Raw genomic sequence first — 72089 nt, 5'->3', positions numbered from 1 at the left:
TGTAGGCTGTTTTTGAACCCAGTCAACGACGTTTTCTTCTGCTAGTATATATATATATGTATGTATGTATATATATATATATATATATATATATATATATATATATATATACACAAATTACCATTAGCATATTCAGCGATGGTCTTTGTGTAAACAAATTGAGCTTAGGTATTTGGACAATGTCTAACATTATTTATTCTACCCGCATAACAGTAGCCGTATAACAGGGAGCCGTATAACGCAATGGTTAGAAGCTTTGACTGTCGTTTGGCCGGTCGGGTTTCCTGGTTTGAGGCAGTTGATTATCTAGCCGCACTGATGAGCTGTGAAACAATATTGTAATGGATGACTATATATATATATATATATACACGCACACACAAAATTACACTTAGCTATATTTTTCCTTTCAAGAAATGGTTATTATCGAAATTATTTTCTATTTACGAAGCGTTTCTAATATAAAGAGAAGTCATTACATTACTACCTTCACTATTGTAGTTTTCTTTACTAATAAAAATACCTTTTTAATCGTTCAACACAATAAGACATGCGCAAAGATATCCTTTTATTCACTGGGCAAAATTTTCGAGCACATTCTATTCCTGCTTTCTCAAACACGTCTCCGATCCTATACATCTCGAACACGTCTCGCCTAGGTGCTTCTCTGAACACATGTGCCCTTTTTATCTCTGCCGTGACGTCATATCGCACAGCCGGCTTGGTCATTTGCATATGTTAGTTGCTACTAACCCAGAGTCAGTGACTCTGTTACATATATATCTATGCGCAATTTTATGTTATCCCCATATGCAAATAGGAAACCAAAAATGAATGAAGAAAAAAAACGAATGTTTTATTAAAATGTTAAAATAAAAAAAAGAATATCAACATTGATATTCTTTTTTTTTTATTTTAACATTTGAGAATGATGTTTTATTTCTCACGTCATAAGATAATGTTATCTTTTCTTAATGTGCTATTATTTTTGTAGATTGCCGACAGTTTCGTTTTACATCATTGGAGATAGACGATAAATTCAACTTTAATAAAAAAAAAAAATAAAAATTTATCGAGTTGATAGTGCAGAGGTTGTTTTGATAATGCAATGATTGTTGAGTTAAGATGTATAATTCGTTGGATCTGGTATAAATATGTCATTATCTTTGTCAACTTGAAAAATGTTATCGGTAAGGAATGATCACCATTTAAAAAATTGGATGCCGAGTGAAATAATATCGTATTCGTACCAACTACTGCTTACAGAACCACTCGTACGACTCGATGAGGAAATAAGACGTATTGATGGCAGTTAAGGTTTTATGACCTTAGAAGTGACATGTTTCACTTCGATATGTCCATATTCAAATGCCAAACAGATTGCCATAAAATTCGGCAGACTTTTCGTTCGAAGTACATTCAGTAAACGCTGGTTTTTACGATACCATTTTGGAGAAGAAAACTCAACACACGAACAAGTGATAATTTAACTCTCTTTATAAAGCTTGTATAAAAATGTCACTGTGTTTTTTATTACCTACTTGTATCTTTTTTTCTGTTTTCTTTTATTTTGATGTTTTTCTATAAGTGACTTCATACCTTGTTCGCTCCATCTGTAACGACTTCTGTTTCAAATAGCAGAACCGATTGAATAGATGTATATTTCTTAGATACGTTCAATAATCTCTATCGGAGTACCTTTCCGTAAGAATGTCAGTCATATTTTAAATCTGATTTTCGTCTGCCTGTCATGCTTGTTTTTAATAATGTTATTTTGTTCGGCTACCGAAACAAAAACGAAAAAATATTAAAATAGTCGATAATTTTGATGAAATTATATTAGTCGATAATTATGATTGATAAAAGTATATTGTTAGATAGAAAAATGTTATTGATGTGAACAATTATTTTAAGTTGAAATGTTTATATTTAATTGTTGTCAGGAATGTTAATTTGATCTCAATTTGACAGATAGAATTTGAGCTAATCATAATATAAGCAAATATACGTGGCAAAAACCCATCAAGGATCCTTAGGCTATGTGTAGTGATGACGTAATAAAGATAAAGATTTTGAAATATAGATACGTGGGAGATGAGTTTTCGATAATCAACGCGCCAGAAACGGATGGGGGGTTATGACGGGACACCTGTGGAAGTCAGAATGGGACGATTTAGAAAAATGTAATCTCATACAAAGCGTTCCAACTCTTGAAAAGAATACAACTAAGAATAAATGATTATTCCAAATTTGACTTCCGTATGAGCGTTTTCACTTTCAAAGAGAAGCACATTTAATTTCAGGGCGCATGGAGGGGACGCATAAAAGGAAGCTTTGAGGTATGTTTTTGCTAGTGCTTCAATTGACAACGATTTCTACAAACTGTTTATTTATATAAACACACATCAACAACCAATAGAGAATACACTAAACGAATCACCTACCAGAACGTTAACACTCATAAGTTAAGAGTCATTATAGAAACGCACATCTGGTTATATATGCGCCCACCCATGTTATACACAACCCCGAGAAAACATATTTCTGGTGCCGTATATACACGGTCATATGTAGACCCCCCAACACAAGAATAACATCTGTGTTATCGGTCACACTTAAGGTTAAAAAAAGATTATGCGTTAGTTTGTGATCATCAAGTTTTAAAAAAATACGTTTTCGTCATAAATTTTAAATGGAATTTCCATATGAAGGGTTCTATGACAAATCGCTAACGTAATTCCCAAAATTATAGTGTTGCCTTTTGATACTTCACAACACTTCAAAATCCTGTTTTACATAACAGAATAACGATATGATAATTATGTCCACGCTTCTCATATAAAGACAGTGTTAGTTGCAACAAATTGATTTCTGAGAACTTTAGTGGACATAAAATGAAACAGAAATATCGGTCTACTGCAGGTTATTTTAGTTTCAATAAATAACTTCTTTCAGGGATTTCGAAGTCAGCTAATTACTTTATTCGTGTGAGAAGGACTGCTCTCATTTCACATTTGCTTTGAATTTAAATGAGTTTTTAATTCAATGGAAACACGTTCTGATTTAGACGTCCCCATAAATAATCAAATTCTAACGAATTTACTCCATTAACGATTATTACACTACCATTTTTATGTATTACCCCTTATACTCAAGTGATCTTTGGCCTTGATAAGTGGTGACTCCCAAGCAAAAAAAAAAATAGGATTCTAGATTTGATATAATCATGTTTTTATGATTTAATTTCTGAATGTACAGAAATTGGATCTTTCACGTTTTGAATTTGAACTCTCCAAATGTGTTTCGTTTGAATATGAAATGAAATCAAATCGAAATTATTTGCAAAAATAGAAACGTGCAACAAGCCATGCAAGAATATGTGTAGAAATTATTTGCAGCCACATTCGTTTAAATATATTAATCATTGTTACGATCTCCGCTGAACAGAGACACGGACAGCAAATGCGGCTTTTCTTCTATTGGGCAAACAAAAAATAAAAACGACGGTGAGTGTCCTCAGAAACCACGAACATGGCGCTGGAATAAAAAGAATTATCGAAATTTATATACGTCCATTGATTATCTTCTATGGCAGAATCAAGTCTTCTTGCACCCTTTGCTGTTCAAGTATAGATGGAGGTAATCGTTAAAAGTCCTGTTACCACACTACCACACTTGGGTGCGGTAAATTTTTGTAGATAAAGATATGTTACTTACATGGAATAATCAGGAATATACCGACCAGAGTTAGACATAAAGTGTCTGCAGTTAAGTTGAAAATAGTTTATCAGGATCAAGAGGAAAATGTTTGATCGTTATTTCGATACAATGCCACATTGGTTAAAAAAATTTGTCCACGACGATAAAGAAAAAAGCATTCACATTAATGACGATATTGAGAGGCGGAAAAACGATAGTCAAGGAGGGAGGTAGTTGATAGTAAGTGGAAAGGAAAATTACTGCACTTTTCAGAGTTCAGTTGTTAATCTCAGTTTGTAGACAAATAGCAGACAGTTAGAGGATGCCGAATTTTCGTAGGTTTGCAAGACGTAAGTTTCGAACAGAATGTTTACCAGTTTAGCACTTTTAAGTTTAAAATAGAATTTTCGCTAAGCTGTTCGGTTTAAGTTTGAAACAGAATTGTCGTTGATCTGTCATGCTTAAATTTGAAATTGTGTCGGTCACACTTAAGTTCAAAATGTGTTTGCGTTGTTGTGTTACGCTTTTATTTGAAATAAAATCTCAACTGCTAAAAAAAAAAATGATCCCATGGATGTATTCGAAAAATATCCGCTCTGTCTTTTCAATATTGTCTACTGAAATTTCCACGGATTTGCTATGGAAACTACTAAATCAATTTCCTCAATTTTTTACAGACGACCGAGATGAGTAGATTAGGAAGTCTCCATTAAATTTTCGAAGGTAATCCGATCTTGATACTCAAAATAACATAACTCGTACCTCTTGTTTCCCTCATTTTTCTTGTCCTTACAGTTATTAAGCAATGTTTCTGACAAAGTGGAAAGAATTACTGTTTTGTAGGTCAGAATCTATCGTTCTAATACTTATAGTTGGTTAATACTTTTTTTTTACCTTTTTAATTTTCTTACATCAATTGGCTCATGCCTTGTCTGGAGCGATCCCTTGTTATGGCTAACCCGCACTGGCTTGTACCAGTAATGGCGCACTTTCACCAAGTGATGTTACCTATCGTAACAGCTCCAAATTGAATACCACACAAGATAAGATGAATTTTTGCCCTGGAATCCGATAAACCAAGAAGTAATAAAAATATATAACACGGTTGGTTTGTTAATTAGTGAGGGCTAAATGAATTTCCTATACTTTTTTGAGAAGGAAAAAAAGGAATGTAATGAAAGTTTTTAATGCCTATGTATATTTGATTAAATGCAATTTAATAAGATGCATTTTAATAAGATGCATATTAATAAGATGCATTTTAGTAAGATGTGTTTTAGGAAGGTGTGTTTTAATAAGAGGTTTAATAGAATGTGATTTAATAAAGAGTTTGGTTAAGGTGTTTTAATAAGATATGATTACATAAGATGTTTTTAAATATGATGTTATTTACTAAGGTGTTTCAATTAGGTGTTTGATTAGGATATGATTTAATAAGCTGTCCCAATAAGGTGTTTTAATAAGGTGTTTTTTTTTAATAAAATCTTGACATTTATCATCAAATTACAACAATATTCAACGACTAGTGTATCATTTCCGTTAATGTTCGGACGTATGTTCCTATTCAGATGCGATTTAATTTTTCATGCGTAAATTGTTATCACTATTTCTGACATAAGAAAATAACATTTTTTATCTTTTATTTAAAGTGAGAGATTTCTTTCTGAATTCCTTTCAGTTAGTGGGAATTGTCTGGCTAGCCACCCAGGGTGAATATCTTAACTATTATATAAAAAGAATTTGTGTGGGTGTATGATTTCGTTCCTTATGGACTCAGAAATGGCTTTCAAAAATTCATACGGAGAGTAGTTAAGTACCCCTGTAGATTATGTCATTGATAGTAGCCCTACATCAAAGTGGCAATGTGCCTTGTTTGGGGTGAAAATGTAATAAAAAACGTGCCTGGGAATGTTCTTACGTAGATTGTGTATCAGCGTGCTTCCGATAAATAAATCGAAAAAGATCATATTAAAAAAGGGTGTCCGATTTTGGGACATCTTATACAACCCAATATCACAAGTACACTTAAGAAGTTTTATCACCACAAAACCAGAACAGGATCCCGTTGGAAATGAATGTTTCTTTTCAGAGCACAATTGAATAATTATAATTTTCTTTTTTTTTAACTTTTAATTCAAATGATTATGTAAAAATAATTTCGTAAAATCAACACTTGATTCTTTGATAGATAGAGGTGTATTCGAAATGAATGTTTGTGTTTAGAGTACAATTGAATCATAATACTTGACTTTTGCATTTGAAACTTGAGGTCAATCCATTATTTACAGATAATTTTATAAAATCAGCAGTAGATCTTCTACATTGCAATATGGACTACAATTTATTGTGGATTAAGTCACTGCAGGGGGCATGTAAAGCTTCCTTCCGGTACACTGCTGGCGGAGATCCCTAACTAGAACAGGCAATAAATCAATTTGATTGAAAATTGGGCGAGTTTACCGATTTCCATGATACTGAAAGTATAAGAGAATGGAACATTTTTGATCTTTATTCAATCCTGAACAACGTCGGGTCTCACTGCTAGTATTATATGCATTTATATAAAAATATACAAAAATACACATTTTTCTTTATTATATATTCAACAATTAATTCAATATGAACGATATTTCTCCATATCGGGATGAATCGATACAACACTTGTTTATTATCGTTTTTTTTATACAAAAAGAAAACAAAGAATGGTTATTCTATGAGGTCAAGATTATTCAAATTACTGATCCTGGGTGTTAGTTTCCTACTGTTTTTGTCGCTGAAACCTACAATCTTCTTAAGGTGCGTCTCGTCGAACTCGTAATCTTTATGTCGAAATTGTGACTCTATGTGAGATTTCGAACGAAACTTTTTATTTAACCCAACGTGCAGCAGATCGAAGTTTTCCTTTCAATTTTGTTAACAGAGATAAAACTTAAAATCGAATGTTTTTTTTCAAGCGATGTTTAAATCAATGTTGTCATTTTTATTATAGATAAATGTTAAGGAATTGGACTTATTAAATTAGCTCGTCACCTCTGCTTTATAGGCTATGAACAAAATGTAGTATTTGTTCGGATGCTGCATTTAATCTATTCTATCTTCGGTTAATGAGAGAAAAATGCTTTTACTCCGAGGCAATGTTCTTAATTGCATTACAGTGTTCCCGTTTTGTCTATCTTTTCACTTAGCATGACCACTCAGTAAATAGCAACATTAGTCATGCAAAGCGTTAGTGGAGATCTATACTCTCACACTGATTTTGATTTTTCCACTTGAAAATTATTCAAATCAAAGGCAATTATAATAATAAAAGTCTGGGACACGGTAGTAAAAGTGCACTGTTTTTTCTTACCTGGTGTGTTTCGAAGAGTTAAATAGAAAAACCCTTTGCATGTATACGATTGTATCGAATCAATGTTAAAAATATCTTTTTGTCGCACTCCCTTTTCTCTTCCCTTAAATCTCTATTACACAGAAGAGATGTTGCGAGTTTGTCTCTACTTAATCCTTATTTTCATGGCAAGTGCTCGACTTATCTAAGACAGTAAACGACCATGTTCTCTCCGCTTCTCTCTCCTCTGATCTTGAGCACGTGAAACAATGGGGAAAGGAGTGGCTGGTTACTTTTAATGCATCTAAAACCAAGCTTCTCTCTTTATATCATCAACATTCTGATCCACATCTGGCATCAATTGAAATGAATGGCTCTCGTCTTCAGGAGCCCTCATATTTTGACAAGCTTCTGGGCTTGACCGTTACTCTAGATATTAAATGGAACACGTACATCAAATTTGTTGCCAATACCGCTGGAAAAATGGTGGGATATTTCTATCGATCCGATAGATATCTCACTGCTGATGTCATTCTCTATCTCTATAAGAGCCATGTAATCCAAGGAGAATATTGTTGCCACATCTGGGCACGAGCTGCTAAAAATGACTTGTCCTGCCTTGATAGAGTTCAAAATAGACTTCGTACCCTCGAAGGAGATGTCCTTTTCTCTTCCCTGCAACCTCTATCTCACAGAAGAGATGCTGCGAGTTTGTTTCTTATGTATTGTTATTTTCATGTAAAGTGTTCGACTGAGTTCAGTCTATCCCCAAACTTTCACAAGAAACACTTGTCTAGCTGAAAACACTATCAATAATTCCCCCACTCTTTATCTGTGCCTAAACCTAAACGTAGATTCCACGAACAAAGCTTCTTTCTTTGAACTGCACGCCTATGGAATTGTCTTCCGTTTTCTTGCTTTCCGGTTGACTACAATATGGTTGTCTTCAAGTCCAACGTAAACAAGTTCTTGATGAGCTGTTCCACTTAAGTTAACAAATTTACCGAATTTCCATTACTAACGATTACTATATTGTCTACTTGACCACCGTACACTCTTAACCCTTATCCTCGCGTAGTCTCTGGGTCTTGATATGTGGTTATGCCTATGTAAAAGAAAACTCCAAAAATACGAATTAAATGTAATATATTTTATAGAAAGCACCCAAGGCAAAGCATGAAGCCACTTGACGTTAGGAGATAAAAAAATATTTCCTCACGCTTAAAAAACTCTAGGCAACCATGAACGGATAGATTCAATCTAGAAAACAACAGTTTCACCCTGTATCAGAAACATCTCTCATGGAATGTAAGGACTAAATGACATAAGGGAAACGAGAGTAATGAGTCTAATATGTGTTATGAACTGGCTGAGTTTTTTGCTAGCATGTAAATAAAGTGCAGATACGAGGTTTATTTTAAAGTGTTCGTTTTTTAAGTAAACTTACTTCAAACAAACCCCATTATAGATATCCATCTTTTCGTATGTGTACGAATATCTGTCCTTTGCCACGAAACGTATCGAATTAACAAGAAAGTTTTATGTAAAGTTAAACAATTTTTCTTTTCTTTAAAACAAATTTTATCATCAATTTCGCTTTGTGTTTTCAACTTGCATCTTAGAAAAATAATTGTACTTGATTAAATCTCTGGTCGTTTGGTAAGAACTTAAGATATTAATCTGGAAAGAGTGGCTCATATAACTAACTCTTGGCAGGGCAAGAATACTCGCTGAGGATAAACTCCGAAATAACGCCCGTCCTTCTATGAACCATTCTACTAACGTAAATCGCAACCAAAAAACAAAAACAACAAAAAAAAAAAACGCGATTGGTGTATTGCGCAATCATTACTTCATTGTTTTGTAGAGGGTTCTCTGTTACGGTGTCAGTATCTGTAGATATCTGATCAAATACAACATTTGCTCAGAACCCTTGACTTTTAGTGTCTGTACTTGAACGTTTATGGTGTTTAAAATGACGTGCATTGATAGATAACGGATAGTTACAAAGTTTTACATTTTAAATCATATTTTAGCCAATTATATATCTTAATATTACATTAAATCTCTCTGTGTTGAACCTTGTAAATGGTTTAAGAGTTTAAAAATAAAAAAGACTTGAACCCTAAAATAGAAATTATAAATAAGTTGTAAAAAAAAATAAGTTTGTCATCTACTTAATGTACTTATTTCATTGTTGTAGACTGTTTTAACTGAAAATTCAATGAATATACTTCACATTTAAAACAGTCGTTTGAATAAAATACACTGAACAGATGAATCATTGAGAATTTAGTTTCTTCCTTTCCATTTGAATTCACATACACACACACACACACACACATATATATATATATATTGTGTGTATATATATTTATATTTATTTGTGTATATATATATATTTATATTTATCAAAAATACTCAATATTATTGCAGAGCAACCGTATCCAATAACTTCATCAGGCTTTACATACTTTTCGTTGATACGATTCGGTAACTGAAACATGTGTAACTAAGCAGATAAAACGATAATATATATATTAATAAAATGCGAAAAAAATATAACTGTTTATATTTTTTCTGTATTTATTTCCTATGTGTTGACGTGTAGGAATACAAAAAGTCTTTTGAAAAAAAAAACAAGAATGTTTCTTTCAAAAGCACATATTTTTCGACCGATCCTTCAATCTTCCTCAGTGTGAATGATGGAAACATAAGTGCAGGGCAGCAGGAGGGGCACGGGTATAGCCAATAAGGGTAAGATCTATTTGAATATGACCCTTACAGCATTTTTGACTTGAAATTGTCAGCAACTTGTGTGTCCTCTATTCAAAACCAAGTCTTTCATAAAACTTTGAATTGCACACCCACACATCCCACGAACACCCTCGCATATGTGAACCTGTATGCATATACACCCGAACAATAGCACATATGCTTCTTCACGTACCCATACATACACATGATACGCACACACACGTTTAAAGACGTACCTACATATAAACCTGGAGATTGATAAGCAGATATAGATGATAACCTAAGTGGAATTTCCTCAACAAAAGCTTGGATTTATAGATTCATTATGGTTCTAGGTGTGGATGGGGGCCAAAGGACACGCTGTTTGTCTGAATTGTCTACACGCACTCACGCGCGCACACACACGCACACACCCGTGTATTTATTTTTAACAGCTTACTGTAGTTTCTATTATATACTAGAATATATATATATATATATATATATATATATATATAATATACTATATATAATATACTATATAAAGACAGCTTCTAGTGTCTTTCGTTAATGTTAAAACAATAAATAAATAAAATAAAAATAAATAAATAAAATAACTAAATAAACGAAGAATATTATTTTTATGTTAATTATCATTTACTTAATTTCTTCCTACTTTTGTTCAAACATATTAAAATATTCGGACTGTACTTTTCCTTTCTTTTCCCACACACAAGCAAACTCCTATATAAACATATATACTCATACATACATACATACATACATACATACATACATGCATACATACATACATACATACATACATACATACAGTGGCAGATATTGGGAGAAAGCATTGTTTTTAAATTAGAAGCTCGATATGCCGGTTAGAGAAGATATATATATATATATTTCTTCAATAATGCCTTAAGAAATTCAGGATATAATGAAAAGATTCAATATAACCATTTTGCTCCACCTGTATGCCGTCTTAAATCTGTAATCACACACAATATGACTCGCAAGAAACCAGTTAAAATAACAAGATCTGCTGCTATCAATAGCAATGGTCCACTCCAAAAATATAATCCGAACCAACATTCTAATCGTAATACTTCTAACCCACCCTGTCGCACTAGGAGAAAGAAAAATATTTAGTGTAATCCTCCATTTAGCGTAAATGTTAAAACTAATATACCTAAAGAATTCTTCAATATTGTAGAAAACTCTTTCAAATACCCACACAGATATAGTTCAATTTTTTATAAAAACTCAATAAGAATTTCTTATTCTACTATGCCTAATTTAGCACAAATAATCTTAGCATCTAATAACAAAAAAATAAATCAGCCCAAAAAATTCCTTTCCCAATCCAACCAAACAGAAAATGCAACTGTATTAACAAACATCTTGCCCACTCAATAATGATTGCATCCATAAAGATGTAATATATTCATGCACAATATACAGAGCTGCCACGCAATTCTCCCATAATAGACAATAACATTTTGCCACCAAATTATCCTTCCTCCGACCCTCCCTCTGATATAATTATTAATCCAACAAACGAATCAACCAGCCCCTCTATTTTCAATCATCCAACCAGCTATAATAATAATAATAATAATAATAATAATAATAATAATAATAATAATAATAATAATAATAATATTTTTCATAGCAGCCATCCCAACACTGACAACACTAATTATCCCCTCCAAACCAATCCTGCTACAATCACTGTCCTACCCTCTGTTCATCAAAATAAATAAAATTTAAATTATCTTCCCAGTATAAATCAACAAATTAATATTAATTCTCGACCCCGAGCTATTAATAAAACATATACATATATAGGTGCTACTTCAACTTTAATAAAGAAAAGAATTTCAAACCACACTTCTTCTTTCAATAATCAAAATTCAAATAATAACCAGGGAACTTATCTAACTACACTGGTTAAAAAGCTTAACTCTGCCAATATCCACTTTTCAATTAAATGGACCATCCTAAAAAGAGTTAAGTCTTACACTCCAGGATCTACGTCTTGTCACCTCTGTACATCTGAAGCTATAACTATTGTAACCTCCCTTCAAAGTAGTAATATAATAAACTCTAAAAATGAACTGATCTCCTATTGCAAACATATGTCCAAGTTTAAATATGGTAAATTTGAAATTACATAGCTATTAATTTAACCCTTCAAATATATATCTTTTCCCATAATTTTTTCTTTTATGATCTTACCTTCTAAGCTTTTTATATTTTTAATTTTATTTGTTTTACTTTATTTCTTTGGCCGGTTTTCCATCTGCTGTCTCCGTTTTATGGTATAAGTATACCTATTAATTAAATATATACATCAATCTACTCATTTTTATTCTATGTATTTGTTTACTTATATTTTACTATATGCATTTACATACATATTTATTTGCCTTATTCCGGAGTTTGTAGATACCCTTAATTTGTATGTAATATATATGTTTTTGTTTAACTTGTATATGTTTTTGGATATGTGTATATATTTATGCATGCGTGTGTGTTTGTATATATATATATATATATGTATATATATACATATATATATATGTGTGTGTGTTATTGTATATGTATACATATATGTATATATATTTATATGCGTGTGCGTATGTATATACATGTATGTGTGCATTTGTGTGTCTTTATGTATGTATATGTATGTGTATGTGTGTCTATATATATGTATGTGTGTATATAGTGTTTTTTTACTTTTTAATTTTCTATTTTTTATTTATTTACTTTTATTTTTTTTAAACTTTAATTTACTTGATTCCTCCAGCCTTGACAGACGTGTTTTAAATATTCTCTCCAGTGCTTTTCCTTTTAAGTATTTCGAATTCATTCCATTTGCGCTTTTTTTCAACGAACTCTGCCTTTTGGATCATTTTGGACTATTTGGAATTTACCCATTGGATTGGAAATTTGAAATTCGACCGTTTTGGATTGTACCATTCTTGGATTTTTTACCCTTCACCGGACTATCCATTCATGTAAAATCTTTTTATCATTTTTCTTTTACCTCCTATTCCCCTTACCTCACCCTTTTTTTAACCAAGTAAGATCTGTGACTTACTTGTAGTTTCATTAAATACTTTTATATGCAAAATCCGATCCTGCATTTTGCTAATTCCTGCCCTCTGATGAGAAGGAGAGTATTTCTTCGAATCTCCGCGGATTAAGAACTATCCACTTATCCTATGCTTCCTTTTTTAAAATTAAATATGTTTTAGCTCTTTTTCAAAATGTCTTTTAACATTTGTTATTAATTATTTGTTCATATTATAAGCTCCATTTCCTTTTCGGTTTTATTGAGCTTTTACATCTGGTTGAGATTACTTTACTTGTAAATATTAACTCGTTAATATTTATAATATATTTTAAGTGTACCATTTTGATTACCTTTGTAAACTTATTGTAATTTTTATTTTATATATATATATATATATATATATATATATATAGTAATTTATAAAATATACATGGCGATTAAGCTACACTGAATATTCTGCGTTTCATCCACTATAGGATTCGTCAGGCTTATGCGCGAATTCTGTGGTTGCTTCTTGTTTTCATATACGTTGAGGATTTCTAGTTAGCCAATCAGCTTTCTAGTATCCACCGCACCCCTTCCTATCAGCCAATGGGCATGAATTTTATCGAAAAAGGATCTGTTTTAGAACTAGGTTAGTAGTTTAAGGTAGATCTTTTCCTTCCTTTTATATATATATATAAATATACCTATGTGTACACACATACATGCATATATATATATATATATACATATGTGTGATCGTTTATGTATATTCATGTTTGTTTAATTTATTTATTTGTTTGTTTTCTATTGTTATTGTTAGTTTTAAAGTTATTTTGTATCGCTATCCTAGAGTAAGTTTTATTTTGTGAACACAGTTGTTTGCTATTTCTCGTCTACAGTTTAATAGATTTTGAGGTCCTTTAAAGTACAGGATAGCAAATTTTTCATGGAGGCATGATTTACATGGGTCGTTTAAATGTCTGCACGTGGTAGCTTGTCTCATTATTTCCCATTCGACTACCGGCGAATGTCCGCTTTCTTTGAGTTCTCAGTATTTATTCGCTAGTGTTGTTTTTATACGGTGTTTTTTGTTTGAATGTACATTTGTGGTCATAATATCGGGTTTTGAAATCTAAGGAAGTCATGCCTATGTAATATTTCTTGTTATTCGGGTTTCTTTCGCAAATGTTGTTGCTTGATAAACTACACTTTTTGTTAGACATTTATTTTGGACTGGGCAAAGTGTGCGGTGTCTACAATTGCATTTATCTTGTTCGTTATTAGTATTTTTAATTATGGTATGGTTGTTCCTGTCCGGGGTTGGTGTGTTATTATTATTATTATTATTATTATTATTATTATTATTATTATTATTATTATTATTATTATTATTATTATTATTATTTCTGCTAGTGTTGGTTTTATTTCTGTCATGGTGTCTACTTTTTATTTGTTGTTGTTTACATTGTTTTCATTTAGTATTTTGTTATTATGTGCTTTAATTATAATCTGTAAATTTTCACAACAACTGTAAGATAACTTCAAGGTATTTTTATTGAAGATTTTGTGTAAGAGGTTGGTTGCGGGAAAGTGTTTTTCAATAAGATCTTGCCAAGTTTTGTTTTTAACATTTGATTGTATGGGGCCGTATACCAAATTATAGTTCTTTTTCTTCTATTTTAATTTTATTATTTACTGGTGTTTTGTTGCTTATATTTGATATCGATATTTTTGTATCCACTATGTTTTAGGGCTGTTTCGTAGATATTGGTTGACCTGTAAAATGCATTTTCATCGCTTGAGTTATTACTGAGTCTACTTACGATCGAGTAAGGAATGTGTTTTATAATTGATGGTGGGTGGTTGGACTAAGGATTTACGTAAATTGGAGTAGTATAAAAAAAGAAAGGAAAAGACCTACCTTAAACCACTAACCTAGTTCTAAAACAGATCCTTGGTTCGATAAAATGCATGCCCATTGGCTGATAGGAAGGGGCGCGGTGGATACTAGAAAGCTGATTGGCTAACTAGAAATCCTCAACATATATAAAAACAAGAAGCAACCACGGAATTCGCGCATAAGCCTGACGAATCCTATAGTGGATGAAACGCAGAATATTCAGTGTAGCTTAATCGCCATATATATTTTATAAATTACTAACTAGCTCTACCTACGTATTGAGCACTTTTGAAGTAAATACTTAAAGTTTACGCATAAATCTATACTTTCGTATATTAAATTTATGTGAGTAAATGAAGTAGTTATATATATATATATATATATATATATATATATATATATATATATATATATATATATATATATATATATACCAAAACTGATGGTCTTGATGGAGAGGGGACTAAAACTTGCTGCTGTAGTTTCAAATGATCTATAATAACTGCAAAGGGGGACTTGATTCCAAATATTTCTTATATGCTATATCACCTCTCTTTTAGAAATAGGGCACGATTATGAATCTTTCCAGTGTCAATGATCCTTATACAGTATTAAATTTACTTTATGTATAAAAATTAAAGACGAGAGATATAACATATGAGAAATATTTGGAATCAAGTCTCCCCTTGCTGTTATTTCAGATCATTTGAAACCATAACAAGAAATTTTTGTCTCCTATCAAGATCAAATGTTTTGGGGAAAATATATATTGTGTAGTTCATATGCAAAGCTAGGAAAACAAATAACCATAATCGAAACATTGGTAAACGTGCATTATCGTTCCATCCTCAAAAATCCTTTAATTTTAACACTATTAAAGGTCTTTCGGGTGTGCTGAAAACGAAAGTAATGTTTGAAATTCCAGGAAACGAGTATTTTCCAAGGTATAAAGAAATTATAGTTTCAAATAGTAGAGGGACCACTTTTCTCTATTATTGTAACGTAAAATGAACTCTCACTTTATAGCCACCATTTTTAGGAACGTTTGTTATTTTTTAGGGGTGTTTTTATTTGGTAACTGTGGCCTGGCAGAACAACACAAAGCCTACCTTTAAAAAAACTTGTTATCAGTAGATTGTCGGGTATGCTGAAAATGAATATCGCATTTAAATTTTCCGCAAATAGGTATTCTCCGGGTATTAAGCAATGTAATTCTTTACTGTTATATGTGGTTGCCATTTTTGTACGCGTAAGCGCGCATATTTTTGCTTTATACCTGGAAAAATACTTATTTGTAGAAAATTTAGTTTTCAGCTCATCTTAAAATCTATTAAAAAGTACATGTTTTTAAGGTAGGTTTTGCGTTTGTCTTCCATGTCAAAATAAACACTACCAATGAAAAAAATACAGACTTAAAAAGGTGGCCATAAAATGGGTAATCATTTAATGTTAAATAAATATGAAAAAATGATCCCCACTTTTGAAAATATAATTTTCTCATTCAACTCGTTTCCCGGAATTGTAAACGTTATTTTCGTTTTCAGCACCATCGAAAACCTATTTAGTTGTAATTATAAATTATTTTTGGAGGGTTGAAAGATACTGCCCCTTTACCGAAACATTTTAGGGCTGTACAAAAATTCCAAAAATAGACTTCGGATGTTATTGATCCCCTTAGTGTGCGCCCTAACACAATTCAGGGCATTACCTTTCCAACGAGCGTTCATTTGTAAAATTCCGATAAACTGATATTTGGAACTTATAAAATTGAAAAAAAAATAAAACAAATATGGTGGTATATCTATCTATATAATAGTGACATGGCAAGGCCACAGGAGAGAAAACTAAGTAAATAAAAGGCCTTAGCAATATTCATCCTAAAGCATTAAAACTAAAGTTAACCAGCCAGGACACTATTTAAACAAATGTAGGCAAATTTAGCCATATTTTATTGGTTTGAAAACATAGGTTCTTTTTTACCAATTGTCATAAAATTTTAGCTATATAATATCTTTAAAAAATCTTGCAAATTTTCATGTAGTTTTGTCCCATAAAACCAAAGATATGAGCATTTCAATATTCGATTCTGCTAAGAGTATATATATATATATATATATATATATATATATATATATATATATATATATATATATATATATATATATATATATATATATATAAAGAGAGAGAGAGAGCAGCTTTTTAGGAATTTTTATAAGTTCTTGCTTCTCAACTTCTTACATAATACGCTTATAGACATGGTTCCAAATAGTAGCTTCTTATATCCAAGTGACAATATGCATTGTTTTGGGTCAATAAAAATAAAATATAACCTTCATTTATCTGTCATGCTTATGTTGGAAATATCAGTGCAGTTGTCCGTCACGCTTTCGATTAAATTAACGTCTCCGTCTGCCCGTAATGTTATTTGCAACCCTTTCCTTAAACATAACATTTCCCCTTATTCGAAATGCTTGCGTTTAAGATAGCATTTCAATTAATTTGTGAAGCTTAAGTTTGAAATAGCAGTGCCGTTGCCTGTAACGCTTGCGACTAAATTGCATTTCCATTGATCTGTAATGATTATGTTTGAAATTACAGTGTGGCTGCGTGTAATTGTTCGTTTAAAATAAGGTTTTAGTTTGTCTGTTAATCTCAGGTTTAAAACATGTTTATCTTTGGCTAATAAAATTAATGGAGGATTTTATTCCTTAGATATTCGTCCTTGTCTGTTCTTGTCTGTCGTCCCAGATTGGGTATTTTTTAGAGCAAAACAAATTTAGAATTAGCCTTCAAAGTAAAAGCTCATTAAAAGAGTCGCATGCACTTTTTGTCATGTAGCAATTGAAGTTGACATGTTTGGTATATGTTAACATGAGTTTCTGTAAGAAATATGCAAACCCCATGAAAAGTGGCCCACTTCAGGAAACACAATACAAAGTCGGTTTTAAAAATACACCCTCTAAAAAATGAGAAATAAAGAAGAATAAGTAAAAAAACAAACAAAAAAAAAACAAAAAAAATGTGCGCCAAATCTGACGTTTGGAAAAACAAGATAGAAAATGAGATTGAAGTGGTGGTTGGGGATTAAAAATATAATACAAAAAAAAACCCTCTTAGGTTCTATCGTTAGGGAAAAGGACATTAAATGAATAGGAGAATGATATGGTCGATAAGTCAATCCCACCAGGGAAATGAAAACTCACTCCTCACACACACACACACACACACACACACACACACACACACACACGCATATATATATATATATATGTGTGTGTGTGTGTGTGTGTGTATATATATAGTTCGCTTATTATACAAACATTATCGGTTATATATGTGCACACATATTTCAGTAAAATCCCAGTTCAGGGATCCATCAGACCAGAAATAAACCGATATTGGAACGGGTGTCAAAATTACATTAGATTTTATAGGCTATTAGGGTGTGGTTTACGTTCTGGAAGAAAGTGGTGTGTATACTTTGTGAATGTGAAATATGTATGCACATATGTAACTAAAAATGTGTGTATAATAAATAACCTATATACAATCTCTGTCCTGCATTGACACTCTACAATAATCACACCCGTTTCATTGGATTTACATCTGAGAAAACCAGGCGATACAACCATTATATGCATACACACACACACACACACACACACACATATATATATATATATATATATATATAGAGAGAGAGAGAGACTTAGATATATTATTTAATCTATCAAAATATTATATTCATATATATATATATAGAGAGAGAGAGAGACATATTGAGGGAGACAGAGGGATATAGAGAGACAGAGAGACATGAAAAGTTGACGTTAGAATACGTGGGTTATGATTTTAATTTTAGTTGTGGGAATATATTTGAATAGTTTAACAGATATTAGTTTGAAACAAAAATAATGTTTATATATATATATATATATATATATATATATATATATATATATATATATATATATATATATACATGTTTAGAGGTACAGAATTTAAATACAGTTTTGAATATAATGGGCGGAAGTCTTTCGAGAGCTCCTTCAGCTAGCATCACATCAGGAGTAAATCGATAGCGTAAAAATAATAATACTATGTCGAAATTAAAGAGTTCTGATGGGGAACTATTGAATGTGCCAAAAATTACGGGGGCACTAATATAAAGTTTATTAACGTTTAACAAACGATTAAAATATTGGCACAACGAGGAAAAAAAAAGAAAAAAAAACGGGAGAAAAGATTCACAGTTCCACAAAGAGAAAAGAATGCGTTAGATGTTTTTTTTTTTCTGCCGGCACAAAGAAGGTTTCCGCACCGCGATAGAGACAGACTCCAAAGTCTTTAAATAGTTTCTGGAGTCCGCTTTATGTAGCACCTCGAACCATTCTATTCTATATCTATCGGCACAGCACGCGTTGTCAACCAAATTCGGGGCAATAGCAGAGTCCAAGGCGGCAGAAGGAGGGAGACTACCAGACCCCATCCTCCCTTGTCTGATCTTCGAAGGAACATGCTGGTTTATACTAGTCAAAAGATACAAGGATGTTTGCCCAACATAACCAGCATCGCACTGGCATTTGAATTGATATACAATATTGCTAGTTTGGATATAAGGCAAACTATCCTTGCGAAAAGAAGAAAATGCATGTCTCGTAGTATATACCAAACGCAAGGACACAGAATAAAAGCAGTCATATATACTTCTTCGAATCTGTTTGGAAAGTCTGTTACTCTTTTCCCATATCCACGGTATTTTTAAATAAACCGTGCATTTTAAAGGTCTAAACTTTTAGAGGATTTAATAACCTTTTTGAAAATACAGCCATCAATAAAGTCAACAGGATAATCATTATTGATGTATATTTCCCTGATCTTATATAGTTCGGCGTCCAATCTGTTAGGCGAACAAATCCTCAGGGCTCTATGTACCAGAGTATTAATTAGGCCGACCTTACGTGATTTTGGTACAAAAGACAACCAGTTCACATATAGACAAGTAAATGTCGGCTTCTTATAAATTGTAGTGCGAAAGTCCCCCCCCTGAACGTTCGACAAGAACATCAAAAAAGGGAAGCGAATTGACCTTCTCACTTTCCATAGTGAACTTTAGAGCTCAATGCAAAGAATATATATATATATATATATATATATATATATATATATATATATATATGGGCAAACATTAAGTGAAACATGCTAAAAACACTTTGAAAAAGAGTTTTTTTTTACATAGGCATCACAACATTATCAAGGCCAAGAGGCCACTCAAGGATAAGGGTTAAAGAGTGTACAGTAGAAATTGGACAATATAGTAATCATTAGTAATGAAAATTTGGTAAAGTTGATAACTTATATGGAACGGCTCATCAAGAACTTATTTACGTTAGACTTGAACACAACCATATTGTAGTCAGCCGGAAAGCAGTAAGACGGAAGACAATTCCACAGGCGTGCAGTTCTAAGAAAGAAGCTTTGTTCATGGAATCTACGTTTAAGTTTAGGCACAGATAAAGAGTGGGGGGAATTATTGATAGTGTTTACAGCTAGACGAGTGTTTCTTGTGAAAGTTTGGCGAGGGGGGACCATAGATTGAAGCTCAGTCGAACACTTTCCATGAAAATAACGATACATCAGAGACAAACTCGCAACATCTCTTCTATGAGATAGAGGTTTCAAGGAGGAGAAAAGGACATCTCCTACGAGGCTACGAAGTCTATTTTGAACTCTATCAAGGTAGGACAAGTCCTTTCTAGCAGCTCCTGCCCAGATGTGGCAACAGTATTCCATTCTTGGCCGTACCTTGCTCTTATATAGATAGAGAATAGCATCAGCAGTGAGATATTTACCGGATCGATAGAAAGATCCCACCATTTTTCCAGCGGCCTTGGCAACAGATTTGATGTACGTGTTCCATTTAAGATAAGGAGTAATGGTCAAGCCCAGAAGCTTGTCAAAACTTGAGGCCTCCTGAAGACGAGAGCCATTCATTTCAATTGATGCCAGATGTGGATTAGAATGTTGATGATGTAAAGAGAGAAGCTTGGTTTTAAATGCATTAAAAGTAGCCAGCCACTCCTTTCCCCATTGTACTACGTGCTCAAGATCAGAGGAGAGAGAATTGGAGAGAACTTGGTCATTTAATGTCTTAGATGCGCTACCATAAATGGTAGTGTCGTCAGCATAAATGTCTACAAATGATGTAAGGATGTGATTTGGAAGATCATTAATGTAGATCAGGAAAAGAGTTGGGCCCAGGATGGACCCCTGAGGGACACCGGCATTAATACTGTGAGCTTCTGATTTTTGCCCCTCAACTACTACACTTATGAACCTATCAGAAAGAAATGATTTAATAATTGAGAAGACTTTTCCAGCTATACCATAGCTAGCGATCTTATGAAGTAAACCTTTATGCCATACCCTATCAAAGGTTTTAGATATGTCAAGAGCAATTGCCCTAGAAAGATTGCCACCGTCGAGAGATTTGCTAATCCTATGCGATATAACTGTAAGCACATGTGCTGTAGATCTAGCAGAACGGAAACCATATTGAGTGTCACTAAGAAGGTTATTTTTGTTGAGATGGTTGATTACTTCTGTATTTAACACAGATTCTAGCAACTTACTCATGACGCACAGGAGACTTATTGGCCTGTACTGAGAGGGAGATGAGCGATCACCTGAATTCTTAAATACAGGGCATACTGATGAAATTTTCCAGGGAGATGGGAAACTATTCTCCTTAAGACAACGTTTAAACAGTTTTGTAAGTATGGGCGCTAGTTCAGGTTGAAGATTTTTGAGTACTGTAATTGGAATACCGTCAGGGCCAGTTGCTTTACTGGAATAAAGGTTTTTGATTAGCTTGGCAACATCACGTACAGATATACGTATATCACATAGCGTGTTTTCTGATACATGAGGGAATATTGAGGGTTGGCGGCCTTGGTCGCAAAGGGTAGAATGAGCTGCAAAGTTCTTGACAAAGAGTTTGGCTTTGTCTGATGCTGACGAGATTACCTCAGGTCCATTGATAATAGTTGGGATGGAGCACACGCTTCTGTTCAGGATTCTGTTTGCTATTTGCCAAAAACGGTGGGAACCAAGCCGCTGCTCAGCTACTTTGGACTTAACAGATTGAGCATACAACTCTCTTGCGTTCCTTATTACTTTCTTAAAATGGTTGCTGGCAGTCCTGAAAGCGGCTTTAGTTTCCATACATTTATTACGTTTGAAGCAGTGGAAAAAGTGATTTCTGTGCGCAATGGCAGCAGCACATTCTGGAGAGAACCATGGCTGGCTGTTATGTTTTTGTTGAAACTTTTTCGAGGGTATGAAACGGTCAATACCTACAAATAACCATTCCGTCAGGTCTAATACTATAGAGTACACATCTTTTTTAAACATGGAATGCAGAGGTAGATCAGATATAAATATACGGAAGTTATCCCAGTCAGCCTTAGTGTATCGATATACTGTACGATGGAGAGGTACGTCTGGGGACTTATTACATTTCATTTTTATCTTAATTGATACAACAGAGTGGTCGGAAGATCCAAGAGGCGACAGAACAGAAACTGAACATAGTTCAGGGCAAGTTGTGAGAAAAAGGTCTAGTAGACTCGCATACTGTCCGTTATTGTCGGGCACACGGGTGGGTTCCTGAACAATCTAAGTGAGGTCGTAGGCAATGGAAAAAATCATGACAGAACCTCCCCTCATAATCGGTCTTGTTTGAGTGGGTCAACTATTAGACGTTGTGAACATTGAAATCTCCACATACGTGAATGTTAGCTGAAGGATAAGCAGATAGCACTTGGTCAATTTTCTCAGATATACTTAGAAAGATAGTAACTCCGCTGTTGTGGGGGCGATAGAGAGTAAATATAAATGCAGTAGTGTGAGCTAAAGCAACCCGGAAGCACATATAGGGTAAGTTAGGATCTTCCCTGGAGATGTCCCTACCACATGGAAGGCTATCTTTAATATAGGCACATATTCCATGCCAATGGCGATCTTGGGGGTCAGATTTAGAAGTTAAGTTAGAGTATCCTGTAATTGCAAACTCTTCTAGGGAAATAGCCTGTCCAATGCCAGTTTCACTTAAAAATAAAAGGTCTGGTTTAGTCTCCTGTAATTGGGTTTCAACCTCTGCAAGGTTAGAACGTAGACCCCTGATGTTGGAGAAGGAGACATGGTAGTAGGGGTCTACGTTGGAAGTTGGAGAACCGGGTTTAATCGTGTATTTTTTCTTGAAACTTGTCATGATGAAATTTTGGAATTTGTGGACTAGGTCGTCAGATTTACTTAGAGCAGGACAGAGAGGGGAAACTAAGAGAGAAAAAAAACGAAGAATTTTTTTTTGTAGCTAATGATAAGGTAAAGCCGTAACAATTACCCACTAGTATGGCATCGAGAGGCCCCACCAGAAGCTACTGCATGGTCCAGAATCCATTCACCAAATAGCAATACAGCAGCCCCAGTACTTTGCACCTGCTGATAGGACAGCCTCCTTAGTGGTTAATCCAAGGTTCGGGTCCCTGACTATCAGGCGGATAACGTAAGCCCAGACAAAACGTTTACCTCCAGCACCCTTACTAGTGACATGGCTACAAGGATAGACATAGAAATAGAAAATTTCCACCATCTCTACCAACTGTTCGCGCAAAATACTGCCCACCTAGAAAACAGCTTTTTCTTCTCCCTTTGTCAGAAAAATCACTCATTAAAAAATGAGGACTGAGGGACAAATAAGAAGAAGCGAAAGTAACAGGAGCTGCCGATAACGCATCCACAATGCGTTTTCTACTCTCCATTAAAAAAAAAAAAAAAACTATTAAGTATTCTAATTAATAAAGTCCAGCAGATGTGTTTAAGGGAAAGTATGGTGATAGATTCCCCTCTCACGAACTAAAAATGAGTACAATTACGTAATCTATTTTTGCAATCAACTCGGTAGATAAATAAACATTTATGGACGAGAAAAAAGCTAGCATTTAATACAACAGAAATACATAAATTAAATACTGAAATAAAATGTAGTTATTAATATTTGAATCTAAAAATAAAAAGTGCGAATTAGTATTGAAATCACTTATCTCAAAAACACTTCCGTCTCCAAAATGCAAACTAGTGAAGAATTTAACTTAAAAACATATTTATTCTGAAAACGAAACACTTGATAAGTGGATAGTCCTTAATCCGCGGAGTTTCGAAGAAATAATTTCCTTCTCATAAGAGGGTAGGAATTAGCAAAATACGGGATAGGATTTTGCATACAAAAGTATTTGATGAAACAGTTAAAGTCAAAGTCAAAGATCTTACTTGATAACAAAAAGTGGAGCAGAGGGAATTTGGTGAAGAAAAAGGTGATTACACGTGAATAGATAGTCTGGTGTAAGGTATTTATTATTTATTTATTTATTATTTATTTTATATATATATATATATAGTTAAACGTTAAAAAAACGACATTATTTTTGCACCGAACTAATATTTATTAATCCCTATCCATCCAATTGTCTGTTTCTCTCTCTCTATTTCCTTCTACACACACACACACACACACACATATATATATATATATATATATTTATATATATATATATATATATATATATATATATACATACTAGCAAAAGTACCCGTCGTTGGCTGGGTTCAATAACAGCCTACAGAAAATGGACTCTGATTTATTAAAGTATTATTGGTTATGAAAAGGAAGGGTTGTAAAGAGATAGCTTCGAATTTGGGGGTATCAAAACCAAAACAAAATATGATGAAAGTAAAAATAAAATAGATAAACCCCATAATTTATTATTCCATACTCTGGATCCTTATTAAAAAAAACCTTGTTGGACTTTGTGACATATTTCTATTCTATGGAGGTCAGGCGCGAACGAACACCCCATAATTTTATTATACCATATTTCTTCAAACTGAAACATAATTATCAAAGTATACTTACGCAGATAGATATGAAAAATCTTTATTAAAGTATCTGCCTATTTCCATACTATGGAGGCCAAGTTCGAACGCAGACCCCACAATTTTATTATACCATCCCTATTAAAGTTAAACATACTTATCAAATTATTCTTATGTACATCTATATCAAAAATACTTGTAAACGTTTTTTTTTATTATTTTTTATTTCCATACTTTGTGGACCAGACGCGAACGCAGACCCCCCCCCCCACAATTTTAATGAAACGCCGTTCTGCCAGATCAAACATACCCATTCATGTGTCTCGATATATCTTCTATCATTATATGTGATCAGTTTTCTATAATAGTCAACCATATAGGAACCTATTCGTGACCAGACACACACACACCTACACACATACACACACCAAGACGTTCATATTTATGTTGCATATATATATATATATATATATATACCAAAATCACTGATTTTGTTAACCTTTTCTTTTTATATTCTTAAATTAACTAAAAATTTTATTCCAGGAGAGAGATTGGGAAGAAGATCTATATAAAGATGGTGCTCTTTTTGTCTTTAGGGTATGTGACAGAGTAACCAATCTCTAATATAAATCTCACCTGTCTGTTTAAATGTATTTATGTATGTATTTATGTATGAATGAATGTATGTATGTAAGTTTGTATGTCTGCCTTATACTTTCGACAGAGACAAGTGATTTTCACGAGATCGATATCATTTTGAAGCCCGACCCATCGGACGACAAATACCGAAGAATTGGCTGAAAACATTAATTCCTTCACCCTTATCTCATCATTTTCTACAGGGAGGGGTCGCTTTTGTCGCCGTATTTTCGAAAGTCATCGCTTCTTCTTTTCTTAATTTAAACCTACCTCACTTTCGGCTTGGTGATGGGCGCAACAGCAAACACGTCACGTTTTTTCACTTTTTTCTTCCTTCGCGGTACGAGTTTGAGCCTGCCTGCCTACTACCATATTTATATATTTTATTTTGCTCAACACACACCTCAGAACACCCGAGTAACGCCGGACACCCAGGCTTGTTTATAATATAATTCTCACTTGTCTGTTTAAATTTATGTATTGATGTATGTATGTATTGATATATGTATGTCTGCCGAAAACTTTCGACAGAGGCAGAAGATTTTCACGAGATCGATATCGTTTGTAAGATTGACCATTTAGACGACAAATCTCGGAAAATTGGCTAAAAACATTAATTTCTTCACCCTCAACTGGGCACTTTTCTACAGGGAGGGGTCGTTTTTTTCGCCGATATTTTCGAATTTCATCCCCTCTGTTTAATTTACTAGCCTTAATTTAAACATTCGTCACTTCCGCTGAGCATAAGAACAAAGACATTTTTTTTTTTTTGCTTAACACACCCCTCCAAATACTCGGGCAACACCGGGCACCCCGGCTAATAGAAATATAAACGACAGACGTAATTTTTTTTTAAAGAATTCGAATTCACAATCACATTTGACAATGAAAAAATAATTTACTTTTCTTGGCATTACACTTAATCTAAATTCTGGCTCTTTTAGACATTAACATTAACCAAATCTGGCTTTTGTTTTTTCATAAATTTTCCAACCAATCCAAGTTGTTTTATAAAATCAGTTTCTCCATCTGTCTCTAATAAAATTTCTGAACTCTCAGCTAGCAAATCTATATTTTAACAGCACGGAACACGTATATCAAATCCGTTGCCAACGTCGCTGGAAAAATTGTGTGATCCTTCTATCGATTCAGTAGGTAACTCATTGCTGATGGAATTCTCTACCTATATAAGAGCTAGGTATTTCCAAGGATAGATTACTTTTTCCACATATGGACAGGAGCTACTAGAAATACTTTATTATGTCTTGACAAATACACTTCGTAGCCTAGTAGGGGATGCCCTTTTTTTCTTCCCTGCAACCACTTTCTAACAGAAGTGACGTTGCGAATCTGTCTCTGCTTTACCGTTATTTTCATCGCAAGTGCTCGTCTGCGCTCTAATCTATGCCACTCTCGACAAACACTAGTCTAGCTGAAAACATTATCAATAATTTCCCTCACTCTTTATCTGTGCCTAAACCTAAATGTAGATTCCACAAACAATGCTTCCTTCTTAGAACTGCACACCTTAAGAACTGTTTTTCCTTTTGCCTGCTTTCTAGTTGGCTACAATATGGTCGTCTTCAAGTCTAACGTAAACAAGTTCTTGATGAACCGTCCCTTTAAGTAATCTAATTTACTAAATTCCCACTACTAACGATTACTACAATATTGTCCCATTGACTACTGTACACTGTCTAATCCTTACCTTTGAGTGGCCTCTAGGCCTTGATAAGTGGTGCATCCTATGTTAAAAAAAAGTTTAATTTTATAACAATACCGTTCTAGATTCAGGATATTCCCGAGGAATTTTCTATTCTAATCATAATTCTTATAACCCTAAGGAGCGTATGAGCATTATGACCCATAACATAGTACTGACCAAAATAAATATAAAACATCACTACTTACACTAATCATCATCATCATCATATCTTATCGCAATAATGTTAGCATCATTAGTGTTAGTATATTAGTTGAAATATACTAACACTAATGATGCTAACATTAAACAATTCAAATTTAAACATTCGACTAACTTAAAAATAATAAAGATAAATCTAGAAAAACTAAGGAGGAAAATAATTTATGGTTCAACCTTCGTTACAACAATAACGCCAAAACTTACGTCCTTAAAGAATTCTTTTTAATTTTACACCCGGCGATGTTCGCTTTAACATACTATTTAAATTTATGCAGATTGCGTATGTATTTTTATAAAACCAAATCCTCTATTGAATATTATATATTACGAGAATTAATTTGCCCGGTGGACTAAATCGCAAACTAAATTAAAAAATTAAAAATAATAATGAAAATATCGTTCATCAAATTCTGTCTGTGTTTGTTTACAATATCACGTCAGCTCATATTTGGGCTTGACAATGAATGCCCAGGAAAAGTCACTTCAGATTAATGTTTAGTTTTAAAATATGCAAATAGAAGAAATGATTTGCAGTGATTTTAAATGATGCCTCTTCCTTTATTGTAAACTCATTAATAAGAAAAAATTCAAATAAAAATACATACGGGCTTGAACAGCGGATCATTTGATCTGTAGTCGAATGCTTTATTACTGAGCTATATCTCTAGATGTCAATAAATATGTTTTTAAGAAGAAATGATTTACTGAGTTTTATTATATCCACTGCAACGTAAAATGTTCCTCTGTAAAAGTTATTTTTATCTATAAGAAAGAATGACTTCTTTTAGAATCGGATTTTTTTTCGATGACTTTCTGTAAAAAAACATATTTAAGAACACTATCGGACATATAAATAATCTTTGTGTAAAATTTGCAAACATATGCTCAGTCGTTTCGGGACATATGAGGAGGAAACTCACACACAATAAGTGACTTTTATATAATACTAGAGATAGAAGTGTTGTAAATATTCCTATTAATATAGTTCGATGCTTAATAAAAATACAGTGATTGTTTTGTACCGAGCCAAACTTAACAGTGAATGCAACAAATTACATCCAATCAGAAAATTAATCATGCCCAAAATATTAATTCACACAATACTAACTCTTCGAACAACAATTGACAGAACTCCCGCCAATGCCTCCTCAATAATGATTGCATACACAGTGGTGTGATTTATTTCTGCACTGTGACTGAGTTGATTCATACTAACTCAAATAGTAATCTCAATCACAATGTTCCGCTGAATCATAGTTCTTGTTCAGCGTGCGTAGAAAGGCATATGCGTCAAGCTGGGTGCCTTTATTCTACACGCCGAGAATTCCACACTATGTTATCAGCAAAAGGTACGAGAAAGGAAGAATCTAATGTCTACATATCTTATCTTCTCTATCTCTTCTCTTCTTCTATTCTTCTATTCTATCTTCTTCTTCTATATAAATAAAATTAACTCATTTTCCCCCTCCGACTTTGACCTTAATAGGATAAAATCATACCATTACATGCAAATGTAACGTGTACAGACCGTAGCACATTATCTAATGTTTACTATAGGCATATTACCTCTACAGTTCCTCAACAATGGTACATTCCTATATTTTTCCCGGTGAGAGTCCACTGCCAAAATCGCTTAGATTCAATGAAAGTTGCATCATCTTTTCTCTCTATTAGATTCCTCCTTTCCCCTCTCCCCATTTACACCGCAGCGAATGCGATCACAAGGAACAGTACAAGGAAACACACCGGTTTGGAATCGTACAAAGTTACTTATGCCAGTTTTTGTTTGTTTTTTTGTATCTTTTTTCACTGATTTATGCTTTCTGTTTTTTCCATAATAAAATAGAAATAAACAAAAAATTAAAAACAAAAACGCGAAAACTCGATTACTATTATTGTTTTCTTTTTGCTTCTATTTCATTAGTGTAAGACGTAATCTGCGAGATTAACCGGATTTTACTTCCGGTTTTACCGACTCTTACCGTGAAATCTAACTATAACCTTTATTTATTAATACTTTCAACTCAACATTTATTTTTACACAAAGATTAAAACGCAACGATATCGTGTTTTCAGTTGCATTACACTTAAATTAACATAAAAACAAATAAATTCCAGAGAAAACAAACACATTCATTTAGAATTAGAGTGTGATGTGACTACTGAAACTAAAGCAAAAAAAACTTCACTGCGGAATTGTTATTTGACCTAATTCACTTTTTAGTTAATTTATCACGTTTTTTTGTTTGTTTTCTTTTTGCGCTTTCGCCTCAATTGATTCCAGTTCAAGTCCCCATCAATTTTTGGGGGATTTTTCAAACACATGGGCACCGTCAGACCGTTCGTATTCCATGACGTTCATTTTTCTAATTTTTTTTATTAGTTTTAACATTTTTATTTTTATAATATTTAAACAGCGTTATGACTTCGCTTTCTTTTCATTTTACCCCCCCCCACCACACACACCTCTAAAAACCAGGACAACGCCGGCTAACGCCGAGTACCCCCGCTAGTAAGAAATATAAGATTCTTATGATACTCTCTTATTTTACGAATAGTGAGACCAGTTGAAATTCTACGATTATCCCTATGCCAACATGTATGATTGTTTAAAAAATTTATAGTAAATGTCTACAAGTATCAATAGTGTCAAGAAAACTAATGTCTCTTTTTTATTACATAAAAAAATACATTTTCGGGTCATTTTTTAATAAATAAAACGAATATTTCTCTTTCTTCTTGTAATATAATTATTTTTAAATGTTATATGTTCCCTCTCGTTTACTGCCAACTAAAATACTCTGTAAATCGATAAAATGCATGTCACTTTTTCAAATGTATTTAAGATTGTACTCTTGAAATTAATAGGTTGACATAATTTGATTTTTAAGTCGGAATTGTTTACCTTTGTGATATTAGATCCCTAACAAATCATTTTTTCTGATCCGACAAACATTTAAAAAATGCGTAAAGCTTGATAATGTACATATGAAGATGTAATCATCAGCGTGAAATTAAATCATAACATAAACAAACACAGTGAAATTGTTCAGAAATTAACTTCATCCCCATAATTTCTAATGTAAACGTGACGTGACGTTTTGACCTCGTGAAAAAAAACGGATGAAAGTTATCGCCCGTTTACATATAATCGGTGCTTTATTTCAAATGTCTTTTATGTGGAATTGTGGTAGCTAATCCCTATTAATCCTTATTATCCCTAGATGTGCACCAAAAATTACTTTTTAATAGTAATTTCAGTGCACGTTATCATGAAAAATGTTCATACAACATTTCAATCAGATAGGCCCGGTAGTTTCCGAGAAAAAGTAGAACAGACGAAACATGGTTTGATGGAAAGGTTTGAAAACTCACAGCATGTGCTGTTAATTCCCTACATACAAGCTTTTTTGAAACCTGCATTACCCATCATGACTGGGATTGAGCCTATTTCGCTAAAAATATAGAAAAGAAGTTGATGGACACCAAATTTGAATTCAACCGAAAATACCACTCCGCGATAAATATCCGCTCCTCGGTGATGTAATGACTCAATTTATTTTTAACACGCTGTATATCAAGTAATACGATTATATTAAAGATATTAAGGTTTGATATACTAAACACTATTATAGGAACAATTTATTTTATTGAAAACGATTTTAATATTTTGCACAATAATTTGCTGAAAATGGTGATTTTAATGATGAATACTTTTCTTTCTTTTTTTTTTACTATACGTGGCGCAGTGGATAGAGACGTTGAATCGCTACAGTTTCAGGTGAACGTTGTCTGAAGATAGCAGTTTCAGTCCTATTCAAAGCCGGCCAGAGGATTAGTTGGCCAAAACGTGGTGAGACGACAACAACTATGGAAGACAGTAATTACTGAGGATACAGTTGAGGATTCAGCGTTCCTATTTCGTCGTGATTAACAACCTGACGAAGGGCAGAGGAATAGTTTACGGAATCGTCGTTAAACAACAACTACAAAAGATGAGGATAATAGTCCTCAAATAAATAAATAAAAATATACAAATTACTCATCTGAAAAGAATTCCAATAATTAAATAATGAAAACTTTCTTTTCTAATTTTTTAAAAAATATTGACACGAAAATAAAGCGTAATCAATGAGAAAGAATTAAATCATTAACTATATTTATTTAATTAGAAAATATACATGCAAAGGTTCAACAAATGCTTTTAGATATTTACTGCAGAAGTGAGTTCAACTTTGCTTGCTGAATTTACCAGATTAAAAGAAACCAAAACGTAGATTCCATGAACAAAGCTTCTTTCTTAGAAGTGCACGTCTGTGTAACTCTCGTTTGCCTGTTTCCCACCTGACTACAACTTGGATGTCTTCAAGTCCAACATAAACAAATTCCTGATGAACCGCCCCCCTTAAGTAAGACACTTTATCAAATCTCCAATACTTACGATTACTACGATACTATCCCATTGATTAATGTACCCTTATCCCTAAGTGGCTTCGGGGCATTGATAAGTGGTAACTACCTTGTAAAAAAAATGAGTTTGGAGAATTCTCGTTACACATATTTCATAACTTTTAAAAATATCATTGTATAATTTCGTATTGCACAAACTAAACTGCTACTAAAATTATATGTTCATAACTTTGATTCAGGATATAATTGTTCAAAATCTGCATAAGTGTTGGATGAATTGCATTAGTTGTTATGTTCTTGTTAATGTGGTTTTATTATTAAAATTGTGTATCATGAAGAAATAAGTATTTACTACGTCTTCTGTAAAACAATGTGTACATGTATATGTAAATACTTTAAATATTTAAATATAGCTGATAGCTAGTAACGCGTGTCCTTAGATAACTTTTGTGTGCATACAATAAAATAAATACGTGTAGTCAAAAGCGACGCATTTATATTGAAAAACAAAGAACTTTTTCATCGTTTAGGTAAGCGAGATTTACTACAAAAAATTTCAAACTGTTAATATCAGTAAAAATCACAAACAAATTTTCTGGTCATTATTTTGTTCATAAAGTACTTGCATTTAATCTGATATTTTAATATTTGGTTTTGACTAGCAATTATTTTGAATTTTGACTTTGTTTGTTATGCAAGATATATTCTGTTTCAATTTCTTCAAATAGCACTTAATTCCGTTCGGAACTATTTTCGCATGAACATAGTTTTTTGGCGAATCTTCACATTATCTTTGTTCTTTATAAAATAACCTTATATTTGAAGTCTTCAAGAAGAGTCTAATAGAAAAAAACTCACGATTATAATAGAAGCAACATAATTGTTGTGAGTGGGCCAACACATCTTTTCCTCGGAATGAATTTTCGGCAATGCTCCAGAGGCTTCTTCAGTTTCTATTGTGCCAACTTATTGTAACATGAAAATTATATACAAGACAACGATATATTCTGACCTGATAAGCTTATGCCTACTTTCCCCACAAATGATTATTTTGGTTTCCACACATACACACATTAACCATTAACAAGAACAACATATTTTCACATATTTTCACATATTTTCACAGGGTTTCACATATTTTCACATATTTTCACAGGGTTTCACATATTTCCACATATTTTCACATATTTGCACAGGGTTTCACATATTTTCACAGGGTTTCACTTATTTTCACATATTTTCACATATTTTCACAGGGTTTCAAATATTTTCACATATTTTCACAGGGTTTCACATATTTTCACACATTTTCATATGGTTTCACATATTTTCACATATTTTCACATGGTTTCACATATTTTCACATATTTTCACATATTTTCACACATTTTCACATGGTTTCACATATTTTCACATATTTTCACACATTTTCACAGGGGTTCACATATTTTCACACATTTTCACAGGGTTTCACATATTTTCACACATTTTCACATATTTTCACATATTTTCAAACATTTTCACAGGATTTCACATATTTTCACACATTTTCACATATTTTCACATATTTTCACATATTTTCACACATTTTCACATATTCTCACACATTTTCACAGGGTTTCCTTGCAAGTAATATGTAGGCATACTCTGGAGGTCTCTTAACTTTTATTTTGTGTCACGCTAGGTAAAATATTTTGAGAACAAATAAAATTTTATCAGCAAAATAATATTTTCAACGGTTGGACAACAACCTGTTTTCCCGTGGAAGTGATTGCTTCAGCAATGCTCTGGGGGCCCACTTGCATTTATATTTTCTATTTATAGTTAAATTTTTATAACATAAACTTATGTGCAGGCAAAAAGGATATTGTCTTTTGTTTGAAATATTTATAGGCTATGACAAAAAGCACACTGACAACGTAAAAAGAATAAATAACAATATTGCAAGATTTAGTAATGTTCGACTATTAATTTACTATTAATTTACTATTAATTTACGTAATGTGTCGAACTACGATAATATTGCTGTTATGCTATTTGAAATTTCACAACAAATCACATCTATTTACCGAAAAGTTGATTATACGTAACCAGATGAGGTTGCCTGGACATCTGACAAGGATGAATGAGGAGAGATTGTCGAAGCGCCTGATTTATGATGTAATTATACAAGGAAAGCGTCCACATCATAAACCGAGAATAATCTAAAGGCTCTCGCTATTGACGTGTCTAGATAGGAGAATGCTTCTAATGATCGTAAAAAAAGCACTCCATAGTTTACCATGGCTGTGATAGCTTTGAGAAGAAAAAATATAAGCATGCAAAAATGAAGCGTGATATCTGGAAGAAAAATTTGTCAGATATGTCAGGTCTGTCAGAGGCTTTTGTCCTGAACTACGTTTGTGATTCATCTGGTAAAATGACTTTATCCGGAGTCGATCTTGCTAGCCACAAGCGATCACATGGAAATCTCTCTTTCTCTGACAAAACAATGTAGAACATAGATCTTCTATTTGCTCTATGATCTGCAAATCGAATGGATGTCTGAAGCGTCAAGTGAATGCATACAGTAAAGCAATACCGTGTGGCACCCCCCAATTTCAGATAAAATGTGACTCCTGGAATAGACTGTGTAAGAGGAAGGTGGCCTGAAGAGCCACTGTCGTTCACACATACGACAGAAAATGCATCTTGATCACATCTCCACATGTATATATATATATATATGTGTGTGTGTGTGTGTGTGTGTGTGTGTGTATGCATGTATCTTTAAAAACATCAAATAAAAACAAATTATAAAACGTATTAAATGAAATAACAAAAACAAAAAATATTTCAACAAGTACATGGAAATGGATCAACAATCAACAATAAAGCAAAGGAAAGATGATCTTCTTCTGTCAATAAGTGACGACCAGGATATATAGCAAAACAGTAATGTATGTGGATGAGTATATATATATATATATATATATATATATATATATATATATATGTATATATACATATATATATATATATATATATATATATATATATATATATATATTAAGCATACTTCTATAGATATTCTGAAACTAGTTTGATGTAAGTCATCCCTGACAATAACTCCAGACGGATTCGAAAGTATTTGGTCTTACAATGATTACAGAAACTACATCAATCAATTTTTCTTTGAAGCAAGTAAAGTATTTAAAATGTCGGAAAGCATCCAAACTTAACTAAGAAATTATTTGTCTCTGTTATTCAACAAAATCTTCTTAAAAGAAAGAAAGTTGCTTAGGTACACATTCACCTACGGATAAACTGTGTCGCTCTATAACGGCTTTTCAGTGCAGTTAAATTAAAAATTGTTGCAAACCATGATTGAAACTCGACTGCCTAGAGAGAGTTAGCGGTTCTAACCATTACGCTTTTTGGCTGCTGCTGATATGGTAATGCGAAGATTGTTCAAATGCCTAAGCTCTATTTGTTTACACAAAGAGCATTGCTTTATATGCTGGCGGCAGTTTGTTACTTTTGCTCCTCAATATACTCCACACAAAATAGGGATATATATATATATATATATATATATATATATATATATATATATATATATATCTATATATCTATAAAAACAGAGATGTGTGTGCCACAGACGATTTCTGATTGGTTAATCCAATAATCACATCTCCTAAAAAACAATCGTTTCTACGCTCTTACCTTTACCATAAAATATTATGGCTTTATTTATTGTCCATCTTGGAAGGGTGTAATTTTTTAATAACTTCTTATTTACAAATTAAAAAAATACGAAACTATTATACCAAACTAAACTACACGAAACGCGCACACACGCACACACACACGTTCACTACCGTTACGTTGTTATGGCAACCAAACCCGCTGACTACACAGTAAATGTGATTTTCTTCATTTTCTCATTTCACTCGTGGTCTTAAATTTATTTCGGGTTTGTATTACTGTACACATAGATTCGAATAAGTTGCCAAAAAACAAATATATAACAAATAAATGTTATCAAAGGCAAGATAAATTACTTTTCTACCAAACTGGATATATTTTTCGTGTTTTTATTCAATTTAACATGTTTATTCAGCTCGAAAAGCATACAGTGTTTACCGATGTATTGAAAAATTCAAGATGGCGGCCGATTCTCTCTTTAACACGGTAAGTTTGGAAAAAGGTGTAATAAATAAAAAACCGGTTAAAATACTGTTAAAAACTCGCTCAATATATGTTACCGTGACATAGGTTGACATATATTCGGCGGGTTTTTAATAGTATTTTGTATAGTTTTTTATTTATAACACCTTTTCCCAAACTTACGGTGTTAAAGAATGTGTGAGACGCCATCTTGAATTTTCCAACACATCGGTAAACACTATATTCTTTTCGCGCTGAATAAACATGTTAAATTGAATAAAAACACGAAAAATATATCCAGTTTTTATCGGTTTTTTACCTTCTCTGCAGAAGTACAAAAAAACGGAAGGTACTTTTACAGAATGTTAAACTATTCTTTCGAAGAAATTTAGCAAGAATACCTGTAAACCAGGAAATCGGTAAAATGTCATCATGGATGAATACTTGTCTATTATAATTTCTACCCTTGACAAAAACTTAGCCATAACAAAAAAGATTTATTGTTCAGATTGTTTTTGAGATTGATTTCTAAAAAGATATTTTATAAATAAAATCGACTTTAAAATTAAAGACTTAAATTACAATAATTGAATTTAAACATTCTTATTTCAATATTTGGCACATAACACCTGCAAAAATGATCACAATGTCAGGATTTCATTTTATTTCAGAATCGATGGCAAATTGTGTAGATTGATATCTCATTATATTAAATACTAATATTTAACATTAGTTTATCATTTAAGCCGATAAAAAGCCCTTTTTTTTTTCGAGTCATAAAAGGATTTGGAGTTTCCTAATCAACCTTTCGGGTGCAGTTGCACGCTCTCAAAATAACTAAAGTGTTGGATTTAAAAAAATTGGTTCATTAAAACTAAACAGGTTTAGTTTTAATAAAAAAAAAAAATTTTTTAAAATCGCTTTGGTAATTCGATATGTCGTATGGTTATCCCTAATCGCTGAATAAAACCGCTAACGAGTTGAATGATTACGACATAAAATTAAACTCGGGTTCCTGAAACGGAAACTTCGTTTTTTTTTTTTTTTTTTTCTTATCAATATATTTACATTGTTATTTTGTTTTCATTTTCAATCATTCGAACAGTTTTCTTTTTCAAGTAATCCAAGTTACAAAATTCCCACTGTTTACTATGCTAAAATCACAATGACTAATGTATACCTATTAACCCTTATCCTTGAGTGACACCCATGTAAAAAAAAAAAAAATCACTCGAACAGTTTTCTTTTTATAATGTACAGTTTTAAAAGTTTAAAAACTATATAGTTTTTACTTCAGGAAAATTAATGGGTTAGTTTTTACGATGTGCCCTGTTAAAATACTGTTAAAAACTCGCTCAATATATGTTACCGTGACATAGGTTGACATATATTCGGCGGGTTTTTAATAGTATTTTGTATAGTTTTTTATTTATAACACCTTTTCCCAAACTTACGGTGTTAAAGAGGGTGTGAGACGCCATCTTGAATTTTCCAACACATCGGTAAACACTGTATGTTTTTCGAGCTGAATAAATATATTACATTGAATAAAAACACAAACAATATATCCAGTTAGGTAGAAAAGTAACTTATCTTGCCTTTGATAACATTTATTTATATATTTGTTTTTGACTATTTTTTCGAATCTATGTGTACAGTAATACAAACCCACGATATGAATACTCACGTTGTTATATATATATATATATATATATATATATATATATATATATATATATATATATATATATAAATGAGATTATAGCAGTTAAAAAACATTTTTAAAACACACACACACCTTTTTCAAAGTGATCAGAAATCGTATAAAAGTAAAAAGGGTAAATTTTTACTTACTTTCCAACTTAATCACCTTTAACGTGACTTTTACAGTTTTTTTTAAATGGAATTCATTTACCGATACAAAAGAAATGATAAGTAAATAAATCCATAAATAAATATTATAAATGGTTTATTTTAATACTTGCCAGGATGCGGAGGAAAATGAATGAAGTGGGAGGGGAATAAAATAAAAACATTTTGGAAACAGAGTAAGTTTGAAAGAATTGCTTTGCACAGAAAGAAATTAATGAAAAAATAAAATTAAATTTCTTTTCTTTCTTGATTTTTTTTTAGTTTTTTATGAAAAAGGAAGTCAAAATTAAGACTATAAAAAACAATTTTTATCAGGAGCGAACCTCAGTCGTCAGGTCTGTAAAAAAAAGACGTGGAATAATAAATGTTTTCTAATACAAATTGTTTTTACTTATGTGTCCATTTGTCTCTTTGAAGTTCGTTTGTTTAATATATCGGTTTGCAATATAATTTTGTCATTCTGTCAGACTCAAATTTTAAATCTATATATCTATAAAAGTGAAAGTGTGTGTGTGTGTGTGTGTGTGTGTCTGTGTACATTTCCCTACGAAATAACTCTGTCAAATTTTAGTCTACAGACTCGAAATTTGATGTACAGGGTACTGAGATTTGGAAAAATCTATGTGATCGGTTTTTAGCCAGAAATTTGGCGATTAAGGGGTCAAAGTTCAACGATTTGAGCTTTGAGAACTCTACCAAACTTCTCCGACAATTTTGGGTCTACACACTTGAAATTTTAGATATAGCTTCCGTGGACATGGATCTAACTTAATAACTTGATTTGAGCCCACAACAATAAATTTTCAGGGGTCATAATAGGGGTCAAAGTTTAAAAAATTACCCCCTTTTTTTTGCTCAGCATACACCTCCAAACACCCGGGCAACGCCGGGCACCCATGCTAGTATATATATATATATATATATATATATATATATATATATATATATATATATATATATATATATATATATATATATGCACTCTGGAAGACGCGTATATAATAGAGTGCCGAAATCTGAGGAGGATTAAACGCGGAAAATTCTGTGTAAATTTATGGCTATGTATATTTTCAAAATTACTATATACATATATATATATATATATATATATATATATATATATATATATATATATGTGTGTGTGTGTGTGTGTGTGTGTGTGTGTGTTAATATGCATATATACGCGATATATATATATATATATATATATATATATATATATATATATATATATATATATCGCGTTTCCAACCGTGCGAGTTATGCAATCTCTAAAAATACTTGACTCCGAAATGAGTGCATCTGTGTCCATGTCATGTGTCAGTAAGTGATTTGATCTCATTTTACGATGTCTGCTGACAATCGTAAGAACGAAAAGTGACATTTGCCAACTCCACGGGGATAAGAAACGGCCATTGTTTAGGTGATTTCTCTTCTTCACTGCCACCCTACCCTCCCTCCTCTGCTGCTTTACTTCCATTCACTTCTTAAACCGATCCTCTCATGGGAGTTACACCCAAGTCACTTATCAGTAGTTCATTCTCATCCGTGTTCAATTACCCAATTGCTCAGACAATAGTGAGATTTCTTCTAACTTTCATCATGGCCCTCCAGATATTATAATATAGTAACTAGGGTCGAAGATGATCGGTTAATAGGTCTGTACTTCCATTAATTGATAGCTGCTGCAGTTGGAATTAAAACAAAAACAAATGATTGCGTATTGGTCACGTGAGGATATAGCAAAAGATACCCAACTAATATCAATGGCAGAAATTCGCATCGACCTCCTATTTTCATCTTGATTTTGTGTGACTCTCTTTTGTTGTACATTTTCATAATTCTTTTTCTGCACACACACACACACACACACACACACACACACACACACACACACATATATATATATATATATATATATATATATATATAAAGAGAGAGAGGAAGAAAGATAAAGAGGGAGATAATTATTAATTTGTTCAGCAAAATTATGTGATAATCTTTAAATCTCGACGTGTAGAAAAAAGGCACTCAGTTTGACTAACTTGCCTTTTTTTATTTATCGAAGACATTCCGATTCAAAACCTATATAAAACACTGCCGCATACATGGTTCCTTCTTGTGAAATTTCATAAACTTCGGCCTATCCATTTTCGAGTCTATAGGGAGCGAATTCACAGAAACGAAGACACACACAGTTCCTTTTACATGATAGTATAGATAGATAGATAGATAGATAGATAGATAGATTGTGTACATACAGTCACATATCCAACACGATGCCGTCGGTTTCAAACTGATACGCTTTAAAAGACGGAACACTGTAAGGTAAACAAACAGTCCTCGTCTGCCATGTTAACAGCTTCTTCATGTTGCATTGTATTTCGATTTTTGAAAGTGTGGCAACTAATAGCAGGTCTAATATGTCTTCATCATCTGTACATAATAAATAGATATGCTATTATTTTATGCTTGAGTACCTTGTTCGATGTGTTTCTACTGCATCAAAACAAGGATTTACAGGCATGCGTGTGAGTGTGTTTGTGTGTGTGTGTGGGTGTGTTTGTGTGTGTTTGTGTGTGTGGGTGTGTGTGAGTGTGTTTGTGTGTGTGTGTGTTTGTGTGTGTGCGTGTGTGTTTGTGTGTGTTTGTGTGAGGCCACTTGAGAATAAGGGTTAAAGAGTGTACAGTAGAAATTCGACAATATAGTAATCGTTATTAAATGGAATTTCGGTAAATTTGTTAACTTATATGGAACGGCTCATCAAAAACTTGTTTACGTTAGACTTGAAGACAACCATATTGTAGTCAGCGGAAAAGCAGGAAAACGGAAGGCAATTCTATAAAGACTTATCAAGACGATTCTGTTACATAGTCATTGTAATTATTCAAAGTATGAACTAAATACTAAGTCAGTAAACATTGATGATAGAATTTACCTACATGCATGACGCCGTTGGAACCGTTATTTGCTGTCGATAGTGTCAGTGTTGATATCAGATCACCGGGTTTGGTCGGCTTTTATGCGAGATGCAGTGAATTCATTTGAAATAGCCAGCTTAATCGATTTGGGTAAATGCTGTCTCAAAAGAAGACATAATCTGTGTTGGGTATATTTTATTTAAAAAATCTTTCTAATTGTGAATACTAGTTTTTTTTTTTTGTTTTTTACATTTTCGACCCAAACAATGCACATTGCCACTTTGGTGTAGGGACTACTATCAGGGGAAACAGCTACTGGAGTACTATGCAGGGAGTTGGGCAGCAATATGTCGGTTCACGTTATACTTGAACTTCTGCATGTCAGTACAGTTGGGGAAGCAGGGACTTGGAATGGAATTCCAAAGTCTAGCGGTTCTGGGAAAGAAAATACTGGGGTAAAAAGATATTTTACAACTAGGGATCTCTACTGTGTGGGGGCGGGATTTAGCTGCATGTCGGGTTTGTCGAGGGTGTTTACGGCGTGGGGCACAAGCGCTTGCAGTTCGTCAGAGCATTCACCATTAAAATACTTGTAGAACAGGAAGAGAGACGCGACATTTCGTCGATGGGACAGGGGCTGAAGCTTAGATGACTGTTCAGGAACTATCAGATTTTCGACTCTCTTTTGAACCTTGTCTAAGAGTAAGAGACTAGTAGCAGATGCACCAGCCCAAATATGGCAACAATACTCCATAGATGGGCGAATGGTGGCCTTATAGAGGCATAGGATACTTTCGGGTGTTAGTAGCTTTCTAGCACGGTAGAGAGAGCCTACCTTCTTCGCAGCAGTCCTGGCAATACTCTCAATGTAATTGTTCCAACTCATGTTTCCTATGAACGTTAGGCCAAGGAGTTTGAAAGATGTACTTTCAGATAGAGTCATTGGTCAGTGCTATTGGTGGTAGAGAAGGTTTCTTGTATTTATTGAAGGAAACAAGTTTAGTCTTGGAAGCATTGAATGTGACCATCTATTTTTGTCCTTATTCCACTAGAGACTGGAGGTCATCCTCTAGTGTTTCTGCCATTTCTTTAGATATGTGTTCCTTTGTTTTCCTGTCGTGCCTTTTATAGAGTGTGGTGTCATCAGCATATATACCCATCTCACAGACAATTTTGTCAGGGAGGTCATTTATGAATATTAGGAATAATAGAGGTCCAAGGAGAGACCCCTGAGGCACTCCCGCATTTATATCATATTGTTTAAATATACGACCGTCGGGAACAATCTGGATTTTTCTCTTATCTAAGAAGGATTTAATTATGTTAAGTATTCTGCCAAGTATGATTAGATTTTCTTGAAAAGACCTTCATGCCATACCCTGTCAAAGGCCTTAGATATATCTAGAGCTACCGTTCTACCCTCCCCCCTTTTGTTCAGTGAATGATATATACGTTCAGAGATACTGTTAGGATGTCTGCTGTGGAACGGGCTTTCCTAAATCCTATTGTTGGTCAGTCAGAGGTTAGTGTCTGTAAGGTGATGGACTAGATTGTTGTGAAAAACTTGTTTCATAGGCTGTTGTGGCTTTTGTGTTTATGTTCTTTTATGTTGAATAGTTGACTGGTGAGTATGTTTATAATGAAAAGCCTTAAATACCGATTGGAGACCGAAATGCGTGTACACACGTTACTTTTTTTTTGTTTTTTCCTATTTATTCTTGCAAATAAAATACGAGAATAATTAAAACGTGTATCTATTCTTGTATAAGCGGTAAAATAGTAAAGAAATATTTATAGCTCTAGTATTGTACTATTAAGCTATCTAGGGGGACTTTGTGTTACTTATTTATATATTTGAATACTATCTAAATTACTAAAAATATATACTTATACATGTATATATATATAGAGAGAGAGAGAGATAGAGGGAGAGAGAGAGGGAGAGAGAGGGGGGTGGAAGAAGACCGAGAGAGAGAAAAGAGAGAGGGGTGAGGAGGCAGAAAGATGTATTCAACACAAATGTGATAGATTGTTTTATAATGGTAAAGTGTAACAGATAGCTTTTTTGTTTACTATTGGTAAATTTGGAAACTGGAAACCAAAGCATTGCAATATTGAAATAGAATGACATGCGCTGTATCATGATTGAAAAATTCAATAACTCAACGACATCAAACATAAGTTGCGCAACCCACTGAACCAGGGCTGGCTAGCTTACATACCACACAATGTCTCGTGTATCATGAAACTCCAGCTCTCTTTGACTAAAATAGTTTGGATTGTGTTTCAAGCGAAGACTACGTGCTGCAGTCCCACGTCTTCGAAAAGGCACGCAATTTCGATGGCGATATTGAGTTGCTGTCTACTGTTTTAAAGCGCTGCGTATGGCTGCCACCCGGTGCACTATTATTAGCGAAGCGCATTTGAGAAAGACCCCCAACTGTCTGGGCTGTAACAACAAGAACGAGCTCATTGTTAGTATCAGACGAGACATTGTGAAAGCGTTGTGCTCCACGTTCAATCTCGCATGGATACTGTGGTAAATGCTCAGGCTACTTTATTGAGTGAGCTGTATTTAACGATGCTTTGTAGTAGTAAAAACTAAAGAAACATATTTATTGTACAGGGGCTTTTATTGCAAGGTTCGGGAATTGCAAAAGGTGAATGGTAAATTCTATGAGATCGGCTATTATAGGATACTACGGCGTAACACAACAAAATCTGGAATGCGACTTCTGTGTTAAAGATCTATTACGAAAGATAATGACCAGAAACCTGATGGTAAACTATGCCATTTAAAATTGAAGAAGAGTACGTCATTAAACTGATGTGTTGGTGGACGCAATTACCATAATAAACCATAATAAATCATATTAAATACATATTAAACTGGGTTGGGATGAACCCCACTGAAAAATGGACGCTTAAGATATTGATCTCCACTATTTCATGGCAAATACATTGGACACAAAGTTGGAAAATGGGATTTCAAGATCTGGCGTGCGAGAGGAAGTGCACTCTGATTGCAAAATATGCATGGATAACTCTGTCGGCATTTTTCGTGGCACCTGAGGCGATTAACAATAAATTAACTTCTTCTTAAATGGAAATTGTAACACTTGGAAGGGTGGAGCTCCTTGAAATACAGAAGCCCACGGTCATACCTCAGCGAACATGTAGAAAGTCATTTCAATAATGGAATAGACTGTTAGCTTTAGAGCCGAGAGATAAACACGCAGTAAAGCTTGTCAGACCAATATTCAGTCTCCCTCTAATCTTTGGTGGGCAAATTACCCAGATTCATTGAAGCAGTGATGGCGACTGAAAGGAGACAATTTAATGAAGCAAAGGTTTAAGACGTTTTTTTTGTTGTCTTTTTTAATTTATTGGTTTAGTCATTAGTACATGAAAACGCATTTAATCGCATACAAGTGGAAAGTGATTTGATATTTAAGTTGCTGCATTAAACATTAGTACATTTTGGATAAGAAACTTCACTGTTGTTTCCCTGGTGTGAATGTAAAGTACAGTGTTTTTCAGGTGGATTTGAGTTGATCTTTGTATCGCTATAGAGGGCGGCTGAAGAGTCTTCTGCGGATAGCGCTGAGTACGGTGTTTGCCGAGGACGTGCCTCAACCAATAGAGTCTCTACTTTATGATGATGACCTCAATGCTGCTGCTGCTGTTTGGTCTCTCAGGGACCCTTTATTTGTGATAATTTGTCTCTTGCCTTTTTATATTCAAGTAATTCGTGGTATGTTCTGTCTACCTTTTTTTTATATAATAATTTATATTAGCGTCTTTCGCTAACGCGTGTGTGTGTGGGTGTTGTTTAATGACTTTTTTGTGATTGTCTTTACGGCTTTTCTATTCCTTTATATACATACTTTATATGCATTTTATATGCAGTCGGATGTGGAAACACGCGACCGAGCTCCTTTAAGGGCCTATAAGTTGTGTATCTACCCTAGTAGTCCTTAACCATTTGTGTGCGCATGCGCACGCTCGTGTGTTGTGCATATATACGCGATAAAGTTCACCATGCATTTTTGTTATCTTGTCTCTTCTGGGATGCAGTTCTTGCCGTCACTGGTGGATGAACTGTAAAGAGCATCTAAGACGAAAACGTGACGCCGGTTTTCTGGCAGATATCTCTTTATTTTGTCTACGCATGGCCGGAGGGACCCCTTGCATTGTTTACTCAAGCTTCCTTGTTTTTTTTGTTGTTTTTTTGTTGTTTCTTTTTGTTTGTTTTCGTCAATGCATCTTTTCTTTGACCTTTCTGGTTTCGAAATTAACCCAAGTCCGACTGTACACTAATTTTAACTCTAATTGAGTGACTACTCTCTTCTACTCTATTTACTCGTTTCGACACAAGTAAGTTGGGTTCAACTCAGTTCTTCGTGAACCGTGTTACTGAGAAGCAACATTGGTTACATACTAATAGCATTTGATGTTCATTATATCCCGAAGATTTTGCTAGTGGAATTTTTTCTAGCTTACTGAGATTAGGTCGGTATACAGTCCAGATATCACACCCATACAAAACCGTCGCGATAACAATCGCTTTGTATAGCATGAATTTAGTTTTTTTGTTTTTTTTAACATGGAGTTCATCACTTATCAATGCCCAATGGCCACTCAGGAATAAGGGTTATTGTGTGTACAGTAATCAAATAGATAGTGTAGCAATATTATTGGAGAATTTGTAAGGTGTCATTACTTAGGGGGGGCGGTTCATCAGGAATTTGTTTGTGTTAGACTTGAAGACATCCAGGTTTTATTGAAAGAATGTTATTTTTGAAGATGTGTTTTATTAGTTTGGCTTTCAAATACTTTCTTAATTGAACACTTTTGTGATTTTATACTTACAAAGTATTGAAAACGATATACTTGCTCAAGAAGGTGTTTTTTATTTTTTATTTTCTTATCAGTTTCGTCAAGTTCGGCTTGCACTTTTATCATAGGAAAATCATACCAGATGCCAAATATTCACCCGCTAATTCATATATTTCCACCGAGAGATCTTTTTAAAATTCTGACTGTTACTTTTAAGTACAATTGTTTGAATCCCTCTTGCATTTGATTCACCAGGTATATATGCCAGTTAGTTTTTGACATTTTTTTTTATGTGTCCTGTTGGGTGCTGGCGGTACAAACACATTTTCCGATATTAAGAGTTTATTCGTAGTTGTGGTTGGCTTTTCTAAAGTTTTTTACGGATATCTGAATGCCTTCAATGGATGGCAGCTTTGTCCTATGCATATTGAAGCTCTGTGATGTGTTGGACGTTTACAATGGCTTTGGGATTTTAGTCTGGCAGGCTTGAAGTGTCTTTCCTCGTAATGGTAAATGATATCCACCCCAGGGTGGTCCGAGGAAAGTTCGTGCAACGTCGCAGCAAGATATAAGGAAAAAAGGGTAGGTGCAAGAACACACAGTGTTTTAGTCCACAGGTGACTGAAAACTCTCTTGATTCTTTGCCTTGATACGACATTGATATTACCTGGATGAGTTCTACGAAGTGGTTTGGGCCTCCAAATATCTTGATCACTTTCTACATTGCATCTCTTGGAATGCTACCCAATGCTTTTTGTAGATAATAAAATACTAGGAGAGATTTCTGTTGCTTCCCTTTTTTCTCTTGCAGCTGTCTAGCGAAGAAAGTCATGTCTATTGTGCCCCAGAAGCACGGAAGCTGCACTAAGGTTCTTGGAGAACCAGCTCAGTGACGTGCAGCAAAGAATTTAGCAATATGAGCGCAAAGATTTTTCCCATGATAAAATAATCAAAAGTCACAGGGAGCAAGGTCTGAATTACAGCGAGAAATTAATAGTAAGCGGCTGTTGCGATAATGCAAATTTATTTGCAAATGTTATCGAAAGGGGTAAAGAGAACTGGAAATATGAAGAGATTTGTAGCCACTCATCTCCCAGGGAATACCATGGGGTGTTTTCAAAATGAGATATTTGAAGACCTGTGTGAAAGCTCCTCGTGGGTCAATAATAATACCACTACTACTACTACTACTACTACTACTACTACTACTACTACTAATAATAATAATAATGATAATAACAATAATAATGATAATAATAATAATGATAATAATAATAATGATAATGATAATAATAATAATAATGATAATAATAATAATGATAATAATAATGATAATAATAATAATAATGATAATGATAATAATACTAATAATAATAATAATAATAATGATAATAATAATGATAATAATAATGATAATAATAATAATGATGATAATAATAATAATAATGATAATAATAATAATGATAATAATAATAATAATAATAATAATAATAATAATAATAATAATAATAATAATAATAATAATAATAATGATCTTAATGTAGATTCCATGAACACAGCTTCTTTCCCAGAACTGTTCGCCTTTGGGACGCTGTTTCTCTGGCCTGCTTCCTGATTAAATACAATATGGTAGTATTCAAATCTAATGTAAAATAGTTTCTGTTTAGCCGTCTCCATAAATAATAAAAATTCTATCAAGTTTAAACCGGTAACAATTACTACACTAACACCTTACATTCATTACCTGTTATCCTTAAGTAGCACAGGGCCTTGATAAGTGATGTCTCTCAAGTAAATAAAAGCTCTTACGTAAATAAATACTCTTAAGTAAATAAATGCTCTTAATAAATGGATTTAGGCAAGCCCGATCCACAGCAGACATTCTAACTGTAATCTCAGAACGTATATGCTATTCACTGGACAAAGCGGGAGAGGGTATAGCAGTAACTCGAGATATATCTAAGGCTTTTGACAGGGTGTGGCCTGAAGGTCTTCTCAAGAAATCAGATCATACCGTATCACTGAAAGAATACATAACATAATTAAATCCTTCTTAGATAAGAGAAAAATCCAGGTTGCCTTTGACGGTCGTACATCCATACAATATGATATAAATGCGGGAGTACCTCAGGGTCTCTCCTTGGACCTCTTTTACACTTAATATTCATAAATGAACTCCCTAACAAACGTTTCTGTGAGATGGGTATATATGCTGATGACACGACAGGAAGATAAAGGAACACATATCTAAAGAAATAGCAGAAACACTAGAGTATGACCTCCAATCTCTAGTGGAATGAGGAAAACAATAAATGGTCATATTCAATGTTTCCAAGACTAAACTTGTTTCCTTCAATAAATACAAGAAACCTTCTCTACCACCAATAGCAATGGTCACTGGATCTTTATCTGAAAGTACCTCTTTTAAACTCCTCGGCCTAACGCTCACGGGAAACATGAGTTGGAACAATTACATTGAGAGCATTGCCAGGACCGCTGCGAAAAAGGTAGGCTCTCTCTACCGTGCTAGAAAATTACTAATGCCCGAAAGTATCCTATACATCTATAAGGTCACCATTCGCCCATGTATGGAGTATTGTTGTAATATTTGGGCTGGTGCATCTGCTACTAGTCTCTCGACCCCTCGACATAAATACCCCCGACAAAGCCGAAAAGCAGCTAAATCTCACCCCTTCACAGTAGAGATCCCTAGATTTTAGAGAGCCATCTACTCCAGTAGTTTCTTCCCCAGAACCGTTAGACTTTGGAATTCCCTTCCGGGTCCCTGCTTCCCCAACTGTACTGACATGCAGAATTTCAAGTGTTACGTGAACCGATATCTTGCTGCCCAACTCCCTACACAGTACCCCTGGTTCTTATGTCCCTTATAGTAGCCCCCTACAACAAAGTGGCAATGTGCCTTGTTTGGGGTGAAAATGTAATAAACAAAAAAAATAAATAAATAGCTACACTATTCGAATCAGTTATTATATGCGAAACTTCATGGTATGTGTAAATAGATTTATTGAATGTGTGGACGTTGAATGCGTCATTATTAGCTATGCATTCAAGAAAGTCAAGGATTATTAAATTTCAGAATGAAGTAGTTATAATTATGGTATATACATGTTGAATTGAAAACTATTTCATGTTGAATTGAAAACTATTTAAAAATCAAATAGTCTTCTATAAAACATGACTGATATTTTCACAAGTTTTAACTCATTTGTGCTTTTGTAATTTCATACTTAAACACACGAAAGCAAGCGAATTCGTTTGCCTGACAATTACGCATTAATTAGAATAGAAATATGTACGAAAGCCTACATCTCCTTACTTATAAATAGATCTTCGCAAAAATGTTAAGTACGCACTTCTAATAAGAGGTAAAATTGCGGTAACAAATATGTACGTTGCTTTCTGCTATGTACAATATTGTGTCAATATTAAGAGAGATTCTATTTAATTACTAGAATTGTAGTTATATTTTGATGAGGGTGTGTAAAAAAAGATTCGATAAAAAATTTCCACGTAGGTTTAGAATTTATTATAATAGAATTTTCCATTCGGAATAGAGAGGTATGTTTCCAGAAAGTTACATTAAAGACAGGAAATTGCTATTAAGACCTGGTGCATTATAAAATATCAGTTTTCCCTTTTCTTCGAAATTTCTGCGAGGATCAGGATAATAATATACGAGGGTCGTTCTCAAAATATCGCCTTCTATTTTTTAGATCCAAAACTAAAACGAGCGACCTTTCCTACTCCAGAATTTTATTATTCTACATAGTAACTACCATTATCAATCCAATTTTGTCAGCCTTTTTGATGCCTCGGCCATAAAAGTCCGAAGCGCTAAAAAAATGAATGAACCTGTTTCACAACTGTGTTGATATCAACTGCATCGGCTTCGTAAACGCTCACCAGGCGTTGTTGAATGTTGATTGGTTCAATTTTCTTTGCAGTGAGGAATTCAACGATGTATCTCTTCTACTGACGCACGTCTATGACAATGGCCTCCCTACTCTCCTGACCTTGCACCCTCTGACTTTCACCTCTTCCCAGCCATGAAGTTGTTTTTGAAAGGAAAGCGTTCCCCAGATGCTGCTGCCTTTATTTCTGAAGTCACGTCGTGGTTGGAGGACCAACCTGGTGTGTTCTACAAAAATGGTCTCCAAAGTCGCATCAAACGACGGGAGAAATGCCTAACTCTGGGTGCTTTCTATGTAGAGATAGACTAATAACTGTGCCAAGTTTCGTTGCTCTACTTCTATGGGAATTAATGCCCCTGGCATTAATTATTGCACGCCCCTCGTAATCCGGTGAACTGAAAAGACGGGTGCGTTTTCTGAATTCAGCGGTCACTTTAGGGCTTCGCCTCAGTGTCACTGAAAAGCGATACGGTGGTTTACGGCGACGTTCTGGCACCGGTACTCGATACCGGAAGTGACGTCACCAACGGAAGTGACGTCACGAGATAGGGGCGTCTCCAACAATAATGTCTTCATCTGAGCTGCAGTGTTATTTATTTATTTATTTTGAAGTTACCGCCCAATGCGTGTACCGATTACACTACATCCACTTATCCAAGTTTAGCGATGTTCGTAAGGGGCAACATCACTACTATTAGTTGTTGATAGAAACAGCTAGCCAGTGCTAGTTATTGGAGAAGGGTCTCGGCTTCTATTTGTAGATAGAGAAAGGGATGATGATGATGATGATGATAATGATGATGATGATGAGTCATCTAATTAAAGAGTTGAACACATAACGTTGATTTTTCGAGATCTGTAGTACACTATGCATGAAATCAAAGCTGCGCGTAACATGCAGTTTTAATTGGTGAGTATTAGTAGATTTGCGTAGTTGTCAATCCGAATTGTTATAATCCGAATAGACGAATACCTGCACTATTATCAGAACTATTTGAAGTCGCCGTAAACCACCGTATCGCTTTTCAGTGACACTGAGGCGAAGCCCTAAAGTGACCGCTGAATTCAGAAAACGCATCCGTCTTTTCAGTTCATCGGATTACGAGGGGTGTGCAATAATTAATGCCAGGGGCATTAATTCCCATAGAAGTAGAGCAACGAAACTTGGCACAGTTATTAGTCTATCTCTACATAGAAAGCACCCAGAGTTAGGCATTTCTCCCGTCGTTTGATGCAACTCTTGAGACCGTTTTTGTAGAACACACCAGGTTGGTCCTCCAACCACGACGTGACTTCAGAAATAAAGGCAGCAGCATCTGGGAAACGCTTTCCTTTCAAAAACAACTTCATGGCTGGGAAGAGGTGAAAGTCAGAGGGTGCAAGGTCAGGAGAGTAGGGAGGATAAGGGAGGATTTCATAACCACAAGCCCGTGCTTCTGATCTGGTGACATGCGAGTTGTGGACCGGAGCGTTGTCCTGCAGGAGGAGGGTGCCTTTGCTGATCTTGCCTCGCCTCTTGATTTTGATAGCTTCCCTTAATTTCCTCAAAAGTAAAGCATAATAGGCTACTGTAATTGTGGTGCCCTTTGCCAGGAAATCTGTCATCACTACTCCGTCCTGGTCCCAGAAGACTGTGAGCATGACCTTGCCAGCGGAGGGCTGCACCATTGCCTTCTTTGGAGGCGGTGAGTCCAAGTGCTTCCATTGCAATGACTGGGCGTTGGTCTCTGGATCATAGTGATGGACCCAGGTTTCATCCTGTGTAATAAGCCTTTTGAAAAACTTTGACTCATCTTTTTGGCACATCTCCAAATTCATCCTCGAGCACTCGACGCGTTCTCGTTTCTGGAATGGTGTGAGCAACCTGGGAATCCATCTGGCAGACACCTTATGCATATGCAAATGCTCAGATATGATAGTTTCCGCAGATTCTGTACTAATATTGACATCTTGAGCTATTTAGCGAATAGTAATGCGCCGATCTTCCAAAATGGCAGCCTCAACTATACGAACAGATGCCTCCTTAATGGCAGAATTGGAACGACCAGGTCTGGGAGCCGTTTCCACAGACTTCCGGCCATGTTTGAATTCACGATGCCAGGGTTTTACAAGGTCACATGATGGGGCATTATCACCATAAGTTTCTTTCCTTTCATCAACAGTCTCCTGCGGTGTGCTTCATTTCAAATACAAAAACGGAATCACTGCTCGACATTCAACAGGCTCCATTTCACACGTGACTCAGTTCAAAAACCTGTAAAACAGAAACCACAATTAGTTCAGAGCTGTAATTTGCCACATAACACGTAGAGATATAAATCATTGCACATGCAACATTTCAACTAGATTAAACAAATGGAAGTGGGTCAGGGGCATTACTTATTGCACGCCCCTCGTAGGTGTCTCGACACATGCAAAGAAATGAAACTCATCAGTTTTTTTTTGTAAGTTTTCTTTTAAAGCAACGGCCCCTCAGTTTGGATTCAGTAGTTTAGGGTGGTTTCAATCAATATTAAAAGATGATCAGCGTTCTCGACTGGGTTACAGACATTAGTCGCACAATAGTCAGGAATAATATCTAGCAGTAAGGCTTGATGATTACATGACCTAGACGAGGGTCAAGAACATGACAGTCTTTATAAGCAACATAGAAAAGCTATGTATGGTGTTACCAGTTACGTCTGTGTATCTCGGGAAAACAAGCCAATCACTGTGATAGACATTATACTCACCAAATACATAGATTTAGTCACGAGTATTTAAAGAGATTGCTGCATCTGTACTGTCAGAGATTTGGTTAATTAGGGTACAGTAATGGGCCAGGGGAAAAGGGTAAAGACTATTTAAATAATAACACCACTAACAATACGATGTTTCATATAATTTTAGATGATGAGAGATAAGTTGTATTATTTTCATTTGTAAACTCATCATCTTGATTATTATGTCCTTAATATTTCCATGGTTGTAATAATCGCCAATCTTCTTCAAATATATGTTTTTGAACTTTGGAACATTTTATTTGAATTATCTTCATGAAATATTTAGACGAGGATTGATGAGTTGTATTATATTTAGTAAAAAGCAAAAACAGAAGAAAAAAAAACTATGGTGAGTAATACAGCTCAAAGAAGCAGTGCATATGTTGAGCGATAATGGCCTATGAAAAATCCTAGTATAGATGTCATTGTACATAATAGACAAGGTACACTGTAAAAAAGAATATATATATATATATATATATATATATATATATATATATATATATAGGGTGACCCCACAAAACGGGCCCAACTCTAATTAGGCCCTATTTCTTAGTGTTTTGTCTGAATGAAATGAAACGTTGGTCATAACTAGTTTATTATATTCAAAAGATCACATCAAAACACTATGGTATTTGGCCTTTTTTCTTCGTTCTACAGCATATGTCCTAGATGGCCTCCATTTAGCTCCGTGCATTTCTTGAGGCGCAGCAAGAAGTTGTCCATGATGTTCCTACAGACCGAATTGGTAATGGCTCTCATCTCCCCCCCCTGATGGCTTCATTGAGTTCTGTGATGGTTCTGGGTTTCCCTGTGTAGACTCTGTCCTTAAGATAGCCCCAAAGAAAATAATCTGGGGGGCTTAGGTCCGGGCTATGGGGTGCCCAATCAAAATCAGTCTTGAGACTGATAACTCGACCTCCGAAGTTCTCTTTCAGCCAATCTCGGGACGGGTTTTAAGTATGAGAACTTGCTCCGTCCTGATGAAACCACGACGGGCCGGTAGATGGTCTGGAGCTCAATCTTGAATATTTTGAGGACCTCCACATACCGCTCCTTGGTGACTGTAACTGCTGCGCCAGATTCTTCGATGAAGATTGATCCGATGATGCCTCTAGCCGAGATTGCAGCCCACACCGTGCACTTAGGAGAGTGCAGGGGCTTGGGGACTACTTCATTGGGTCTGGAGGACCCCCAGAAGACATTTGTCTTGGAGTTCGCCTTTCCATCAAGATGGAAGTGGACTTCATCTGAGGCCCAAAGGAGGTTAAGGAAACTTGGTGTCTCCTCGATCTTCTCGAGCATCTTGACTGCCATAACCCTCCTTTGCTTCTTGTCTGAGGTGTTAAAGGTCTGCAGCGTCTGTATTCTGTATGGATAAGCCCTGATATCGTTCACCAGCACTCTCCTGCAAGGCTCACGGGACATACTGAGGGACTGACTTTGCTTACGCACAGAGCGTTTCGGACTCTGCTGGAGAGACTCTCTCACTCTTTCGACCAGCTCTGCTGTTCGCTTCTTTTGATGTCCCGAGTGGCTTGGACGGTTCGCTGTGGCAGCAGTGAGGTTCTCCACGGCCCCATACTTCTCGAAGTGGTCCACCCAGTTCCGAATTTTGCTTTTGGATAGGGCCTATTAACATTCGAACTGACGCATGAAACTGCCCTGGGTTTTCTTAAACGAGCCTGTCTTGTAGTAAAATTTAACACAGTGTATTCTTTGTTCCAGCTCCCACTGGGGTCTTGGTATACTCACGGTCGTTGATTCCGCCATGTCATGTAAAATAAGGGCAATCGGTAAATATATAATGGAGATATCACATAAAGTGTACACGGGGACCGTTTTTTTTCGGTAACCCTATATATATATATATATATATATATATATATGTGTGTGTGTATGTATATATATATATAGAGAGAGAGAGACTGAGACGAAGAGAGACAGAGAGGATTGAAAGGGTAAAAAGTGGTTGTCCTGCTAAGTACTAAATAAAAAAGATTGTACATCTAAAAATAGATTTAAGGCTTCCAAATCCATACTAATATTTTCAATCAATAAAATAGTAAGTTAAATTCAGTTCTAAGTGACACTCTTCTAGATGGTTAAAGGTTCAATCCTCAGTTCGGGCGATATTTACAATACCGTTGCAAATTATTTAAGATTTCTACTCCGTTATGACTGACGGAATTAAAGTAGACTATTTCCGTCGATTAACTAAAGAATTCCGTTCAAAATCTCTCATAGGTTCATGAGTCCACCAATATATATTTGACTAAGGAGGTGACATTAGCCAAAACGTTATGAAATTAACACTGAAGATGAGAACAGTAATCCGAATAATAAAATAATAAATTCTAGTCGAACTTGGTAATGTTTGTGCTGAACTTTGAAACTGATACAGAATTCAGATTGTCCTCATCCCCTGAACCATGCATAGCTTGAAATGTTAAGTTTTGTTATTCTTAGGTATTATCGCCCATAGTAAGGTTTAACACTTAATATTAGGGAGACCGTCACTTTAGACTGATTGTTAATTGACATCTTTCAATCGTTCGAATGATGCTAAGTATTCAAATTAGCAATCCCCATCTCAAAAGTTGAGGAACGATGAAAATTGTGTTTGACGAACCGTCGAAAACGCTATTTAAAATTTAAACTTGACAGACTACCGAAAACATTATTTCAAATTTTAACTTTACAGACTATCGAAAACGTTATTTCAAAGTTAGCGACGGAAATGCAGTTTCAAACAGAATGATAATTTTACACATAAGTATGAAAAACCTCATTAATAAGTGGTGACTTATTTTGTAATATATATATATATATATATATATATATATATATATATATATTGCTGTATGGCTGTGTGGACTTGAAAGCTTCTCTCCAGTCATCGATGAAAGAAAGTGTATAGTTCGAAATTCCGTCTAAATTCTTGTGATTGATTAAACGTTTTTAAGTTTTAAACGATATATATGAAGAAGGGCGGAAGTTGCATCGGCTAAAACGTTGTGAATATAACACCCACGATAAGAATAGTAACCTGATAATGTAAATAATAAAAACAAACGACACTTCTCAAACAGAATGTAAATAACATATATCAAGCCCAACCACATTTTAATTAACGATTGTAACGCCAGGTCGTTGCCCTGATAAAAACAGTTCACGTTGAATAAACAAAAGCCCTTTTATAATTGCTCTATTACGAGACCAAGTCTTATTTAGTAAACAAATAAGATTTAAAAATTTAATCATTAAAAAAACAACTAAACCTTTTTATGCAACATTTTTCATAAACTTTATTTTATAAACTTTCCACTTTATTTCACTTACATGCCCTATCCAAAAATTGGTTCAAGGTCGCTTATCTTTCGCAGGATCTGTTTCTCCACACCTCGCACCGCCACTTACTTACCTCCCTTTTTTGACGTCGCTCCACACATCCTCACCTTTTTCTGTACGTCCATAAAACTTGGGTGTGGATCTGATAATGTTCGCAGATAAAACGTAGACGACTCGAAAAGAGAATACAAGAACAGTATTCTTTAGATGCGCCCGACCAATCTGTACGGTTAGCGACCGAAAGGTTATTGCAAACTTAAGTGTGACAGACCAATGGAAATGCAGTTTCAAACAGAATTATAATTTCACACTCAAGTATGACAAACCTTATATATATATATATATATATATATATATATATATATATATATATATATATATACGGCATAATCATATTGACATGACAATCCTCGTTAGATCATTGAAGTTAAGTGACATTGAGCTTGGTCAATACTAAAATGGGTGATTATTTGGTAATACCAGATTCTGTATGTGCTCGGAGTCTGGAAAGGGATTGGTGTCGCTAGGATATTTTTGCCCAAGATACACTGCATGAAATAATGCAGAGCCCCCACCCACCCACCACCTCGGAGAGTCAAGGGACTCATCCATCATCCATGACAAACGGACTCATAACAAGACGAACATAATACAATTGCGAACTACGTAAGACTTCTAACCAGTCATTGCTTACGAAATGAGATGCAACATGCAATCCTCATGCATTAAATAAAGGGTTCCGTTTAAATTCCGTGCCGATTCCCCAGTTCGAAAGAAAAATGTCCAAATTCAGCAAGATACACCTGAAGAAGATAGAAGGTGACATCGGCTGAAACGTTATGAGAGTAACAATCAAGATGGGAGCGATAGTGCAGGTCATACAAATTATCCAAATTATTAATCCTCATCTCCAAATTTGAAAAACGATGAAAATTGTTTTGACGAATCATCGAAAACAGTTTTTCAAATTTAAAATTGACAGACATAGGAAAACGCTGTTTATAATTTAAACGCGGACCATCGAAAATGCTATTTCAAATTTATGCTTGGCAGGCAAATGAAAGTGATGTTTTAAATTTAAGCTTGGAAGACCGACAAAAGTGTTTTTTCAAATTTACATTTGACAGACCAAGGAAAACGATATTTCAAATTTAAGCTTGACAGATCATCGAAAACGCTGTTTCCAAATTAAGCTATACAGGCAAATGAAAGTGATGTTTTAAAATTAAGCTTGGAAGACCGACGAAAGTGATTTTTCAAATTTACACTTAACAGACCAAGAAAAATGATATTTCAACTTTAAGCTTGACAGACCATCGATAATGCTGTTTCAAAATTAACTTTGACTGACCAATAAAAGTGATATTTTAAATTTAAGAGTGAGACGTAAGTGAAAATAATTTTAATCTTACGTTTAACAAATGCTACTTCAAACGTAAGCGTGAGCTATCGACCGGTTGACAAAGCATCATGTGCAGATGCATGGACGCATCTAAAATTAGATGCGTCCACTCAAACAGCGCATTTATGCTATTTCAATTATAAACATTATAAACGGAGCGACAGAGCACCTCACATAGATTTGAGGATGTATATGAAAGAAAATTCAATTTTTCTGTTTTATTTATTTATTGAAAAGCGGGAAACTCAAGTGGCCTTTCGAAATAAACTGGCAGATTCAAAATGAATCGCTACTCTATTTACGATGTCTGCTTTCAAGATTATAAATAACAGAGATTATGAAATTTACAAGTTGAAAATTGTAACTTGTGTGCCTTTAAAATCAGCCTTTAATATTCTAGTCTTACCAAGCATTCCATATTGACTGCAGCAAAAAGGTCAGCATCCACAACGAAAAATAGTGAATGTGTGACCCAATGATCGTCATTGTGATCGCGCTGCGATAAAATCACACAAGATGAGTACTTGATGTAAATCAGTTAAGCACTGTTTGTGTGCGCGCGCGTGTGTGTGCACGCGCGTATGTGATACTGTCATGTAGCGTAGAAAAAGGACCCCAAACGTTGTACGTAAATATTAATACGGTTTTCCTCAGTGACAAGCGGATTTCTTCTCGGTTCAAACTACTCTCGCTCGGCTTCGACTCAATTTTTTCCGATTTGTGAGAACATCCGAGTCGCCACTCTCCACAAAGCGGACACAGTCCTAAAATTTCACAAACTCAAGACTGCCGTTAACTCTGCCTAACTGCCAAATGCATTGTCACTCCTAAAACTCTCCGTAAACCATCTTTAACTGTATTGGTTTCTACTTTCCGGTCCTTTTGTCACAAATCACTGACACACCTTGAGTAACAATCCTATTTTTGTTCGCTTTCTATGCCACGGTGAACAACTTCTTATATCTTTGTTCTGCTGAACGTCAGACAATTTACTTCAACACACCAGTCGTCACCCGTGAATTCTCTCGGTCGTCTTAGATGTTAGTACTGTTGTAACTGAGTTGGTGTCCCAACACTATTTGTTACTATGAGTTTATCCTTAATATAGACTGATGGTTATATCCGGAATCTCGGCAATGATAAGTCTCCTTAAAATTTTAATGCTCTCGGTTCCTTTCCAATGTATAATCTCTTATGGATTAGTTCTTATGCCAATCATTACCAGTTATCGACCATGAAAAAAAAGTAAGCTGCGTTCTATGGAGTTTGAATGATAATCAATCTTCTCAGATAATTTACTACCGCTTTTTTCCCTGTCAGTGTCGTACATCATTTCTTATCTTCAGACAATTCTTACCTGGAACCATAGAGATTCAACGTCTCTACCAATTATCGAATGGACCCGTGGCGCAGTTGATGGAGACGTTACATCTCTACGGTTCCAGGTGAGAATTGTCTGAAGATAGCGGTTTCAATCTTACCCACAGCCGGCCAGAGATTTGCTTTTTTTTACATGGGGGTTACCACTTATCAAGGCCCGAAGGCCACTCAGGGATAAGGATTATTGCGTGTACAGTAATCAATGAGATAGTATTGTAGTAATTATTAGTATTGGGTGTTTTGATAGAGTGTCTTACTTAAGGGGGCAGTTTGTCAGGAGTCTGTTTATGTTGGACTTGAAGACGTCCAAGTTGTAGTCAGGTGGGAAACAGGCAAGCGGCAGAGAGTTCCACTGGCGTGCACTTCTAAGAAAGAAACTTTGCTCATGGAATCTACGTTTGGACTTAGGCACAGATAAAGAGTGGGGAAAATGATTGACAGTAGTTTCAGCCAGACGAGTGTTTCTCGTAAAAGATTAGCAAGGGGGGACGAGGGATTGAAGCTCCAACGAACACCTGCCATGGAAATAACGATACAACAAAGACAGGCTCGCAATGTCTCTTCTGTGGGAGAGAGCTTGCAGGGAAGAGAAAAGGGCATCCCCCACTAAACCACGAAGTCTATTTTGTACTCTGTACTTGGCCAAAAATGTGGTGAGACGACAACAACTACGGAAGGCAATAAATGCAGTCAGGAGATTAAGAGTTCCTATCCGTTGCGGTTACCACCTGACGAAGGCCAGAGGAATAGTCAGCCGAAACGTCGTAAAACAACTAAGAAAAGAGGAGGATAATAGTCCGCAATAAATAAAATTAATATAATACTTTTTTATCATTTTGTTTTCGTCAACTTCATAATTACGATATAATAAATTGGTATGTTTAATATTATTATTACAATCACAAAGTTATTAACTAGGTTTTGTTTAATATCGACAAAAGCAGTATAGAATAGTGTTAGTGGATTAGTTGCTTTGGTTGCTTCTTTTTGTTTTACGGCATATAAATGTTTTTCAGGTTATTTAATGCTGAATCCAAAGATTTTGAAGATAAATCTTTTAATAGAATATATTTGTTGTTTTCAAGTCGGTTTCTATTTAACCCATAGTTGGGACCCTAACATGTACTACCACTCCGGGTCAGAGAGGACCTGGGAGCAATGGCAAATAAACAGTGGATCCACACTCCCCGAAGCCCGCAAGCTGGGGCCTCACCACTGGATATAGTTTAAGGTCATATCCAGGATCAGGATGAGTTGCATTTGGCATATGATTATTTTTTACTACAACCATTTTTATATGTAAACGCATTTATTTTTTAAATTAATATATATATATATATATATATATATATATATATATATATATATATATATATATATATAGCAAACAGGATCCTGAACAGAAGCGTGCGTTCTATCCCAACCATCACGAATAGAATTGAGGTCATCTCGTCAGCATCAGACAAGGCCAAACTATTTGCCAAGAACTTTGCAACTAATTCTACCCTTTGTGCTATTCATCATACAAATATCTGTGCATGAGGTCGCCAAGCTAATAAAGAACCTTGATTCCAGTAAAGCAAATGGCGTTGACGGCATTCCAATTATAGTGTTGAAAAAGCTTCAACCAGAACTTGCCCCATACTTACAAAACTGTTTAAGCGTTGCCTTAAGGAGTGCTTCTCAACACCCTGGAAAAACTCATCAGTATGCCATGCATTTAAGAATTCAGGTGATAAGTCATCTCCCTCTCCGTACAGACCAATATGTCTCATGTGTGTCATGAGTAAGCTGCTGGAATCCATATTAAATAAAGAAGTAGTCAACCACCTCAGCAGAAATAACCTTCTAAGTGACATGCAATATGGTTTCTGTTCTGCTAACAGCAGAGGTGTTAACAGTTATATATCATAGGATTAGTGAATCTCTCGACAAATGCTTCCTTTCTAGGGCAATTGCTCTTGACATATCAAAGGCTTCCGATAAGGTAGCTTTAAGGCCTACTTCACAAGATTTCCAGCTACGGTATAATTGGAGATGTTTTCTCAATTACTAAATCATTTCTCTCTGATAGGCTCATAAGAGTAGTCGTTGATGGGAATAAATCAGAGGCCCACAATATTAATGCTGGAGTCCCTCAAGGGTCCATCCTGGGCCCAACTCTCTTCCTGATCTACATCAATGATCTCGCAAAATACATACTTAGATCATTCGTTGAAATCTATGATGATGACACGACCATCTACGGCAACACATCAAAGGCCGTATATGACAATGTTCTTTCTGATTCTCTCTCGTCTGATCTTGAACACGTGGTACAATAGGGTAAAAGGTGACTTGCTACTTTTAATGCACTGAAAACCAAGCTCCTATCTTTACATCATCAACGCTCTGATCCCCATCTGGCATTAATTGAAATGGATGGCTCTCGTACTGAGGAGGCTCCATGTTTTGGCAAGCTTCTGGATTTGACCTCTACTCCTGATCTGAATCGGAACACGTGCATCAAGTCTATTGCCAAGGTCGCTGGGAAAATAGCTAGACCCTTCTACCGCTCCAGAAGATATCTCACTGCTGATACAATTCACTATCTATATAAAAGCCAAGTAGTCCAAGGATAGAGTACTGCTGCCACATCTGTGCAGGAGCTGCTAAAAAAGCCTATCCTATAGACTTCGTATCTTATTGGGAGATGCCCTTTTCTCTTCCTTGCAACCTCTCTCCCACAGAAGAGACGTTGCGAGCCTGTCTTTGTTTTGTTGTTGTTTCAATGTGAAGTGCTCGTCTGAGCCTCAATATCTGATCCCCCCTCGCCAATCTTTCACGAAAATCACCCGGCTAGTTGAAACCACGGTCAATAATTTTCCCCACATTTTATCAATGCCTAAATAAAAACGTAGATTCCATGAACAAAGCTCCTTTATTAGAAGTGCACGTCTGTGGAACTTCCGTTTGCCTGTTTCCCACCTAACAACAACTTGGATGCCTTCAAGTCCAACATAAACAAATTCCTGATGAACCGCCCCCTTAAGTAAGACACTTTATCAAATCCCCAATACTAACGGTTACTATAATACTATCCCATTGATTATTGTACGCAATAACCCTTATCCACGAGTGGCTTCCGGACCTTGTTAAGTGGTGACCACCATGTAACAATATATATATATATATATATATATATATATATATATATATATAATTTTTTATTGCCGTTTCACCCCAAACTAGGCGCAGGGCCAGTTAGTCGTGAGAGGGCTACTATTTTAGACCAGATTTGAAGAGATACGATCTATGGAGTTAGGCAGCGAGATGTCTGTTCACCTTACACTTGAATTTCTGTCTGTCACTAAAATCAGGGAAGCAGGGGCACAGAAAAGAATATCTAACTACAACATTTAGAGGAAAAAAGCTATTTGAGTAAAAGGATTTACGGCATCTATAGATCTCTACATTGTAGGGATGTTATTTTACTGCCTGTCGGGTTTGTCGGGAATCTTATCGTCAAGGTTGTACTAGTGCTCGGATTTCATCAGAGCACGTGACATTAAAATACTTGTAAAACAGGCACAAGGATGTCACGTTTCGGCGATAGGACAGAGGTTGGAGTGTAGTTGACAGTTCAAGACCTATTAGAGTCGCAACTCTTTTCTGAATCCTGTCCAGGAGCGAGAGACCAGTGGCAGATGCACCAGCCCAGATGTGGCAGCAATACTCCATGAATCGGCGAACCGTGGCCTTGTGGACACACAGGATACTCTCAGGTGGGAATAGCGTTTTAACACGGTAGAAAGAGCCTACCTTCCTCACAGCAGCGTTGCAATTGTCTCAACGTGTTTGTTCCAAGTCATGTTTTCTGTGAATGTTAACCCAAGGAGCTTGAGGGAAGTACTTTATATATATTTATATGATTATATATAGTTTTATATATGGTTTATATAATTATTCAAACGCCACCGCCGAATACTTAACTAAACGAAGTAAAACACAATGTCACCAATTTGATAAAGGTGAGTGCACTTTACATACTTACTAATAGAACATCCAAAAATGAACAACTAAAATAATCTATGTGGTTTACATACTTATAAAGAAGCATTGATATCTACCTATGAGTGCATTATCGTAAAACAGCGTTATATAACGAAAACTAAGCACAATTTGATTTCAAATGATAACTAAGTACTCCAACTAGATAATTCATGTAAACGGGATTTCTACGAATACAGACACATATATGCTATTACGTATCTATTCACATGTAAACAGTCTAGAAAACCTTTCTCTGTGACGAGACATATAAACTGACAAAATATATTATATATTCTAGTATTGAGGAAGAGGTAAACGCCCCAATTGAAAGAATGCCAACCATCGAAATGAAGTTTATATATAGAAACATGAACTTTGCTTGTCTAATTACTTCGGATACGTTAGAGTGAAAAATGAAACTCCCTTGATACCCTCCATCATTTAAATCATATAAATTAGTCTGTTCACAGATTTGATCATATAAACGTATATTATGTAGAAATAAATACGCAAACAAATAAATAAGCAAATAAGTGAAAACGAGAAATAAACGAATTAATAAATAAAGCGATGGATAAAATAAATAAATAAATAGAGCTTATCAATAAAATAGATAGAGAAAAAATATGTCACTTGAATAGCAAAACAAGCCATGAGGTCTTAATATAGAGAAGCAGCGCTGATGATGATATAATATTACTCTTCAGATAAAAGCATACAGAGAAAACAGTCTAGTTTGAAATGAAACCGATATCAGCTCCCGCTGTGATAGCCTAACCAGGCCGAATCGTACTTCCTTCCTTTTCCCTCCTACTCCTTTCCCTACTCTCTTTATTTACCATACTTTTCTCTTAAAACCTCTACTGTCCGCATTCATAAAATATATACCTCCTTTTTCGTTCAAATTATAGTCCTCAACTGGAAATTTCTTTATATACAAAACGACCTGAACTGCGATTCTCGTTGCAATAAGTTTCCTTCTTTGGTCTGAGAAAGTGGGTCGCTTTAAAGAGGGACTCCAGCGAAACGTGTATGCATATATGTAACCAATAATATTTGTATAATAAACAAACAATATATATATATATATATATATATATATATATATAAATGCTTTTAAGAATGTGAGAGATTGTATATAATAATAAATTCCACAGCCAAACAACGTCGCAGCCCACAAGAGCCATGACAGTCAACGAACCGGAAGTCCAAGACTCGAGTTTCGCCCTCATTTGGTCCCATCAGTTAGACACATCCGAACTCAGGATTCGAAATCCGAGCCTCTTGCATGCGAGGCAAGCACTGCTACTCAATGTGTGATTTGGTAGAGTGCATACCTCGCATGCAAGAGGCTCGGTTTTCGAATCCTGAGTTCGCATGTGTCTAACTGATGAGCCCAAATGAAGGCGAAACTCGAGTCCTGAACTTCCGGTTCGTTGACTGTCATGGCTCTTGTGGGCTGCGACGTTGTTTGGCTGTGGAATTTATTATATATATATATATATATATATATATATATATATATATATATAATTTTCGGATTTTACCGTTATTGAATATTCTACTCTTCATTCGCTCAACTATTCACGTGAAATCATTTTTCCTTTTCTCCCTTATTCCCTCGACTTCACTATTTTCTAAAACTTTTACCAAGTAAGCTCTATGGTTTAAATACGTTGCAAGCAAAATCCGATTCTGCATTCTGCTAATTTCTACCTTCTGGTGAGAAGGAAAGTATTTCCAAACTCCGCGCATTAAGGACAATCCACTTAATTTGTGTTTCTTTTTTGAAAATTATCTATGGTTTTTAATATTCTTTAAGTGTTTTAACATGTTTTATCAATTATTTGTTCTTATGTATATATATATATATATATATATATATATATATGTATATATATATATATACATATATATATATATAAATGCTCAGAGTTCTATAATCGTATAGAGAAGCTTAAATTTTAGCTTGCAGATTTTTTTGTAGGAGTAAGTGACGAACTTATTTGTATTGGCTTTTATATTTATGTTGAAGAAAAGGAATTTTATTATTGATATTTATTTCGTGTGTAAAATTTAACAGAGTTAGTTTCAAATCGGTTTGTGATCAATGTTAAGTTAGCTGAATTTTTCTGTTAATAGAAGGATGTGGTCAATATGCATAACTTATATCGAAGGTTATACCAAATTAGGCATGTACAATTCAGAAAACAGTGTATCCAGAGCCGATCCCAACAAGACTCAAACCTTGATGTAATAATATCCAACGTGCGCCATAAATGAACATCAGTGGCAGAAGAGGTTTGTTTTGAGTGCAAATCTATGATCTGAAAGTAAATCTTTATTCTAAAATAACTATAATTTATTCAAATGCTGTAATGCGTTTCTCAATGTTTGTGTGTATATTACTCAATGTGTGGTAATTAAATCTATGCTTTTGTTTTTTGTTTTTTTCAGATCTGTTATATGAATTTGGTTTTTACTTTTGAAGGGAGAATACGTAAAGTTATTAGTTCTATTTAGCAAGAGTTTCTTGTGAAATCAGTTGATGCGGTCCATGCCCGACTTGAAAAGCTGCTGGCGAATGGTGGTGCCCATATTGGTTTTTAAATAAAATTCCATGTAATATACTTTCTTCTCATATTTATTAATTGGAGAAATCATATATCGAAACTATATTATATAGTATATATTTTTAAAGTAATTCACACTTGAGTGTGGCATTAGATCGTCAACTCAAAAAATTAGATCACAAAGAAAAAAACTTGAACCTTCTCTTCTGTTTATTAAACATGTATCACTGGAAAATGTTTATTTATATATATATATATATATATATATATATATATATATATACATTCTATTATATTATATATGTGCATTAGTAAAAGACATTCAATAGTAAAATGCTGATAGAAGAAAGAGTATAATTTAACTTTCTGGTAGACATATACCAAATATCCATAAGTAATTTTTATAGAAGTAATTATACTTATCATTAGACATCTAATTTACATAAGTGTTCGTAGTATTCAAGGATATATAAGTTAAATAGTAAGCCCGACTGAGAAAACGGACATTACGAAATATTACAAAGTGGTTGAATTAACTTAGAAAGAAAGGGACGAGAAAAATACATGGACTAGTGAAAAAGGGTGACTTGGTAAGTGAATAGATAATCTGCACAATTGGAAAATAAGTTTGACATATATAACTAAATCATTGGTACATTTTAGCAGGTATTGTGCTTTATTGTGTATGTATTAAAGTGTATAGTTTATTAAAGTACGTATTGGAGAAACTAACACTTATTAACTTACATTTATTATGATAACAGATTGTTGAGATTTCTGAGTCCTTCTGGCTTGAAACTCGTGACTCAAACGTCTAGTAAAAATGTACTGTCTGCCTTGGGCATTGTAAGAAGCGTCAATAAATCGCCTTTTGACACACTCTGCCGTTTGTTTTATTTTTTCTACCGTTATTTGTTTTTAATTCGCCTGAAAATTAAACGCCTCGTAAGAAAAACGGAAGTGGTTAACGGTTTCGTCCTTCGAGCAGATAAAGTAAAAGTTAAACAATTGCTTCAATCCTTCTCCCGTCTCTGATTACTGCTTCAGTCCTCGAGTCATATCAACAGAAGCAGTCATCCGTTGTTGATTGAAATTGGGCAAACAAATAATGGCGGAAATTACAAGTATTGCTTACTATCATTTCCGCTAAACAATTATATATATATATATATATATATATATATATATATATATATATATTTATTTATGTATATATATATATATGTATATATATTTATGTATATATATATGTATATGCATATATATATGTATATATATATATATATATATATATATATATATATATATATATATATATATATATAGTAAGTTATTAATATATATATGACAATTAAGCTACAAAGAATATTCCACGTTTAACTTACGCTAGGATTCGTCAGGCTGAAGCCTGACGAATCCTACCGTGGACGAAACGCGGAATATTCTGTGTAGCTTAATTGTCATATATATTTTTATAACTTACTACCTAGTTCTTCCTATGTATTGAGCACTGTTGAAGTAAATACTTAAACTTTACGCATAAAATTATAATTTATATATATATATATATAGAGAGAGAGGGACGTACAGACAGACAGACAGACAGACAGACAGAGAAAGAGTGAACCTAGGTAGGTTGACGATATGTTGAATAGATAAATGTATCATCTATATTTTTACAATTGTGTTCATATGATATTACAATTTCATAATCACAATTAGTAATTATTTGTTTCAAAACTACCATTTTACAAAATACGTTATGAAATCGTAATAATAAATTATTGTAATAGCATAAATGATACATTCACATATTCCACATACTAGCCACATAATTTAGACTCTACAACAAATTTAGCCACCTAATTTAGACTTTATAAAAAAGACAAAATTTAAAAAAAATAACCCCATGAACTCTATTTTGAACAAAACGTTTTAAAAATAAAGAGGAATGCTGAAACTACTGTCAATAATTTTCCCCACTCTTTATCTGTGCCTAAATCCAAACGTAGATTCCATGAGCAGTGCTTCTTTCTCAGAAGTGCACGACTGTGGAACTCTCTTCTGTTTGCCTGTTTCCCACCTGATTACAACCTGAACATCTTCAAATCCAACATAAACAAATTCCTGACAACCCCCCCTTAAGTAAGACACTCTATCAAATCTCCAATACTAATGATTACTGCAATACTATATCATTGATTACTGTACACGCAATAACCCTTATAGCCGAGTGGCCTCCGAGCCTTGATAAGTGGTGATCCCCATGTAAAAAACGGAATCCTGATATAATAATATTGGGAGATATGTCTCTGAATGCGTATATCGTATGAAATATACAATAGATGAATGCTTAAGAAAACTATAGAATCTACAATAATAGAGACCTGGAGAATATAATTTCTGTCGCTTTAAAAATATGCTCCAATTTTAATATAATTAAAACATAGACATTTATATTCACAATAGTCCAAAATTTACATTGATATACCATAAAATCAATAATTTATTAATAGTCCTTCTATTAGAATAATAATTTTATGCGTGTCAGATATAATAATAATTTCATACGTGCCAGATATAGAAAGAAAAAGTAAAAAAAACTTGAATACAGCATTTAAATCAAACACTTATAATGATTTATGGATTTAATCAAATAAGGTAACTTCTTGGTTTTAGAATCAATAAATTACTAACAATAGCAAATTTGTTAGGTTTAATATAGATCGATATTACCGTTCAATACATCCTTGTTGAATTAGGTTATTAGCATGGCTACAATTAAGAATGAAGTAACTAACTAAGAGATATTTATAGTAGAACATTAATTCCATATAATAATTAGAAATAAACTAGGAAGATTAAAGAAAATAATTTTGAAAATAATACGGGTCCTCTGGATTAAGCTAAAGTTACTGATTTGGTTGGCCTTTATATACTGAGAAAATTGCATAAAGACAATTCTGAAGTTGATGGAGATGTTTATAGGGGGATCCTTGTTTTTTTGTTAATTCCAACCATAAAAGTCTGGAAAAAAGAGAAAATATTCTTTAGGAAAACAAATCTTAAAATATCTGGAAGTATCAATCATAATGTAGTCAATATTCCGGGGGTTTACATGGGACTTGGTCAATAATACACACGAGCCCTGTCTTAAACCAAATCATAATTTGTTGTACATAGATGATAAACGTACCAACCAATTATATATCACGTTCTGTTAGAAAAATCCATAGTGCTTTATCTCTAAAAGAATTAATACGTTTATAAGGAATTATCTAACAACTGTTTAATAAAAATATGCCATGCTATAATGAGACTGTAAACAGATCAGGTAATAGAGATAAGTTTTTAAAACTCTAATAATAAACTAAATGAAGCTTACAAAATAACTGGTCTTATTCAATATGGCTGGATATCATATATGGTGGCCAAAAAAAACGGGCCCCTACTCTAATAAGGCCCCGTTTCTTAGTGTTTTGTCCGAATGAAATGAAGCTTTGGTCATAACTAGTTTATTATATTCCAAACATCACATCAAAACACAAGGGCCTTTTTTCTCCGTTCTACAACATATGTTCTAGATGGCCTCCATTTAGCTTTTGTTTTTATGTTTTTTGGGGGTCACCCTGTATAACCTAATTATCAAGACCACCTAATACGAACAATAAAATAAGGTAAAATATTAGGATTATACGTAATATGGTTTAATCCGCCATATAACAAGCATATTTTGTCGATTATTTCAACAGTTATTTAGTATTATTGATAGGAATTTTCCTAAATATAGCAAATTAGGTCAACTTTTTATTAAAAATACTATTTAAATATTTTTCTCTAATTTCAAAATTCTATCTGAATTTATAAGAGTAATAGCACTAACATGCAAAGTGCCTGTTCTCGCATGAAGAACGGGGTCCTATTTATATGAAAAATATTACTGAAAATAACTGTAATTTTTAAAATAAGAATAATTGCCTATTAAGCGGAAACTGTTTAACTATAAATGTAGGATCATTACTGTGAATAAGGTTTATGTCGGATTTGCCAGCACTAAGTTCAAAGAAATCACTTATGATCTTCAAAAATTGAGCCACATGCTGAATTTGATAAATCTCTTTTGTAATTTGATAAATATGTTAGGAAATTCTTTCAAAAGAATTCCTTAAAAATCAAAATAGACAATATTATAAATATACAAAAAATATGTACTTTATAAACTTTGGGATTCCTCCGATGTTAATTTGCTTAATAAAAGAAAGAAAATATTTAAGGGGAGACATTAGACAGGTAGAAAGCGTCTTACAATACACAAAGCAACGGAAAATTGCAAATAATGAATATGTTGGCATTTTCCGATCGAGACTTTTAGATTTGACAATGACAATAGAAACCTACAGAACAGATAACAAAGGGACCAACAACACTTGGGGATCAATGAGATGCTTAGAGAGGGAAGGGCAGATTCCGAGTGAGGGGACTTCAGATAGCGACGCCGAGAAGAGTAGTTGACATCGAGCTGCCGTTTGCGACGGATGGAAGCTGATAGCGAGTAACTTTGGCCAACGGATGGACAATTTTAGATTTGGAAGCGAAACAGAGATAGAGACGAATTGCAACTGACAGACGAACGTAACATCGATAGAACGGGGAGAAGACACACGCACTCACAAGTGCAACCGTCAAATATATGTGAAACGTTGGTGTCTGTGCTTTTCCTGTTTGTTTTACTCCATTCGTTTGCTTTGTGGATCCAATTGTGTTCCATCGACAATCGCCAGCGAGAAAATGACGATCCGGCAATTAGAAGTATAATTGAACGAAAATTCCATGACACACGAAGGTGGGGGTCGGCGGTCTGTCGGGATCACACGTGGTGCCACACTATGCCAAACCCATATAAACAGTCGTGTAAAAATTTAAGCTAAAAATGTTATATACATTGTTAGCTGAAGAATGAGAAATATATCTTAGTAATGATTTAGTATTTTAGGTAAAGTTTCACTTTAATATATCTAAATTAAATTTAGTCGAGTACTGACTTTATGCTAACATTAAACTGTAGCTAACAATAACTAGGGAAATGTTAAAAATTAAAATATCTATATTATTCCTTTGAGTTAATTAAATAAGAGGGAGAGGAGGAAATATCAATGAGTAATTTTCAATTTAAGTATATTATTTCCCCACTGGAGATTCAATATAACTTTACCGCAGTAAACTTTTTAAAAAATGTGTCTATATAATCTATAATAAGTAAGAGTTTATTATGACTTTACAAGATTTCTATTTTCTTTCATCAAAATGTTCCCTTTACCATATCCTTTTTATCCCCACCAAAAAAATTTTCCCAATTGTTTTTTTTTCCTGAGGAACACTTGTTTCTTTAAGAAAAGTCATTTAATGAATTTCCGCTATTCAACGGAACATGTGTACGTCGTGCATTAAAATATGAATAAGATACTATGTATGTGAAATAAAGACATCTGGTTTTAGAATGATAACTACTGATGTGTGTGTGAGTGTGCAAACGAATTCTGTGTTACGTATGGATCATTAACGATTTCGATTCTTCGATGAATCATCTTTGTGTCGAAAGCAAATGAACAAAAAAAATATAAAAATGGAAAGAACTTTACAATGCAGCGAAGACGTTAAACGAATTAATTAGTGCGGTTTCATGAAAAATATGAACGCTTGAAATATTTGAACGCCAGTCACATGATGAATTTTATAAAGTTAAGCATTTTAAAATATTGTTAGTTGTTTGACTTTAAGGAGGAGATTTACACTGAAATTGATGAGACGTTGATAGGCTCGGTTCTTGGGTCGACTTTTATTGAATTCTATAGTGCAAACCTTGAAAATAAAATAACATTTCACGTACGCTATGTAGATGATATTTGTAGGAGATAAAAATACACAAACTACAGAACATTTTCTTTAAATACATTGTTAAAAAAGTCACCTTAAAACTAGCAGTAAATAATAAATCATAAAAAAACATTAATCATTAAATTAAAAAATAAACAAATCATTAATTAATCTTCTAAATTTATAAACATTTATTATTCATTTACTATGTGTTCTTCTTCAAAATATGTTATGGAATTATCTTGATTATCCTGCTGTACTGGTCAATATATCGATATTTTCCATGTTGATGACACATGAAAGTTTACATTAAACTAATAAAGAATATATATTTAACGAAGATTTCCTATCAAGATAAAAAAGCCCAACACGCTTAAGAGGAAAAATTATATATATATGAATTATAGGTACAAGTGCACTTACTAAACCGCGCTATTTTTTAAATCGTATTTCCAAGTTTAATTAAAGTTTTATATGTTTTTTATTCAATTGTAAGGGTAAAGTATAAAATAGGTACAAAACACCCTCCCCATGTTAATAATGGTATTTTAAATAACAACGTTATTATTTCGGCACGGATCAATAACTGCGCTAGTACCAAATTATATATATATATATATATATATATATATATATATATATATATATATATATATATATATATATATATACTAACAGAAGTACCCGTCGTTGACTGGGTTCAAAAACAACCTACAGAAAATGGACTGTGATTGATGAAAGTACGATAGGTTATGAAAAGGAGGGAGTTGTAAAGAGATAGGTGTTTATACTCCAAAAATTTTACCCTAAGCAAAATATGATGAAAGTAAAGATAATTTCCATTCGTAGCCAAGAGTGACCAACAAAATGATGTTTCCTTACAAAGATAAAATGTTATATATATAATAATATAAATATACAAGAAATAAATGTTACCATAGTAAATAAAAGTTACTTTTATGGTAGAAAAGTTCATTGGTTTGTATTTTTAAGTAGTTTTTTAATTCACAAACAGTTTTAAAAAAATCAACATGGCAGCGACTTTGAAATGGAGAGCCCCGTTTTCAATTTGAAGGAGGGGCACCTGAGCATTGTGTGTTAACAATTTAAGAGAGTTCCGTCAAAGTAAAGAATATTTATAAAGATATTTTAATGATTTCCGCTATTTTGTGCTGGAGGAATATTCGATTATGGCATGTGTAGTTTATATAAAAATTCATTTAAGTAGTTATCGCCTCAAATTTCGTTTTAATTTCTGTTCGCTGAAATTATTTAAAGTAAAGAGCATTAAAAACTATTTCAAAACAAAAAAAAAACATGAATTGAATTTTTATTGACTATGGTAACATTTATT

The sequence above is a fragment of the Euprymna scolopes genome, chromosome 9 (genome assembly GCF_053919585.1).
Source record: "Euprymna scolopes isolate OS-2025 chromosome 9, ASM5391958v1, whole genome shotgun sequence".
Classification (NCBI taxonomy): Eukaryota; Metazoa; Mollusca; class Cephalopoda; order Sepiida; family Sepiolidae; genus Euprymna; species Euprymna scolopes.
Note: the sequence above shows the minus strand (reverse complement) of the source record.